The sequence below is a fragment of the Scyliorhinus torazame genome, chromosome 13, assembly GCF_047496885.1.
Source record: "Scyliorhinus torazame isolate Kashiwa2021f chromosome 13, sScyTor2.1, whole genome shotgun sequence".
Taxonomy (NCBI): Eukaryota; Metazoa; Chordata; class Chondrichthyes; order Carcharhiniformes; family Scyliorhinidae; genus Scyliorhinus; species Scyliorhinus torazame.
The window spans coordinates 39,150,661-39,208,778 of NC_092719.1; the positions used below are offsets into that span (position 1 = coordinate 39,150,661).

A 58,118-nucleotide genomic window follows, 5' to 3' on the forward strand; every position below is an offset into this window, starting at 1 on the left:
ACGGGCCCGGCGAATCCCACCGTGTTTTTCATTGGATTCGATTGTGTTCCATGTGGCACCGGTCTAGTCCCTCAACAATTGCTGAGTCAGTCCAGGTTTGGAACCGGTTTTGCTGCCATGAAAGTCCATGAATCTTGCCCCGGGATCAACACTTAGTCTCAGAAACAGAGAATCCAGCCCAATATATTTGAAATTCCCACATTCATCACAAAGGTGAATCCTCTTTCACCCAAGACCTCAGTGTAGGTCTTAAGAATTAAGAATATAGTTCATAATTAGATAAAGTCCCTCATATGTTTTTACCAAAATATGTAAAATTTGCCGGTAAATGAATATATATTTACAATTTCTCCTTGCATAAAGGTCAAAAGCAAACCATTTTTCTTTTAGTTACATGGAGGAGTATTTCCTATTGAATGTACTTTTCCTTTCTACTGCCAAAGAAATGATGACCTCAAACACTCCCAACGCTTGGAATCAAAGGCTTTATTTTCAATTTAGATATTTTAAAATGTATTTCATGTATATGTGTAAAAATATGAAACATACAAACCGTTCACAATTACAAATAGTAGCAAATCAATAATGTTAGGAAGTAAAACATGTCGGGAAAAATGTCTTTAAAACTCTGCATGATAACAATGTCGGGAGTGAATAATTTGCTACTGTTTTCCTCATTTGTTAATTCTGATAATTCACATGTGGAGGCAGTTCCATGACATTAACAATTTTGTAGCATCTCACTCAAATGGCAATTCCTTATTTGAATCTACACAACTAGTGTTGGTGGATCCGTTCAGATCCAGGAATAGCATCGCGGAGACAGATACTATCCTCACCCTTTTCTACACGTATGTATTTTCCAGCAGACATCACCATAGAGTGAAACAAAGCTGAAACCCAATTGTTTGAAAACCCTTCCCCAAACTCAGAATATTGAGGCACTGCAGGTGAGATCAGTGGACTGAACCTGTACCAGGGGCTGGACTTTACATCCACAAATCGGGTGGGCCGCCCCCTGGGTGAATGCAAAATAGAGCGTGGCGATTTTGAGTCGGCATGGGACATTATCCCATCAGTCTCCAAAATTACAGAAGGTGAGCAGGCATGGAAATGAGGCCGCCGTTTTGAAATGACTAATTAACGAGCTGTTGAACTCATTAACGACTTAATTTTCTGACATTTTTCATTGCCTGCTGGCCGCATTTCACAGGGCTTGTCCTTGAAAGGAATAGGAGCGTTTTACAGTACCTGTGACAAGGCAGCAAAAGAGTGGCAAAGTTAGCCTGCTATCAGGACCATGTGGCTGAATGTAGCAGCCGACTCTGCTGGTAAAGATGGCATCGCCTGCACGCTTTTTTAAAAGTCACTTTTAAAATCATATTAGACTGTTCAATGAAAGATCAAGGGACATTCAGCGAGCAGGGGACCTTTAAACCTATAGTCATGACTGACTCCCTGTTGTCGGCAATTGGGCGCTTCTAATTTGCTCTTTTCTGCTGGACGGCCAATAATTGCCTCTCTGATGCTGGATTGGGTAAACTGAGATAGCAGGTGCCGGGACGTGAAGACTATTCAGTTTCGACTCCCTCTGCCTCACCCCAGCGGACATTGCAGAATCCAACCCCAAGGGTCAAATCCTGCTCCTTCCTGATATCACACATCTAACCACTGAATATTTTACAACAGAATGCAGCTGGCTAATACTTCAATCTACTCAGCTAATTCTCCAAAGTACTCAGAGAGAAAAACCTCAGGTGCATCTACCTCGCAGTGTGCTGTTAAATATGTACTCCCACTGAGTAAGTACTGATTTTGAGCATGCTGTTGTAACATCAGCCCACGGCTCCATTTAAATGTTTTAAACTGATGCAGTTTTAGATTTACTGACATCAGCAGCGAATTACCTCCACACTTTGGCTGACCAGAGCAAATATTTGAATGCATTAGGGTCTCAGTCAATATCTTCTGAGCCTGCCATGTAATTTCAATGTGAGACCCTTGAGCTTGGTGCGGAGGACAAATGATAAAATCGGCTTATTGAAGACAGATGTAAATTGTGATTTCAGTTGTTTCTGGGAATGTCTTAATTCTTGTAGATTTGAGCTCTAGTTTGCCCATCTTGTATGTCCAGTCTGACTGTTGAATAAATATGCCTTTCCCGACACTAAACAAAACAGAAAGAATAAACTTAAACATTTAGTTAATTAATTGTTTTACATAATAACGTGAGTATATAAGAGTTTACTTACTAGCATTGATAACTTTATCTAGCTTCCACTAAAAGTATGAGGAAGAAAGGAATAGAATGGGGTGTTGATCGGGTTAGATTAAGTAGGGTGAGAGGAGCCTTATTGTGAACCAGTTGGCCTGTTTGGCCAACTGGAATGGCCTATACGCTTTTGAGCACAACAGTTCCGAATGGCCTGTATCTGCACTGCAAATTCTATGTAATTAAATAGAGGAGATGATAAATAACTAAGGCAGGAGTGAGAGCTCTTGTATGGTTCTTCCAGATAGATTATTCAGAATGGACCAAATCGTTTTGATTTGTTTCTTTGAATGGCTTAAGAAAATTAGCCTTCAATTACAGTTCTGTTGTCCCTGCAGCAGAAATATAATTTATTGTCAATTTATTTCTTCCTGCACTCTGTGTGGTGGGTTTTGAACAATTGCAGAATTGGTGATTGAATTCAAATGGGTTCACCAAGAACTGCTGGATAGCAATTTGGACTTTTTATGTACTTGATGTACGGGTGTGAGTTAGGTGTGATTTGGATATCCTCTTGTCAGGATAATAATGCATTTTCGTCGGGATCCACCACAATTTGTTTCTTTGACTTTGTTCATTTGATGACTGTTCAACTACTTTAGTTTAATTGTTTGCAGTTCAAGAGAACGTGTAATTCCTAATATTGTCCAACAAGGGCGGAAGAACCAATTGCCAAGAGGTCAAAAACAATTTAAAATGCTTGCATTAAAGCACTGTATAATGAAAAAAAGTTCAATATTCCTTAGATTAAATACAATCAAAAATTACACATACCCAGGGCACTTTGAGTTCATTGATAAATCACAAGGTCAACTTGCTGCACTGAGAACAATTAAAAATAACCTCTTCCATCAAAAGCAAGAAAGAAGGATGCAAAATATTTTATTACCTAAATCTACAGCACGTCCATCAAATTGTTCCAAAAGCTGAAATTCAAATTAATAATTTATTGAAGTGTGCACAATAACCTTTTTAAAATGAGGAACATACTTAAAATGGCAATACCTAATCTGCAAGTCAGAGGAACAGTAGAAATACAATTTACAGGGGCAGCACGGTGGTGCAGTGGTTAGCACCGCTGCCTCAAGGCACAGGGGACCCGGGTTCGATCCCGGCGCATGGTCACTGTCTATGTGGAGTTTGCACATTCTCCCCTTGTCCTCATGAGTCTCACCCTCCATAACCTAAGGATGTGCAGGGTAGGTGGATTGGCCACGCTAAATTACCCCTTAATTGGAAAAAAATAATTGGGTACTCTAAATGTATCAAAAGAAAAGAAATTTTAATGTGAAAGTGCCAAATAAAAATAAATGGCTGAATAATGCAATCTTTCAACGTGATGGTCTATCCTTCATACCCTGGACTATTCAGAACCTTCCTATGGTGAAGGTATTGACCACACAAGCATCAGTCAAGACCAATTCTGCCTTCACTCCGTATCCGCACATTTAATAAACTTAAATAAAAAAAAAATCAAAATATTTAAATTGTTGCAGTCCATGCAATTCCTCCAAGATACCATTGTTACTCAGTGTTCAAACAAACATATTTTAAAAATAAACCAGCAATTGTGTGTAATAATGGTACGGTGGCGACCCACAGGATTGAATTTGTAATGAATGGTCTGAAACGGCAACTCAATAAAATGGGAGCTAAATATCCTACATGCCTTCATTCATGCACTGTTTCCACCACATGTTAAGAGTTAGATAAGTAATGAAGTTCAGATGTAAAGAGAGATGTGTTTATATGGGGTACTTTATCCTTTGGTGGTTAGGTCTCAATTTAGCTGGAGGCAGTGTGACTATTAATTAGCCTATTGTTCTGTGATGTGGGTTTGGACTATTTTCACTTTGAACTTGCCCTTCAAATGAATTTTTCCCCCTAAAATTCGAGCGATTAGAGTGAAAAGCGATGTTTAAAAAAAAAAAACATTTGATGGCAAAGTCTTTGTCACATCTGGCATCAATTAAAGTAAATCAGTCCTTGTAACTGTTTAGTTTTTGAAAAGGGTACTAATGGAAGGTGAGACCCCCTTGTGAACTAGACACAGTGAAATTGTAAGCCTGTACTTGAAGCAGATTCACAATTTTGCAATGCTGAGTAATGTAGAAACCTTTGCCTAAAGCGAGAGTTACTCTTTGATTTTTGTCAAGTTGATGCAGGTCTTAGCGGGGGAAACAAGGGATATTAAACAGTTGTCAGCTAATGATATTCCTCCTATAAAACTGAACAGATGCTGGAAAATATCACTTTCAAACTCTCGGGTACTTGCTTTGGCCTCATACATGTGGCCACAGTTACAGAAAAGTCCAGGCAAGACAAAGGCCCAGAAAGGCACATCAAATTAAAAAATTGCTAAGAAACTTTGATAATATGTGATGCAGCCATGATTGTTTGTGTAAAGTAGGGGACAATTTTAATCTAACCAGCCCCGGAGAAACTGATGAGTTTAAGTACAAAGGTAGTTTTGCGTACTGCCTGAGGTTATCGAAGTTAAAAGGCAGAGTGCCATTTTAACCTAAGTGCCAGGAGTTAAGGTAAGAGTGGGAGTTTAGGGAAGCGGGGGAGGTGATATTGCTGTGTCTTGTTTTCTTTACTGTGTCCACAGGTAAGTGGGGGCAGATGCAGGGCCAAGGCAGGAGAGCTGGGGCATAAGTTGCAGTAACACTCAGTATAGAGTGAACATGTCTGTGTGCCATCACAGGTAAGAGACTGGTAAGTTAGTCTTTCTTCTACCTTGCTGACTTTGGAAGTGAAGGCTAGGTAAGAAAGCAGAAATTGCAGGAGGTAAAGATTAGTGGTGGAAATAAAAACAAATTAAATTTCCAAATTAAATAAATTCTAATGAACTGAAATTGGGTGCAGGGTCAGTCGATGTGCTGTAGCTGCAACATATGGGAGCTGGTGGTCCCCATTGTGGTTCATAGCGACCATGATGTCTGGAGCAAATGTTGGTTGCTCGAGCAACTTCAGCTCAGAGTTAGTGAGCTGCAGTCTGAGCTTCAGACATTGTGACACATCAGGAAGGGGGAGAGTTACCTGGATGTAACGTTTCAGGAGGCAGTCACACCCCTTAGATTAACTGCCTTAAATTCTGTCAATGGGCAGAGATAGGAGGTTGTGACTATAAATGACGCAGGCAGAGGGATCCAAGGGACAGCACTACAGGTGCCTAAGCCCTTGTCCCTTTCCAACAGATACAAGATGCTTGCTACATGTGTAGATGAGACAGGGGACTGTAGAGAGGATGAGCAAACTGGCCACAGCACAATGGTTCAGGGAGCTATTCAAGTGGGGGGAGAAAAGATAAATGTAGTCATGGTTAGGGATAGTATAGTCAGGGGAAGAGACACTGTTCTCCGTAGCCAGGATTGAGAGTTTCAAAGGCTGTGTTGCCTGTCCGGTATCAGGGGTCGGGACCTCTGCTCTGGGCTGCAGAGGAACTTGTGGTGGGAGGGGGAGGATCCAATGGCCGTGGCCCATGTGGGCACAAACAACATAGGTAGAATGAGGAAGGAGGTTCTGTGTAGGCAGTTTGAGGAGTTAGGCACTAAATTAAAGAACGGAACCTCCAAAGTTATCTCCGGATAATTACCTGAGCCACGTGCAAATTGGCAAAGGGTACGTAAAAGTAGAGAGATGAATACGTGGCTCAAAGACTGGTGTGGGAGAAGTGGGTATCAGTTTGTGGGACATTGGCATCAGTACTGGGGAAAGTGGGGGCTGTGTAGCCACCTGGGTTGGCCAATTCCCGACGTAAAATGGAGAACAGCAAAGGCTGAAGGGAAATTTAGCCAACACAGGCAGAAACTAGCAGGTGTAAGTTTACTGTGTATTAAACTCTGCAAAAGCCCAGACAGCATCGATACAAGCAGCCACCTGCATAATAATGTAGCGGCCATCTACATACTAATGAGCGATTCCCGGGAACAATCAAAACATTTGAGATAAACAAGGCCAAGCCAGACTCCTCGGTGCCAGCAGGAGCCAACACAAAAGAGGTTAACATACACCTAAAGACCGTCCATCGATCAGGGAACCGCTCCAGTATTGGCGAAATCGAACCAAGCGATTGGAACGAAGTCCAATCACTTGGAACCAGGTACGGGGTCCGCCCCGAAAGGCGGGAAGCCCCTGGGGACTATAAAGTAAAGCCCCCAAGTTCAAATCGTCCTTCTTGACAGGGTCACTCAGCAACGCGAACCAACCCTTGACAGTGACCTGTCCAGCTGCCGCCAAAGAACGTAAATCTCAAGTCAACGCTCGCTCCTAGCTACCAGTCCATACCAGCTTTGAATCCCGTAGTTTCAGAACCCGAACGAAAGGCCATTTGTTTCCCTGACCTGGTGGGCCAGTCCGAAGCTAAGTATAGGCCTGTTAGTGACAGAAATAGCTTAGAAAGTAGAATTTATACATGAGTAGCGATTTACTGTGTGTAATAAATGTGCTTTGATTTGAATCTTGCTAATTGGTGTTTTGAGTTATTGATCATTACTTGAACTTGAACCTCGTGGCGGTATCATAAAGATACCTGGCGACTCTAGAGCAAAGGTTATAAAACAGAGCCAATTGAACCAACCAAAAGTTAGCAACAGCTGTACCGTTGGGATGGCCTACATCTGAACCAGACTGGGACCAGTGTTCTTGTGGACCATATAACTGAGAAGTAGAAAGGGCTTTAAACTTGGGCAGCACGGTAGCGTTGTGGATAGCACAATCGCTTCACAGCTCCAGGGTCCCAGGTTCGATTCCGGCTTGGGTCACTGTTTGTGTGGAGTCTGCACATCCTCCCCGTGTGTGCGTGGGTTTCCTCTGGGTGCTCCGGTTTCCTCCCACAGTCCAAAGATGTGCAGGTTAGGTGGATTGGCCATGATCAATTGCCCTTAGTGTCCAAAATTGCCCTTAGTGTTGGGTGGGGTTACTGGGTTATGGGGATAGGGTGGAGGTGTTGACCTTGGGTAGGGTGCTCTTTCTAAGAGCCGGTGCAGACTCGATGGGCTGAATGGCCTCCTTCTGCACTGTAAATTCTATGATCTATGATCTATAAACTAAATAGTGGGGGTGAGGGGGGTTGTTTGGAAAATTAGGAAGTCAAAGTTAAAGGTAGGAGCGCAGGTTAGTGATCAGTCTGAATGTCAACAGAAGACAACAGGTAGGGAGGATCATATGAACATTATATTGCACCAAGGACAAACAAGACTCTTTGTCAAAGCTTTGACAAAGAAGCATCAGACTCGAAACGTTAGCTCTTTTCTCTCCCTACAGATGCTGCCAGACCTGCTGAGATTCTCCAGCATTTTCCCTTTCGTGATGTATAATCAGTTTGGGTTGAAATGATGAATAGCAGGGGAAGGAAGACAAGGGTGGGAGTAGTCTATAGACCCCCAAAATGTGACCTCTCAGGAGGTCAGAGCATGAATGGGGAAATATCAAGGGCATATTTGAAGGGGGGAACTGCAATTATCATGGGAGATGTTAATCTGTATATTGATTGGACAAACCAAACCTGCAAGGATAGCATAGAAGAAGAATTTGTGGCGTGCAGCAGGGATTGATTTTTAGAGCAGTACATTGCTGAAATTATCCATGAAAGGGCTATTTTAGATTAGGTTTTGTGTAATGAAGAATGATTAATTAGGGATCTTGTGGTTGAGGATCCCCGAGCAGCTACTAACCGCAATGTGACAGAATTCCAGACACGGTTTGAGGGTGAACGCCATAGGTTCATAACCAGTGTCGTCAACTTAAATAAGGGAAATTATAATGGTTTGAGGGAGGGGTTGTCTCAGCTGAACTAGGTAAACAAGCTAAAATACAGATCAGTAGATGAGTATTGGCAGATATTCAAACAGCTGGGGCGGGATTCTCCCCTACCCGGCAGTGCGGGGGGTCTTGGCGCCAAGGAGTGGCATGAACCACTCCGACGTCGTGCCGTCCCAAAGGTGCGGAATCCTCCGCACCTTCAGGGGCTAGGCCGGCGCCGGAGTGGTTTGCGCCACACCAACGAGCGCCGAAGGGCCTCCGCCGGGCGGCGTGAGTTGGCGCATGCGCGGGAGCGCCAGCATGTGCTGGTGTCATCCCAGCGCATGCGCAGAGGGGGTTCATCTCCGCGTCGGCCATCGCGGAGGACCACAGCGGCTGACGCGGAACAATAGAGTGCCCCCACGACATGGTGGGCCCCGATCGCAGGCCAGGCCACTGTGGGGGCACCTCCCGGGGCTAGATACCCCCTCCCCCCCCCCCCCCCCCCCCAGAGGACCCCGGAGGCCGCCCACGCAGCCAGGTCCCCCCGGTAAGGACCTACTCCAATTTACGCCGGCGGGACCGGCAAAACAACAGGCGGCCACTGGGCTCATCGCGGGCCAGAGAATCGCCGGGGGGGGGGGGGCGCTGCTAGCAGCCGTCGACTGGCGAGGTACGATTCCCGCCCCCGCCAAATCCCCGGCACCGGAGAATTCGGCAGCCGGCGGGGGCGGGATTCACGCCGCCCCCCCGGCGATTCTCCGACCCGGTGGGGGGGTCAGAGAATCCCGCCCCTGGTCCGTATTGCTCAGCAGGAGTTTATCCCAATCAACAAGACGGATTCCACGAGAAAGAGGCAACATCCATGATTAACAAAAGAGGTTCACACGGTTTTACAATGGTAAGCTATGTTTGACACACTTGCTCAAATTCTTTGAGGATGTAACAGGGAGGGGATGATAGAGGGGAACCTGTTGATGTAGTGTATTTAGACAAGGTGTTGCATAAAAGGCTGGTGCATGAAGTAAAAGCCCATGGAATTGGAGGAAGTGTGTTAGCATGGGTTGCAAACAGGCTGTCACATAGAAAACAGAGCGTTGGAATAAAAAGGTCAATTTCAGAGTGGAAAGGCAGGATGCTCTGATCCTGAGGTTAAGTGTTGACAGCGTCATAAACGCCGTCGCGGTTTACGACGGCATCAACAGGCCACCAGGATCAGCAATCCTGCGCCCTACATGGGGCCAGCACGGCACTGGAGCGACTCGCGCAGCTTCAGCTGCCGATACCGGTGTCAAACGGGCGGTGCAGATCTGTGCATGCGCGCTACATCCGACGTGAATTCGCGCATGCACGTTATGAACAGCGCAAACTCACGCATGCACGCTACATTCCTTCTCCATGCCGGCCCCAACGTGGAGAATTGCCGGGGGGGGGGGGGGGGCCACGTAGAGCGGCCCCCGATTGGTGCCACGCCGACCGCGGCCGCTGATTCTCCAGTGACCGGAGAATTGGCAGACTGACGTCGGAGCGTTGTCGTGTGAATCGCGCCCCCGCCCCCACCCCCGGCGATTATCTGACCCGGCACGGGGTTATTAGTGGAGTACCACAGGGGTCAATTCTTGGGCTGCAGTTGTTCACTATTTAAATTCATGACCTGGAGGAAGAAACAGAATGTAAGGTTTCCAAATTTGCCGATGATATGAAAATAGGTGGAAGGAAAATATGTGATGAGGGTATTGTGATTCTGCAACAGTCTATCGATAGATTGAATGACTGGGTGAAAACCTGGCAAATGGATTTTAATGTGGGGATGTGTGAGGTTATGCATTTTGGTATGAGGAATTTGAAGGCAGATTATTATCTAAATGGAGAGAGACTGCAGGTGAGTGAAGTACAGTGGGATTTAGGTGTCCTAATGCATGAATCACAAAAGCTAACAGGTCCAACAAGTAGTTAAGGTGGCAAATTACATTTTGGCCTTTATTGGAAAGGGGGTTATAGAGTCTAAAAATCGGGAGATTTTGTTGCAATTGTCTCGGCCTCACCTGGAATACTGCATTCAGTTTTGGTCCCCTTACCAAAAAAAGGATATAATAACATTGGCAGCAGCCCAAAGTAGATTCACCAGGCTCATTCCTCTGATGAGAGGGTTGTCCTATCAAGAGAGGCTAAATAGTCTGGGTCTATACTTCTTGCTGTTTAGAAGAGTGAGAGGTAACCTTATTCAAACATAGAAGATCTTGGCGGGATTCTGTGCAAATCGTCGGGGCGGGAAAAAACGGTGCAGACCCTGGCGGGAACCACTCCTGCGTTGAGCCGCCCCAAAGGTGCGGAATCCTCCACACCTTCGGGGGCTAAGACGGCGCCAGAGTGGTTTGCGCCACGCCAACTGGCGGGAAGGTGCTTGGCACCACGCCAACCGGCACCAAAGGGCCTTCGCCGGCCGGTGCGAGTTGGCACATGCTTGGGAGCGCCAGCGTCTGCTGGTGTCATCCCTGCGCATGCACAGGGGGGGGGATCATCTCTGCGGATCCATCGCGGATCGGTACAAGGCTGACGCGGAGGAATAGAGTGCCCCCACGGCACAGGCCCGCCCACGGATCGGTGGGCCCCGACCGTGGGCTAGGCCACCGTGGGGGCACCCCCCGGGGCCAGATCACCCTGCGCCCCCCGAGGACCCCTGAGGCCGCCCACGGAGCTGGGTCCTGCCGGTAGGGACCAATCTTGATTTACAACGGCGGGACCCTCGTGAAACGGGCAGGACTTCGGCTCATCGCGGCCCGGAGAATTCGGGCGGCCGCGGGGCCCATTGTGTCGCGCCGGTCCCCGCCATTCTCTGAGGTGGGTGGCGCGATTCACGCCGGGGTGATTTTGGGGGATCCGGAGAATTCGGAGGATGGCGGGGCAGGATTCACGCCGACCCCCGGCGATTCTCCGACCTCTTGAGTGGGCTTGACAGAGTAGATGCTGAGATGCTTTCACTAGTGGGGGAGTCGCGTACAAGGGAACATAGCTACAAGATAATGGGCGAGTCATTTAAAACTGAGGTGTGTAGAAATGTCTTCTTGCAGAAGGTGGTGAATCTCTGGAATTCTGTGCCCGGGATGTGATGGAGGCTGAATCATTAAAAGTACTTAAAGTGGAGGTGGGCAAATATTTGATAGACCAAGGAATATGAAGAGGCAGCACGGTAGTACAGTGGTTAGCATTGTGACTTCACAGTGCCAGGGTCCCATGTTCGATTCCCTGCTGGGTCACTGTCTGTGCTGTGCGTCTGCACGTTCTCCCCGTGTCTGTGTGGGTTTCCTCCCACAGTCCAAAGATGTGCAGGTTAGGTGCATTGGCCATGCTAAATTGCCCTTAGTGTCCACAAAGGTTGGGAGGGGTTATTGGGTTAAGGGGATAGGGTGGAAGTGAGGGCTTAAGTGGGTCGGTGCAGACCTGATGGGCCGAATGGCCTCCTTCTGCACTGTATGTTCAATGAATAGAGGGCTATGGGGAAATGGCACAGAAAAGGAGTTGAGGCCGAGATATACAATAGATCAGCCATCATCGTACTGAACGGCGGGGCAGGCTTGAAGGGCCTGGTGGACAACTCCTGCTTTTGTTTCTTGCGCAATATTGGGTGAGGATTTAAAATCCACATTTCACCTGATCCCATAGGCTTACTGCCAAGACGGACTCTCACGAGGTTAGAACTGTAGTTCTGGTAAAGTAGGAACTGAAAGAAAGTAGAAAATTGCCAGCACGGTCAATCATCCTAAAGCCGCAAGGTTTGATTTTGAGTACATAAAGTCATATGAATCTGTGCTGCAGTGAACCAACCCAAGACCAGTGTTGTAAAAAGATGTTCCCTTCCAGTAATAATGGCAAAAATAATCCAATAGCTTTTTGTGGTCACTCTTGAGAAGAATGGAATGCAATCCAAATCTACTGATTAGATAAATGTGACTTATGAGAAATACCTAAACATCTAGAGGTATTACAAACTTGGATGTTTGTGTCTGTTTATATCTCTGCTTTTCATTTCAAGGAGGGCTGGGAGGACATTTTCATCCATTTGCTAGGATTCAGAAAATGCTGTCCCAGGATCATTACAATCATTATAACGGTGTTCTGTGCTGATGGATCGTCCTCTGAATGTAATACAAGAAATTTGCTTTGTTAACTGCCTTACCGAGAAATAGTTCCTGCAGCTTCGAATAGACATGAACACAGAGTAAGAATCCCATCCTGTTAAATATACTTTCATTTGTTTGCTTAAAAAGCTCGACAATAAGCAGAATATGCTCCATCAATGTTAAACATTCAGTAAGGACAAGGGTATTCTCTCACTCGAAGGCTTTGCATGTTAAGGCAGTGGGTAATATGAAACCCTGTAACCAGAAAGAAATCAAATTCCTTTCGGTTTTTAAGGCAGAACAAGTGACAGAGAATCTGCAGCCTGTTTTACACTCTGCCAAACTTGCTTTTCCATTGAAATTAATGAGAAAGAAATGTATTTGCCACCGTCCAATCTGCAATGATGCCCCCAACATATTCAGGGGACGAGATGGGAAAGTAGCATGGTAGAACTAAGAATATGACATGATTTTCATTTCTAGTTTTTTTTTCGAACAACTAGTGATCCTTAGAGGGTAATAATAAAACATCAGCAATTGTGAGTTAATTTTTGTATTCATAAAACTCAACAAAAATAAATGCCCTCAATGCTGCAATTTGCAATGCTCATTGGGTAGATCTGTCTCTAAATGTCTGGGTGTTCAGCATTACAGTAAAGAAAATCTGGTGAGAAAAGCAGTTAGATTTTTCCCTCCATTAAGGTCAGTGGAAGGGAAATCCAGTTGGTTCAGTTCGCTTCATGTGATCTTCCCCAGTCAGATTTGGTTTTCTGTAGAAGTGCGTAGTCAGTAAAGATGACAAGCACCTTTGACAATATTTCACCAGCTTCCCTTAACGCTTGCAGAGAATCGAGACAAAATTCATTGAACCTCAGAGGGACCAATGAGGGTAACTTTCAGTTTTCATTCCTGGCAGGGGTGTTTACCTCGCAACCTCGCAGACATTGCTGCACTCTATCTCCAGTATATTAATTTTTACAAACAGAGGCAGCATGCGCATGGATTTGTGGAATGGACTGTCATCTTAGGGAGATTACACTGTGATGCGACCATCAATTCACTCGAAGTCACGTGGAGAAGTAAACCGTGGTTTTAATCAGCTTAGAACCGAGCCTGCCTGTGACTGGTACAACACTGAAGGCGGCCTTGCAGGTCAGCAGCTCTTATGCTTCCTGTAAAGGGGGTGGAGCCATGGGCAGAGCCCATACATACCCCGACATATCCCCTGTGGGTGAAGCCACACAATGGCCCATAGGTAGAGCCCACAGGGTTAATAATATAACACAGTGCACTGGTGAATTATCAGTAATTATACATTCACCACATTCACCCCCTGATTAAATAATGAAGGCCAGCGGGGGTGACGGGCTCATAAATTCAGTCGGTCCGGTGCCCGGATCGTATGTTGCGACTGCCGAAGCACTGGTATTGCAGCCTCTTCGGGTGGCTGTGGAAGTGGGCCCGGAGCAGGCACAGGTGTGGACTCCGGGAGCGGCTCTTCCGGAGCTTCATTCCTGTGGATCGGTGCGGCGGGTGGGAGGGAGCGCGGAAACCATATAGGGGTGGGGGCGCTGAACATGGGAGGTTGGACGGGACATAGTGTGGGGGATGCAGTAGTGGGAGTGGTGTTGGAGACTGCGGGCGCCAGGTCTCGGAGGGAGATTTTATCTGGCCGGCCATCGGGGTGTTCGATGTATGCATCGTGTGGGTTGGACCCTCTCTAACACGGGGTTGGTCTTATGGCTCCGAACATGTTTTCGGAGGAGGACTGGACCCGGTGTCATCAGCCAGGGCGGAGCGAGGCCCCTAAGGTAGCTCCCCTAGGGAAAACAAACAAACGGTCATGAGGAGCCTGGTTTGTGGCCGTGAAAGGAGGGACCTAACTGAGTGGAGGCATCGGGGAGGACCTCCTGCAAGTGAGAAACTGGGAGATTCCTGGACCGCAGGGTCAGTAGGATGGTCTTCCAGACCGTCATGTTCTCCCTCTCCACCTGCCGTGGGACAGGGCATCCGGGGGTTCGTTGAGCTTCCCAGGACGATATACTATATCGTAGTTATAGGTGGAGAGTTCGATTCTCCACCTCAAGATCTTATCATTCTTGATCTTGCCCCGCTGCGTATTGTCAAACATGAAGGCAACCGATCATTGGTCAGTGACGAGGGTAAACCTCCTACCAGCGAGGTAGTGCCTCCAGTGCCGCACGGCCTCCACGATGGCTTGGGCTTCTTTTTCGAACGAGGAGTGTCGAATTTCGGAGGTGGTGAGGGTGCGGGAAAAAAACGCTACCGGTCTGCCTGCTTGGTTGAGGGTGGCGGCGAGAGCGACCTCTGAGGCGTCGCTCTTCACCTGGAAGGGGACGGACTCGTCCACCACGCGCATCGCAGCTTTGCTGATGTCCGCCTTGATGCAGTTGAAGGCCTGGTGAGCCTCGGCTGCCAGTGGAAAGAGGGTGGCCTTAAATAGTGGGTGGGCTTTGTCCGCATACTGGGGGACCCACTGGGCGTAATAGGAGAAAAATCCAAGGCACTTCTTCAGGGCCTTGGGACAGTGAGGGAGAGGGGGTTGTAGGAGGGGGCGCATATGGTCAGGGTCGGGCCCTAGGACCCCGTTTTCTACGACGTAGCCGAGGATGGCTAGCCTGGTTGTGCGGAAAACGCATTTCTCCTTGTTGTAGGTGAGATTGAGGGTTTGGGCGGTTTGGAGAAATCGGTGGAGGTTGGCGTCGTGGCCCTCCTGATCATGGCCGCAGATGTTGACATTGACCAAGTACGGAAACGTGGCCCGCAGCCCGTACTGGTCCACCATTCGGTCCATCGCTCGTTGGAACACCGAAACCCCGTTCGTGACGCCAAAGGGGACCAGGAGGAAGTGAACAAGGCGGCCGTCTGCCTCAAACGCCGTGAAGTGGCGGTCCTCCAGGCGGATTGGGAGCTGGTGGTATGCAGACTTCAAATCCACCGTGGAGAACACGTGGTAGTGCGCAATCTGATTTACCATGTCTGCAATCCGGGGAAGGGGGTACGCATCGAGTTGCGTAAACCGGTTAACGGTCTGGCTGTAATTAGCCACCATCCGGAACCTTTCCCCGGTCTTGACGACCACCACCTGAGCTCTCCAGGGGCTATTGCTGGCTTCTATGTCCCCCTCCCGCAAGAGACGCTGGACCTCGGACCTAATGAACGTCCTGTCCTGCATACTATACCGCCTGCTTCTGGTGGCTACTGGCTTGCAATCGGCGGTGAGGTTTGCGAAGGGGGGGGGGGTGTCGATTTTTAGGGTCGCAAGGCTGCATACGGTGAGCGGGGGCAGGGGCCCCTTAACCCAAGAGTTAGGCTCCTGAGGTTGCACTGGAAGTCGAATCCCAAAAGGAGAGGAGCGCAGAGGTCTGGAAGCACATGTAATTTAAAATTAGTGTACTCAGCACCCTGTCTTGCTAGGGTTGCAGTAGTGCACCCTTGGATTTGCACCGAGTGCAACCCAGAGGCGAGGGGGATGGTTTGTTGCATTGGGAATATTGGGAGCGAGCAGCGTCTTACCATGAGTGAAGTTCTCTGTGCTCCCGGAGTCGAAAAGGCAAGGTGTCTCGTACCCATTAAGCTGGATGGCCATCATGGAGCTCCGGAGGTGCTTAGGTCGCGACTGGTCCAGGGTGACCGCGCTGAGGTGTGGGTAACCGGCGGCATGATCGGAGTTGCTGGGGCGGCCCCGCGATGGCTGTCCGTGTAGGTCATACGCGTTGAGCGGCGTAGCAGATGGCGGCCCCCGTTGGTCGAGCGTGACGGGCGGTGAGGAAAATGGCGTCCAAGATGGCGGCCCCCATGGATCACGTGGCCGGCCGCGTGGGGGAGGATGGCCAAGATCGTGGCCCCCATGAGTCGCACATGTTATGCGGAGGCGGAGTCGGCAGACACACTGCCACCTTGCGGGGTCTGCGGACCGGTGAGTCTGTGGATCGGGTCTGTGAGTTCGAGTTCTTAGACCTGGCCAGGCAGACCTTGGCGAAATGTCCTTTTCGCCCGCAGCTGCTGCAGTTCGTGTTGCGGGCCGGGCAGTGCAGTTGGGGGTGTTGGGACTGGCCGCCAAAGTAGCTGGGTAGCCCCCCATGATGGGTGGGCGGCCGCGCGGCACAGGCCTGGTGTAGTCTCGGGTCGGGGGCCCACGAGGGGGTCGCGTGATCGGCCGGGAACGCAATAAGGCTCTGAATAGCGGCCTCCAGAGAGGGAGCGAGTTTAACCCTGTCGTCCAGGTCCTGGGCCCCTTTTTCGAGCAGGCGCTGTCTCACGTAGTTTGATCAGACCCCCGCCACGTAAACGTCTCGGACGGAGAGCTCCATGTGCTGAGTGGCCGTAATGGCCTGGTAGTTACAGTTGCGCGCGAGGGCTTTGAGGTTGTGTAGGTAGTCATCTAGCGACTCCCCGGGGCGCTGGCGGCGAGTGGTGAAGACGTGTCGCGCGTATACCTCATTCACAGGCCACACGTAGAGGCGTTCGAGTAGTGCGAGGGCCTCTGTACAGGAAGCGGCTTCGTCGAGCTGGACAGAAATGCGATGGCTCACCCGTGCGTGGAGGAGGCTCAGCTTCTGTTCGTCAGTGACGGATGGCATAGACGACGCGGCGAGATAGGCCTTGAAGCATCAAAGCCAATGTGAAAACATTTATTTCGCCTCCGCGGCCTGTGGAACGAGTTCCAGTCTGTCAGGTTTGAGGGCTGATTCCATAGTAGTATTTTAAGCTGATTAAATTGATGCGACCATCAATTCACTTGAAGACACGTGGAGAAGTAAACCGTGGTTTTAATCAGCTTACAACTGAGCCTGCCTGAGCGGTACAACACTGAAGGTGGCCCCGCAGGTCAGCAGCTCTTCTACTTCCTGTAAAGGGGGTGGACCCATGGGCAGAGCCCGTACATGCCCCAACATATCCCCTGTGGGTGAAGCCACACAATGGCCCATAGGTAGAGTCCACAGTATTAATAACATAACACAGTGCACTGGTGAATTATCAGTAATTATACATTCACCACACCCTGCTAACAGGGCAAAGGTGGAAAGTTATTCCCAGTGTATTCACCGAAAAGGCTGCTAATGCAGATCGTGCAGATGCAACCTAAATTACACAAGGTTCACAGTGAAAATCCTATCTTCACCCTGCAAAGAAATTAACTTCAGCACAGCTTCCCACAAGTACCTGATATAAACCACATGGTCACTTGATAAATCAATTATGTGATGTATGGCTTTTGTTTTAGCCTCACCGATAATGGGCAGAGGGTATCAGAGAGCTTGTGTTGTCAAGCAGACCAGCCCCTTCACATAGGAAGTTCTGTAAAATAGACTGAAGTGATATTGCTGAAAGAGACCTAAACCCAGCACTTTATGGCAGGACATACTTAAATCACCTCACCTGTCCAGGAAGGTAGAGAATGACAAATGGAGTCTGCTTACCTTTGCTGAATTATCCGGGGAAAGTGTTGAGTTGGTTTCTGATTTGGGTTCTTTACTAACTGGTGATGAATTGCTAAGATAGAAAAGCCAAGGATGCAATTCAGTATGTGACTCTAGCATTTTACACTGTCAAAGATCAATTAAGAATAAGTGTTACCTTTGTTGGTTTTGACCAGACTCAATGACATTGGTTAAATGTGTTTTATCAGGTTTCTGACATTTGGGGAAGAATTGGCCACATTTGGGATGACTGTCAGAAAATAAGACATCAGTTAAAGGATGGTTATAAACTGCATGTTAACCGAATTATAATTCTCACAGGACCTGAAAGCAAGACATGCAGCTAAAGTTGATGTCAGTAAAAATCACCTCACTCTTACGTTTTGAAGAGGATCCAAGCTAATCCATAGAGCACTCCCAGTGCCAACAATCCAGCAATAACCATGAGAGCAACAAACCAATGGTCTGGACTCCAGTAGGTTGAGGTCAATATTAATACAGCTGTAGTAAACTATTAAAAACAAGACAGAGAATTTAAACATGTGAAGTATTACAACATTCCTGGTCTTCCAGTTCCCTCAAATATCCATGAAGACATAGCGGCTTGTCTCTTCTCTGGCCAGATTGCAAATGGATATGGGCCGGTGATGCACAGTTCACCCAGTACTGTTCTACAATGGTTCCCATGTAGGCCTGAGGATCAGGCTGCTGGACTCAGCAGGCCCTGGGGAAGAGAGAAATGGCCCCACCGTCAGTGGGAATGGAACAGTCAATTATTTCCACTATTTCTCAGGACATTACCGGCCCATTTCCACCAAGCAAGCTTAAAATCATACCATATCATTCATGTTTTACCATCAATACCTGGTGAATTTTCCAGAATTATTGTAATTATTACACATTCTTTTCAATATGATTTATTCTAGGGCGGCACGGTGGAGCAGTGATTAGCACTGCTGCCTCACGGCGCCGAGGATCCGTGTTTGATCTCGGCTCCAGGTCATTGTACGTGTGGAGTTTGCACATCTCCAAGTGTCTGCATGGGTGTCGCCCCCAAAATCCAAAGATGTGCAGGGTAGGTGGATTGGCCACGTTAAATTGTCCCTTAATTGGAAATTTAAAAACGATTGATTTTAAACAGAAAACTGATATTCACATATGAAAAGACTATGAGCTATATTTTCTGTATACCATTTAATTTCTACCTTTTGTACATTGTTGCAATGTCTTTATGAATAACTGAAACAATCTTGGTTTATGTAAGCTGCACAGAAAAACACCTCAGTATCATTGCCTATTTGGGTCGTTAGGGCTGATGACCATGCTGCATTCCTGCAGCACTATAAGCTGAAGTGCCAGCCTAGGTTTTATGCTCAGGTTCTCTGGAGTAGGATTTTAGCCCACATCCTTTGGAGTCAGAAGTCAGGAGTGATACTAACTGAGCCATAGACTCCTCCAAGAAGCCAGTGTTCAGCTATGTAACTCTTACACTGAAATCCATGGCTGTTCTCGCTCATGGTTAGTAGTTTGAGCATTTTGCACTTCAAATTGGCTGCAGCATTCAGTTGGTTAACCGAAGTTCCATGGAAACAAAGCGATGGGCGTGATCGAATGGCCTCGCCACGCCCGACTCGGTGATGCAACAAGGCCATTAAATCTTGCGAGCGGCCTCTCGCGAGATTTGTGATGGTCAAAACGTCGTGCGGAATCTAACGAGATTGCGCAAGATTTACATATTTAAGGGAGCAGTTTGGCTCACTTAAATATGCCGTCCCTGAAATGAACACCCGTGCCTGTGAGACCTCACCATGGCACCTTTCAAAATTGTTTAGCTGATTGCAACTCAAGAACCTTATGTATTTGCGATTATTTTTCCACTTTTCCACTTTTGACTTAAAACATTTATTACAGCTGAATTCAGCATTTCTTGATTCAAATTCCGAAAACAAAACTGAACCTCAACATTACAAACTCCCCAAAGATAAATGTGATATCAAACTGTCAAAACATTGTGACACTGACATACCATAATGGACAATTCTGTTACTGTAAGAAAAATCAACGACATGGTCCCATTATTGTATATGGTGTCACACTGACCAGAGGAGTTGGTGTTGCAGTGGTTGGCTGTGTAGTTGTCCATGGGGTAACATGTACAACAATGGTCGCCGTGGTAGTCAGCTGGCGTGCCTTGATTCCACCAAGTTCATCGGTGACTTGAACTAAGAGTTGATAGTCATTTGGATCCTGGATGCCCTCAAAGCTGTCAAAATGGAAACTCTGAGTTGTAGCCACAGACGGCGGGTTGGAATCTCTTCTCTGGAGTTCAAAGCGATTGTTTGTATTGCCTAGAGCAAGCAGCATAAAATGAACTGTAACTGTAATGTTAAATAAAATGATGGGTATTCCAATTCAGGAGGTTTCCATCTATAGAGTCTCTTACAAGGTATAGAATTCATTTATAAAAATGAAACCTGCCTGAGCAGTCACACAATTATGGGATATATTTACAAGAAGCAAAGGCCACACCTGCATGTTGCCCATAGGTGGCAAACACTTAATTTCATGTTATGGTTCTTCTAGGTGGTGGAGGTCATGGGTTTTGAAGGTACTGTTGAAGGAACGTGGGTGAGTTGCTGCAGTGCATTTTGTAGATAGGGGGAGGCAGTGGCGTAACGGTATTGTCACTGGACTAATAATGCTCTGGGGACCTGAGCTTGAACCCCACCAGGGCAGATTGTGGAATTTCAATTCAATAAAAAATTTGGAATGAGAAATGTCGAATGATGACTATGAAACCATTCTTGTAAAGACCCATCTGGTTCACTAATGCCGTGCAGGAAAGGAAATCTGACATCCTGGTGTGGCTACATGTGACTCCAGCCCCACAGCAATGTGGTTGACTCTTAAATGCCCTCAAGGATAAATGTTGGCCCAGCCGATGATGCCCACATCCCAATGATGCCCAACAACAACAAAAAAAGATGGTGCACACTGTGCCAGTGGAGATGCTGTCGAGTATCCTGAGTGTTGGTGGAGCTGCACTCATCCAGGCAAGTGGGGAGTATTCAATCACACTCCTGACTTGTGCCTCATAGATGGTGGACAAGCTTTGCTGGTGTGACATTACACATTTACTGTACATATTAGTAATGCACTTATATACCAATCTCACATTTACTTTATCAAATTAACAATTGTAAAGATACCACACACGGGTACAGTTTAGGAACTAAGTGGTTTTGATGAGACCACTTTGTGGGATCAGAGATTCTCCTTCATCCCTCTAAACTCCTCCATATGAATGGTCAATTCACAAAGCACAATGAAACCTTTGTCAGAATATTGGACACTGATTTTTGAAATACTCTGCGTAGTAGCTGTGTTTGTCTATTTATGAACAAACAATATGGATCAAATGTCCATCTCGAGTCCAGAGGCCTATATTAAAATGAAGGATTATCCTGGGGTTATGGTACATATGGGCTGCATCGTATCTGGATGGGACAGATTGAATAGACCAGCTGATTCAAACAGAGACCAAAACACCGACGCCAAAAAATAATCCACAGTTAAAATTGTGCCATTGAATCCATATTTACCTCCCACAATCACATAGCTAAGTTGGTTGCTGATGGAATCTTTGTCTGAACAGTGGAGTTGGAGGAAGGGAGTTTTAATTGTGGAGTATATGGTAGTTTCATAATATGCTGGGTTACATATTGGAGGTTCATCATTTATATTCTGTATAGAAGCAGAAACAGAAGAATATGGCCATTATAAGCTTGACAAGTATCTATGACATGCAGACAAAAAAACTATAGCAATAAATTTCAAGATGCCGATTTTCCACAAGGCAAGTTATGTTTCATTCTCATTATTTTCTTTTGACAGAATGATGACACATTGGCGATATAAATCAATGTTAAATTTTAATTCATAAAATAAATAATCTTTATTGTCACATTGATGCGCTATCAATTATGACGAGACGAGAGTAGAATGTAATCGAGGCTTTATTACACAGATGTGTGGCTTCCTACAGCAGCTGCCGAAATGGCTGCTGTTCGGACAGCACAAACATTTATACTCCACCTCCTGGGTGGAGCCAGCAGGCAGGGATTTACCCCCGTACCTGTCGTACAGGGGCCTTACCGTAATACCCTCATATGCAGTGCAGTATATGCAATATAATATATCAGTGGTGACTACCACATTCACCCCCTGTTAAAAATGAGTCCAGCGGGGGTGGTGGAAAACTATATGCATACAGATTGGTTTTAAAATTACAGAGAAGGTTACAAGTTTAGACAATCGGGCGCCTTGATCTGTCGTTGAGAGCGCCGCAGTGCTGGTGGTGACTCAGGTGTCGGCTTGGTCTTCGGTGACTCCGGGAACGTGTCGAAATCCTCTTCATCCCCGGGTGGGAGCAAGGAGAGGACGGATTGTCCTGGAGCGGGGGCTGCGGTGGAGTGCGCCGGGGGAGGGGAGTGTGGCGACGGGGCAGAGGGTATGTGTGTTGGGACCCAGCTGGTGCCAGGTCCCTGAGGGAGACTGTGTCTTGGCGGCCGTCGGGGTACGCTACGTAGGCGTACTGTGGGTTCGCATGGAGTAGCTGTACTCTCTCAACCAATGGGTTCGCCTTGTGGAGCCACACATTCTTGCAGAGGAGAACGGGTCCTGGAGCTGCCAGCCACGTTGGGAGCAAAATCTCGGAGGTGGACTTCCTGGGGAAGGCAAAGAGACGTTCATGGGGGGTTTCGTTGGTCGCGGTGCACAAGAGCGACCGAATGGAGTGAAGTGCGTCGGGGAGGACCTCCTGCCAGCAGGAGGCCGGGAGATTTCTGGACCGTAGGGCCTTCCAGACCGTCCCATTCTCCCGCTCCACCTGCCCGTTTCCCGTGGGGTTGTAGCTGGTCGTCCTGCACGAGGCAATGCCCCTGTTGAGCAGGTACTGGGGCAGCTCCTCACTCATAAATGAGGATCCCCGATCGCTGTGGACGTAGGCGGGGAAACCAAAGATGGTGTTGAGGGCTTTGCTGACGGTGGCAGACGTCATATCGGGGCATGGGACGGCGAAGGGGAATCGGGAATACTCGTCGACCACATTAAGAAAGTACGTGTTGCGGTCGGTGGAGGGGAGGGGCCCTTTGAAGTCCACGCTGAGGCGTTCAATGGGGCGGGAGGCCTTCACCAGGCGCACACAGTCTGGCAGGTAGAAGTGCGGTTTACACTCCGCCGCAGACCTGGCAGTCTCTGGTGATAGCCCTGACTTCCTCGATGGAGTAGGGCAGATTGCAGGCCTCAATGAAGTGGTAAAAGCGGGTGACTCCCGGGTGACAGAGATCGTTGTGCAGGGTCCGGGGTCGGTCCACTTGTGCGCTGGCACCTGTACCTCGGCACAGGGCATCGGGGGGCTCATTGAGCTTACCGGGGCGATACAAAATCTCATAATTGTCGGTGGAGAGCTCAATCCTCCACCTCAAGATTTTATCGTTTTTGATCTTACCTCGCTGTGTGTTGTTGAACATGAAGGCAACCGACCGTTGGTCTGTGAGGAGAGTGAATCTCCTGCCGGCCAGGTAATGCCTTCAACGACGCACAGCTTCAACGATCGCTTGGACCTCCTTTTCGACGAAGGAGTGCTGAATTTCAGAGGCATGGAGGGTGCAGGAAAAGAATGCCACAGGCCTGCCTGTTTGGTTGAGGGTGGCGGCCAGAGCGACGTCTGATGCATCGCTCTCCACTTGGAAGGGGAGGGTCTCGTCGACCGCGTGCATCGCAGCCTTGGCAATGTCGGCCTTGATACGGTTGAAGGCCTGGTGAGCCTCAGCCGTCAGTGGGAAAGTGGTGTATTGAATGAGTGGGCGGGCCTTGTCCGCATAGTTTGGGACCCACAGGGTAATACGAAAAGAACTCCAGGCATCGTTTGTGGGCCTTGGGGCAGTGGGGGAGGGGGAGTTCCATGAGGGGGCGCATGCGATCGGGGTCGGGCCCTAGAACTCTGTTCTGAACCACATAGCCAAGGATGGCTAAAAGGTTTGTGCTGAACACACACTTCTCCTTGTTGTAAGTTAGGTTGAGGAGTGTGACGGTGTGGAGAAATTTGGAAAGGTTAGCGTCGTGGTCCTGCTGGTCGTGGCCGCAGATGGTGATGTTGTCCAGGTACAGGAAAGTGGCCCGCAGTCCGTACCGGTCAACCATTCAGTCCATCTCCCGTTGGAAGACCGAGACCCCGTTGGTGACGCCGAAGGGAACCCTAAGGAAATGGTAAAGGCAGCCGTCTGCTTCAAACGCAGTATACGGGCGGTCCGCCTTACGGATGGGGAGCTGGTGGTAGGCAGATTTCAGCTCCACTGTCGAGAAGACCCGGTACTGTGCAATCTGATTGAGCATATCAGATATGCGTGGAAGAGGGTACGTGTCGAGCTGTGTGTACCGATTGATTGTCTGACTATAGTCAACAACCATCCTGTTTTTCTCCCCGGTTTTCACCAGTACCACTTGGGCTCACCAGGGGCTGTTGCTGCCCTCGATGATACCTTCCCGCAGCAGCCGCTGGACCTCAGGCAGAAGGTCTTCTCTTGGGCGCTGTACCGTCTGCTCCTGGTGGCGATGGGTTTGCAATCCGGGGTGAGGTTTACAAACAGGGAAGGCGGGTCGACCTTAAGGGTCGCGAGGCCGCAAACAGTAAGGGGTGGTAGGGGCCCGCCAAATTTCAGGGTTAGGCTCTGGAGGGGGCACTGGAAGTCCAGGCCGAGTAGCAAGGCAGCGCAGAGGTTGGGGAGGACGTAGAGCAGGAAGCCGCTGAACTCTACGCCCTGGACGGTGAGGGTGGTGATGCAGTACCCCCGGATCGCCACGGAGTCAGATCCGGAGGCCAGGGAGATTCTTTGGTTAGCGGGGTGTACCGCGAGGGAGCAGCGCCTTACCGTTTCGGGGTGGATGAAGCTCTCAGTGCTCCCGGAGTCCAGAAGGCAGGAAATCTCGTGCCCGTCGACCTTCACCTTTGTCGAAGCAGTCGCGAGGTTGTGCAGTCGAGACTGGTTGATCGTGACCGAGGCGAGGTGCGGCTGGTCGTTGGCGGTTGCAGGCGATGAGCAGCCCGATGAGGTGCCCGATGGGCAGGGGTCCTGAGGCATGTAAGATGGCGGCACCCAGGGGCTGCATGTGCCCTGGGGCAGGCAAGATGGCGGCACCCATGGGCCACACTTGTTGTGAGTGGAGCAAGATGGCGGCACCCACAGGCCGCACATGGTCTGAGGAGAGGAAGATGGCGGTGCCCACTGGCCGCAAATTGGGGGTGCCGGGACAATAGCGGCGATTGAGCGGGCCTGGCACACTGCAGCGAAATGTCCCTTTTTGCCACAGTGCCGGGCAGCGCTGCCTGGGGTGTTTTGTCGGTCCGCAGAAGTGGCACTTGGGTCCCCCGGGGTTGGTTGGCTGCCGCGCTGTGCAGGCGTGGGGTTGGCTGAGGGCGGTCGCTGATGGGGTCCACGATCGGGTGGCCGCTGGCGGGGTCCACGATGCAATGGGGGGGGGGGCGTGCGGCCGGGTGCAAAAGCCTGTACGTTGTGCGAGGCGACCGTGAGCGAGAGTGCTAGTTTCCTGGTCGCCACAAGTATGTAGTCAGACCCTATGCCCGTAACGAACGCGTCTCTCATTAGCAGGTTCGAATGTTCAGTGGCCGAAACAGCCTGGCAGTCACAGTCTCTCACCAGGGCGAGCAGGGCACGCCAGAAATCTTCCACAGACTCACCGGGAAGTTGGTGCCATGTGGACAGGAGGTGCCTGGCGTAGATCTTGTTGGTATGCTGAGCGTAATTCATCTTCAGTGGTGCCATGGCCTCTGCGTAGGTCGGCGCGTCTTGGACGAGGGGAAAAACGTTGGAGCTCAGCCGCGTGTACAGAATCTGGAGCTTCTGTGCTTCTGAGATTGGGTCTGGCGCGGACCCGATGTATGCTTCAAAGCAAGCTAGCCAATGTTGGAAGTCCTTTTTGGCGTTGTCTGCTTGAGGATGCAGCTGCAGGCGATCCGGCTTGATGTGGAGATCCATCTTTGTAAAATCTCTGCGTAATAAATTGATGCGCTATCAATTACGATGAGATGAGAGTAGAATGTAATCGAGGCTTTATTACACAGAGATGTTTGGCCTCCTACAGCAGCTTACGAAATGGCTGCTGTTCGGAGAGCACACAGGCAGGGATCTACCCCCGTACTGTAGTACAGGGGCCTTTCTGCAATACCCATATATACAATATAATACAACAGTGGTGACTACCACACCCAAGTAGGCTTACATTAACACTGCAATTAAATAACTGTGCAAATCCCCTTTAATATTCTTTTCTAGAAATTTATATTTAGATTTAGAAATATGCAGATGGCAACATAAAATTACAAGTTATACATTCTTACATTATTATAAGAGGAAATATTAATTATTGTACTATTCTTACAAAAAAAATAATAATATATTGCCATCAGCAAGAACGGAACACAGACAGAAAATCCCCAGAGAATCAGAAATCGTGATTCTCACCGGTTAGGTCATATTTTCTGATTTTCCACGGCCCTGACTGGTGATGTAAGCTCAGAAAGGGTGGGTACCTCATTTAATTACATTTAAATATACTTACTGAGCCTCTCCCAACACTCCACCTGATCTCCCCTCACTGAATATTCATACCTCACGTTGGAGAGATTTGCAGCAGGTTCTGAAAAACGTGCATCAGTCGAGGGCCCCCCCCAGGGGTGCAAAGTAAAGTATCGCTCCCAGAGGGAGAGGGACATGCCCTGCACTGCCCTGGCACTGCCTCGATAGAAGTTGGCATTGCCAAACTGTGTCATGGGCAATGTCAGGGGGGACTCTCTTTGGTGCGTCATTAGGGGTGGGATTCACATAATAATAATAATCTTTATTAGTGTCACAAGTAGGCTTACATTAACACTGCAATTAAATTACGGTGAAAAGCTCCCAGTCGCCACACTCCAGCACCTGTTCAGGTACACTGAGGGAGAATTCAAAATGTCCAATTCACCTAACAAGCATGTCTTTCTGGGCTTGTGGGAGGAAACCAGAGCACCCGGAGGAAACCCACACAGACATGGGGTAATGTGCAGACTCTGCACAGACAGTGACCCAAGCCGGGAATCGAACTCCGGTCCCTGGCGCTGTGAAGCAACGGTGCTTACCAATGTGCTACCGTGCCGCCCACATTATGTTTATTGGAAACGACAATCCCCCGATGCTGATGTTTGTGGTGGTGGAGGGAGGCGGGGATGGTGGGTGAGAACCTCAGTGCTGATGGCCGGTCGAGCGGGGGCGTCCCCAATGCTGATGGTGGTGGGGATACCCCCGATGCCAATGTTGGTGGGGGGAGGAGGAGCCCCCAATGCTTATGGAGATTCCCCGGTGTCCGTGGAGAGGTGGGCTGGGAGCGTCTTTATTCCTGTCCTGGTCGGGCGCCGCGATCTCTGTGGCCAGATCGATCAAGCCCCGCCCCGCACAGTGACGGTGTAAGCCATGGCCATTGCATTTTGTTTCTCAGAGGCTTAAAATCTGGACTAAAAACCTGGCTGTGCTGCTGGAGAGCTACACGCTGGGTTTCAGTCAGAGGCTGACACTCTGAAAAACATGGGAAAATTCCACCCATTAAATAGGTAATTGCAGAAAAATCAACTGAATATGACTCATACCTGAATTAAGAATGATGAGAAAAATGAATTCCTTTTTCTATTACACCTTAACACAGCTGGAGAATATCAACAAAGTCAAGTCACTGTTATAATAAGCTAAATGTAGCAGCCAAATCTATGCACATAACATAAATGTGTTGAACACTGGAAAATGTTAGTCTGGATTTCTTCGTAGGACAGAGCTATAACATCTTTAGTGCCCTTTCTTTAATATTTCACCTGAAATACAATATACTGCCACTGAATCAGGGAATGTTAGCATGTAATTAAATGTGGTTCCAATGATAATTTGGTGGTGTTGTTGCCATAACAATATTGCATTTAAAAATCATCCATTGAAAGCGGAGTATGTTCGATAACGTATCATCGCACCAGGAATAGATCATTCAGGCCTCAAGTTTGTTCCTCATTTAATCAGATCATGGTTTCTCTGACCCTCAGATCTTTTTATCCACCTTAGACTCAAATCCCATGATGCTTTAACATATTGGGATGCTATCATCTAAGTCCTGATGACTTCAATTGATTCAGCAAGCACAGTCTTTTGGGAAAGAGAGTTCTAGATTTCAGTCCTAAATGGCTTAGCTCTAATTGAAGATTGTGCCCTGTTGATCTGGATTCTGTACCAATGGACCATATGATGCAGGAACAGAAGTAGGCCATTTGGCCCATCGAGTCTGCTCTGCTGTTCAATGAGATCATGACCGATCTGATATGATAATCCTCAGAATCCCACTTTCCTACCTTACCCCATAACCCTTGGATTTCCTGACTGATTAATATTCTATCCATCCCAGCCATAAGCAGAGCTAATGACTGAACCTCTACAGCTCTCTGCGGTAAAGAATTCCAGAAATCCACTACCTTCTGAGAGAAGAAATTCCTCCTAATGATTAGTCTGAGATTATGTCCTCTGGTCCCAGACTCTCCCAGAAGAGGAATCAACCTACCCTATCAATTCACTCTATCGTTATAAACAATTTGAATAAAAGATCCCTCAATCTTCCAAACTCAAGGGAATACAAACCATGTTTATGCCATCTGCCCTAATTGCTTAACTCTTTAAACACTGGTGAATCTGCACTTTATCTCCTCCATATATCGCACCTGAAATGGATCACCCAGAACTGAACGTGGTACTTGAGATGAGAACTGACCCAGGCTCTGTATGACTGAGGCATGATTTCCCTATTATCTTGTAAGCCCTCGGAGACCATAGTTGATGGTTATGGTATATGAGATATATTCCGCTAAATTTAAAGGGACAAGAGTGTTTCAGCAGGAGATGGTTATTGGATACTTTACCAGAATGTTCACAGTGACAGTGGTGAAGCTGGTTTTCTGTTTCAATGGATCAGGCTCAATATCATTATTCAGATCAACTGCCTGGATAGTCAGTGAATAATGATCTGTAGTTTCTGCATCCAATAAGTTCAAGAGCTTTAATTGCCCTGGAAACCCAAAACATTATTGATCTTGTGTCAGAAAATGCAAAACAACTATCGAAGTCACTTTTTAAAAATCAGACGTAAAAATGCTGTAATAGAAAACAAATTATATTTTTGAACAATTCAGAGTCCAACACAAATAATTCATTTAAGGGAATTTATATTCAAAAGATAAAATTGCTCCTTGATTGTGACTGAAGCACTGGTCATAACTTATTTCAGCATATAATATAAATACATATATGTATATCATAAATAATATATATATCACCCCGAGTTGGTATTCACTGTTTGAAAAGTGAGGAACCCAAAGAAAAAATGGTCTCTCATAAAAATTCATGTCTTCTTACCAGTTCTGATGAGGAGAACTGTCTATCTGATCAATCTCCTGTGTATAACAAACATTTTCTGTTTTTATTTATTTTCAACATCACAGTAAAAGGTGGCCAAACACGTCGGTGATTTGGCATGCAAAGAGCATCAAAATGTGGGCAGAATGTGGAGCCCAGCACTGATTTACAGGGAAGCAATCTTTTCAGCGAAACTTCGTGGTCCCAAATCATTTGTAATAAGTAACATTTTCTTCAGTTACGAGGAAGTATTTTTCTAAAAGGAAAGTACACGTTACCTGTGTTGGGCTCCATGTAAAACGTGGGAGGAATACCGTCATTTCCACCTGCAATGCTACACTTAATGCTGTCAAATGGGAGGTCAGCATCGGTGAATTCCACAACTCCCACAATAGTTCCAATTGGGCTGTCTTCTGGAACAGCGAATGTATCAACTGGTGACTTGGGTTTCCATTCATTTTTCCGAGTCACTTGGACGATCAAAGTAGCTGTGGCTATGCAAATCAGACGGTGCAGCACCAGTTAAAATGAAAGAACTTTATCAAATCTTAGAAGAAATGATTGACATTATATAATAAATACAAATTTGCCTCTACTTACTTGTTAAGGAGGGAGTTCCACCATCTGAAATTTTGATTATTATTGTATGTTTGAATTGTAAACCTTCGAATGCTACATTATCATAATCCAAACCTTTAGCGCCAACCTGTGCACATTTATAACACAGATTAAAGAAACATCTTAAATCTCCTTTCATATAAAGTGCCATCAAAATACCTTTTCAACTTAAGGTGTTTTTTTATATTCCCACCACAATATTTTCCATTGAGTCACAACAAATTCCTCATGCAGGTTCAGAACTGGATCATCAATTTGTTGTTTAATCACAACAAGTTAAAGATTGCTCTGTATTTATTTTGAGTTTATGTGAGAGAAAGGTTACAACGGGGAAAAACAATTCTGTCAATCCCAGGAATGCAATGCCACTGAATGAATAATTATGTAGATGTACTCATCCTTCTCAAGCTTTCCCATTGGAGAGCAATGCACATTCGTTTCTGCGGGAGATATTCAAGCGTTTGCACAAGAAACCATCCAAATATTTGAATTAATCATCTGGGATTTTCCAGCCTGTCACGCTGATTGGATCTTCCGCACCAACTGATGTGAAAAGAGATTTCAATAGCGCAATTTCCTTCAAGTGTGCATCCAATTTCCTTTTGAAATTGTTGGTCATCTCCAATTCCAGCATACTTGTGTGTACGGTGTTCCAGGTCATTAGCTCTTGGGTGTAAAATCGCTTTCCCTCACTTTCCCCTGCACTTATTACCCATAATCTTAAATCTGTGCCTCCTCGTTCTTGAATGATCAGCTGCTGGAAACGGCTTCTCTCCATTTACCGTATCTAAGCCTGACATAATCTCGTATACCTCCATCATCTTGTACAGTTCCATCGTCTTGTACACTTCCAGTAATTGTGTACACCTCCATCGCCCTGTACACCTCCATCACCCTGTACACCTCCATCACCTTGTACACCTCCATCATCTTGTAATTGTTGTGTTCTTTGTATCGTTCTTCAGGATGGTGAAGGTTGTAGTGTTGACAAAGAACAGCAAGCAGTGTTTAACAAATAAAGCTAACTACACAACATTTAATTAGATTCTAACATTTGCTAAGGAATTAGATAAGTAAAGAATTCTGCAATACTAAACAATGCTTTCCGCTGAACTATCTCACATCTACACAGTCTGGCCCCCTTCCATTCTCTCCCAGAAGTCAAGGAGGCAAGTGATATTTATATGGGGCGGGATTCTCCCGCAATTGGCGAATTGGCCCGACGCTGGTGCCAGGAACGGCGCGAACCACTCTGGCGTCGGGCCAACTGGAAGTTGCGGAATTCTCCACACTTCCAGCGGCTAGGACAGCGGCGGAGGGGTTGCCGCCACGCTAACCAGCGCTGAAATGCCGGCGCGAATTAGCGCATGCACAGAACCGCCGGTGTGGTTTCGCGCATGCGCAGACTGGCCAGCGTATTCTTGCACATGCGCAGGGGGTGTCTTCTCTGCGCTGGCCATGGCGGAGACCTACAAAGGCCGGCACAGAAGGAAGGAGTGTCCACACGGCAGAGGCCCGCCTGCAGATCGATGGGCCCCGATCGTGGGCCAGGCCACCAAGGGGGACACCCGGGGCCGGATCCCCCGCGCCCCCCTGAGGACCGCACCAGTCAGCCTATTATCCAGGTGCCGCCGTGTGGGACCATGTCCATTTCACGCTGGTGGGACTGGCCGAAAACGGTTGGCCGCTGGGCTCATTGGGGCCCGGAGAATTGCTGGGGGGGGCCGCTGCCAACGGCCCCCGACCGGCGCGGCGTGATCCCCGCCCCCGCCCAAAAACCGGTGCCAGAGAATATGGCAGCCGGCGTCGGAGCGGCGGGGCGGGATTCACGCCAACCCCCGGGGATTTTCTGACCCGGCGAGGGGTCGGAGAATCCCGCCCCTAGTTGCTCTATAGCACCATCTAGTGACTAGAGTAGTAACATTACAATATCCCTTTATGTTCCTTACAATTTCCACATATTGTGACAGTAATCATCTTGTACACCTCCTATCATGTTGTACACCTCCATCAACCTGTACACCTCCATCATCTTGTACACCTCCATCATCTTGTACACCTCCATCATCTAGTACACCTCCATCATCTAGTACACCTCAATCATCTAGTACACCTCCATCATCTTGTACACCTCCATCATCTTGTACACCTCTATCATCTAGTACACCTCTATCATCTAGTACACCTCCATCATCTTGTACACCTCCATCATCTTGTACACCTCCATCATCGAGTACACCTCCATCATCTAGTACACCTCCATCATCTAGTACACCTCCATCATCTTGTGCACCTCCATCATCTTGTACACCTCCATCATCTTGTACACCTCCATCATCTTGTACACCTCCATCATCTAGTACACCTCCATCATCTAGTACACCTCCATCATCTTGTACACATCCATTAAATCCCAAACTCCTTTGCTTTCAGGAGAACAACCTCTGCTTCTCCAACTTAACCTTGTAGTTAAAATCCCTCACCCCGGAACCATTCTGGTAAATCCCGTCTGCACCATCTCCTGGAATATATTTCCACAAGTGTGGTGACCAGAACTGCACACAATATTTTATTCTAACAATGTCATATCACCTTCAAAGATCAATATGCATCCCCAAGTCGTTCTGTCCCTGAGCTCTTTGGAACTGTTCCGTTCAGCCTTTTCCAAAATCTTTTCTTTAAATGAACCACGAACATTTGGAGACTGAGCGAAAATGAAGCACAACAAATTTGAAGGGTCCTTTATAAATTCCAAGGGGCAAGAATAAACTTTCAACAAGCTCATGCTGGGGAATGCAAGAGGAAAGACAGAAGGAGAGGAAGGAAGAAAAATCAATGACAGCCACACTGTTATCTGAAACAAAAAGGGCTTTTACAATACTGCAGAATTAAGCCACGAAAAGGGAAAGCGGAGGCCTTCCTACGTGGACAGCCCTTGCCACTGGCAGGACTCCCCATTGGGAATGTCCTGCCCAGGTTGTAGGTCCCCTCCTCATTACCCCAACCAGGCCTCAGGCATCTTCACCAGGGTTTATCTGGCTGTTTGCCCACTTGGCATGCCCAATCCACTTAAGCTGCACATCTTTGGATTGTGGAAGGAAAACAGAGTGCCTGGAGGAAACCCACGCAGTCACTGAAAGGAAATACAAACACACAGTCACCTAAGGATGGAATTGTACCTGGGTTGCTGGCACTGTGAGGAAGCAGTGCTAACCACTGTGCCACCATGCCACCCCTAAAGAGCTAAATCTCTTACGGTAAACAGCTTTCTCTGAATAGTTTCACAGCAGAGTCCACAAACCAACCTATCATGAAGAGTGTCATCAAATGTTGCCCCAAACTCACAGGGTGTGATTCTCTGTTCCTGAGACTGTGGTGACGCCAGGCCAGGATGTATGGACTTCCACAACAGCAAAACTGGTGCCGCACCTGGACCAATTCAGCAACCGTTGAGGAGCTAGCACTTTCACCACGTGGAACACAATCGATTCCAATGAGAAACAGTGCGGGATTCACCAGGTCCATGATTGGCACTCAGGAGGCTGACAAGCTGCAGCCTCATATACACATTACACTCCCCACATACACTCATCCCAGCCAACAGGATGGCACTGGTTGCACTGTAGCCCACTGATCCCGCTGATGGGTTAGCTGGAATCAGAGGGCACCTAGGGCGGTGGCCTGGGGGTCACCCTCACAGAGCCTTCCAGATTTTAGAACTTATTTTTATCCATCTCAAACAGCACCTCCAAAAGATCCTGGGCTGGATTCTCTGATTTAAGGGCTATGTCCGGAGCATGTGTCTAGTCTTACGGCCAAAAAGTCAGCGATGCCCCCGCACCGATGCTCCGCCCGGTGGGGGGGGGGGGCGAGCAGCCTCCCCACATAAAGCCCGGCTTTACTTGCAGATACGAATGGAGAATTGGCGGGACCGTGGCCATGCATGTGCACTGCTGCGACCTGAAGTGATCATGCCGTACAACATGGCGCCGGACGAGCGCACACCTGGCCTGCTAGATAGTGTCCCCCTGTAATCCCCATCGCTACCCCCGGACCACCCTCACCAGTCGCCCCAGCCCGCTGAAGCCCTTCCGGCCAGCGGAATGACTCTCCTCCCCCCGACTGTGGTGGCGCTGGACAAAGTCCGCAGCTGCCATGCGAGGTCCCCGAAAACTGTGAGCACACACACCCCACAACATCTGGAAGTCGACCCATCGGGGGTGCAGCATCGGGGGAGGGCCTCAGGTGACGTCCTGAGGCCGTCCCAATGGCGTGCAGCGTACTCAGCAATTAAGCTGTTCTTGATGGGGCAGAGCATCCGAAAATGGCGCCGCCCCCAATTTCAGCGTAAAAACGGATTCTCCGGCCAATCGCCGAACGCGATTTCGGTGTTGGCAATCGAAGAATCCAGCCCCCTGTCTCCGTTTCTGTGAAACAGAAAAACTGACCTCTCCCTGAGTGTGATTTGCTCCTTTTCCTCACAAGAGTTCTCTATGTTCTTCTTTCCATCTTTATTTGATGTATCTTTGTGCCTATATCTGTGCATTGATCTCCTTCATTGTCCAGCTCCTCTGCTCGTAGCTCACCTTTGTGCTTGTAGCTCTCCATTGTGTCTGAAGCTCTCCTTTATGTCTGAAGCTCTCCTTTCCTTCTGCCATGCACACAGCTTCTGTTCTAACCTCCTTCCTCTTTGTACTGTTTCCGGGTCAAGGGCTACCAAGCCACATGGGCCAATATTTCTTATCATCCAAGGAAATTATAATTGATCCCATTACAACTGATGCAAATTCTTTAAAAATCCTGCTCAAACATTCTTAAAAACAATTGCAGTCTCCACAGACCTTTTAATAAATTCCACATTGTCCTTATCACACTGCTTCTGGGTCAAAAATGTCACAAGTTTAATATCTGTATACATCATCCTCCTATACCTATTTACTTATTTAGCCAACATTTTGTTTTGTTTTTTGCAGCTTTACGCTTTCAGTCCTTCAATCTACAGAAACAATGCTGTTATATTTTATATCTTTGAGTTTGCCACAAAGTGAAAAGGTATCAAGCTGCCACACTCTTGGATTTTTACAAGCGTGGTGAGAGGTTTTATGAGGGATGATTCTCATACACACTAAGGTGGAGAACTGAAGCCCGCGCATTCTCTGCTGACGTCGCTATAGATCACATGATGCTTCACCAGCAGGGATGTATTTTCTGATACATATAACCCCTCCGCCTTTACTTCTCTAGTACAACAACTTAACATTTATACAACAGACTCACTGTGGTAGTGCGGCCCCTTTAAGGGGGCAGAATCCATAGACCATGTGACCAGCTCGGGGCCAATCACGTGGGAGTGCATGAACCCTGACCAATGGGGTGTTTGCACGGGTCCCTGGGAGCAGGATCCTGGGCAGTGTGGACCAGGCGGTTGAAGAGTTCTGTGCCTGTTACTTGACTGCCCTTTGCCTTTCATCAGTATACCCTGTGTCACCGACTGGAAATCTCTAGTGACTGTCTTGAGCCATCGCATTGACGATGGGGTAAAAGTTTATGATTGCAGCTGACAATCGTTGTGAGTTGAGGAGGGGGGGGGGGAAAGAAAAGTTGAGAAGTAGAAAAGCTCCAGCAAGAGTGGGAATTATTTAAACCATGAGTGAAAATGCCTATGATTGGGAAAGTAGACCCATTTGACCAAGGGGCTGAGAATTAGAGTCAGTGCATCGAACAGCTCCGTTTCTATTTTTCCATGAATAAGATCACAGGCGAGGACAAGAGGAAGGCAATGCTTCTGACAGTTCCTGGACCGCAAACGTTTAATTTAATTAGGAACCTCATGGGGAGGCACTGGCATAATGGTCTTGTCACTAGACGAGTAATCCAGAGACCCAGAGTAATTCTCTGGGAACCCTGGTTCCGTGGCAGGTGGTGAAATCTGAATTCAATAAAAAATCTGGAATTAAAAGGTTAATGATAACCATGAAACCATTGTTGATTGTTGTAAAAACTCATCTGGTTCACTAATGTCCTTTCGGGAAGGAATTCTGCCATCCTTACCTGGTCTGGCCTACATGTGACTCCAAATACACAGCTGACTCTTAAAAAAGCCACTCAGTTCGAGGGCAATTGGGGAAGGGCAACACCAGCTGGCTTTGCCTGTGACACCCACATCCCGTGAAAGAATTAAAAAACACATCCCGAGATGACCCAACTCAAAGTCATTTAACCAGATAGTGAAATTGGTGAAAGAGCATTTCAACCCAAGGCCCTCAAATGTCCTCGAACGTTATAAGTTTAACTCTGCAGTGAGGTATCGTGAGTCTGCCTCAGCCTTCATAGCTAGGCTGCACCAGCTTGCCAAGCTCTGTGAGTTAGGGTCTGCACGAAGCGACATGTTGCGTAAATGGCAGGTTTGTGCGAACCTTACTATCCAGAAGAAACTTCTGCCGGAGACCACGATTATGTTGGAAAAAGTGATCGAAGTAGCTTAGGAGGCAGAGTTCATCGAAAAGGGCACCACTGACCTTTAAAGCATGGCTGAAGGGGAGGTTAACAAAGTACGGGGCGATACGGCCATGAGGCCTGGGGTGGGGTCAACAAGCACAGCGCAGAATCAGGCTTGGTCCTCGCAACAGGACCGGAACTCAAGGAACGGGAAGGAGTCGGGTGCCAACCCGAATCCAAGTTGAACTGCTCTCACTGCAGCAGACTACCGTAGAAGATCTGCCATGTAATAATTATCTTTTTATTGTCACAAGTAGGCTCACATTAACACTGCAATGAAGTTACTGTGAAAAGCCCCTAGTCGCCACATTCCTGTTCGGGTACACCGATGGAGAATTCAGAATTCTCAGCTAGTACGGGAATTGAACCCGCGCTGCTGGCCTCAAACCAGCTGTCTAGCTCACTGAGCTAAACCAACCTCCCTCTGTTCAGGAGTTTGTGTGCTTCCAGTGTAAATGAAGGGGGCACAGTCAAGCAAGTTGCCACGCGAGGCAAAATACTCCAATGCAAAAAGAAACAACAGCAGTCCACAGCGCCACTGAAAATAATGGAGAGGAGCTCTGAAGAAGAGTGAGGAATTGCCAGCAATGCTGCACCAAATAAAGGGGATAACATGAATAGACTACTATGCTGTTTGTCCATTTACTCTGACTTAAACCATAAAGCACCCTTTTTAATGGTACAACCTCTTCTCTGTGCGTTCTTAGGATCATATTTGATGGTTTTAAAGGCAGGTGTTTCAACTTTTGATGATAAATTGTCTTGGATATCAACAAAAGATTTGTGCCTGTATCCACTTTCATTTTGATTTTGTGACCCTCAAGTTTTTGAAATACCCAGAAACGTTGATCGCCCCGCACCGACAAGATGCCGAGTTTCAGCTCCTGAAGTTGCTCGGGTACGTCGTCTTCTGAGTGGTCTTGAACTTCATCTACTAATTTACAGACACGTTAGTCTGCTTAGATGTGCATTTTTCTTGTATATCTTTGGTGTTGCAGAAGTTTTCTGAGCCCTCCTTGCTTTGGCAATATGACCAGTCACAATTCTTGCACTTATTTTCTTTACTCCAGTCTTACCCCATTGAATGTTCAATCTGTGCACATGGGTGACCTGGTTATCTAGTTGCAGCCCTGTTTCTTGTGGTATCCATTTTGTGGATAATCACTCTGACCCTATCTTTGAAGCTTATTTTATTGCTTGTTCCATAGACATACCAACATCCACAGCAGGTTAGAACCATGGAATAAAGCCATAGAAAAGTGCAGAAGAAGGCTATTTGGCCCATCAAGTCTGTACTGACCCTCTGAAAGAGAACCATACGTAGCCCCCCGCCCCCCGCTAACCCCGTAACCCCTAACCCCTCCTAACTTGCACATCTTTGGACACTAAGGGGCAATTTAGCATGGCCAATCCACTTAAGCTGCACATCTTTGGATTGTGGAAGGAAAACAGAGTGCCCGGAGGAACCCCACACAGTCACTGAAAGGAAATACGAACACACAGTCACCTAAGGGTGGGATTGTACCTGGGTCGCTGGCACTGTGAGGAAGCAGTGCTAACCACTGTGCCACCATGCCACCCCTAAAGAGCTAAATCTCTTACAGTAAACAGCTTTCTCTGAATAGTTTCACAGCAGAGTCCACAAACCAACCTATCATGAAGAGTGTCATCAAATGTTGCCCCAAACTCACAGGGTGTGATTCTCTGTTCCTGAGACTGTGGTGACGCCAGGCCAGGATGTATGGACTTCCACAACAGCAAAACTGGTGCCGCACCTGGACCAATTCAGCAACTGTTGAGGAGCTAGCACTTTCACCACGTGGAACACAATCGATTCCAATGAGAAACAGTGCGGGATTCACCAGGTCCATGATTGGCACTCAGGAGGCTGACAAGCTGCAGCCTCATATACACATTACACTCCCCACATACACTCATCCCAGCCAACAGGATGGCACTGGTTTCACCGTAGCCCGCTGATCCCGCTGATGGGTTAGCTGGAATCAGAGGGCACCTAGGGCGGTGGCCTGGGGGTCACCCTTACGACCTGTGGCCCTAAGTTCACAGTGGACAATAAGCGGCGTGCGCAGCTGCACGGCTGCCTTGCAGGCCTCGGCAATGGTGCTCCATGCCCTTCCACCCCGACCCCACAGTCCACCTCCTGGATACTCCTGGCACTCCCCTCGGCCCTGGCAGAAGGACCCCCGGCCAGTGGCATGACTGTCAGCAAACTAAGACGATGTTGGACACTTTCCGTACCCTCTCTCTCTATCAACAGCCATGGCGCCTGTTTCACAATTTTTAAAAGCACAAGTGAACCTCACCATCGGGAATTCACCCAGTGGAGGTGGATAATCACCAGAGGCCCCGGAGAATATCGGGTCAGGCCCACTAATGATATGCCAACGGCGTTTACTGTACGTGTGTTCTGGAACACATTGACGCCGCTGTCGAGGCACATGAATTGCGATTTGACGTGAAACCGGCGCCCACCACGATTTTGGCAACAAAAATGATTCTCTGCCCAATCATTGATGTGTTCTGTGATCTTATCTATGCAATGAATCTACAGAACTGCTGGTGTCTTGACTAGAATGATGTTTTATTGATGTGCACGGGGTAAGGTAACGATCAGAATGCTATACAGACCAAGTTATTATAGAGTTACATTAGATTCTCCTGGAACTACTATTATGTGCAACTATCCCTATGTATGCCTTACAACCTTCTGTCAATAGCCGGATGTCACATGACTGATGTATGATGCCACCTGCTGGTAGGAGGTCGCACTGCCGAGTGCTTGGAATATTATACACAGGCATATCACCACAATCGCATTTCCCAATTCTGGTGTCAGCCGACAGAGAATCCCGTCAACTGTTTTTACCTAATCTTCTCAAAGTCATTCTGAATTGGAAAATATTTTCACCTTCTTCCCAACTACCGCGGTGGAACCGAAACCTCTCTGCAATTAACAATGGTCTAGATGGGAAATGCCCTTTTAAAACCATTAGTTTGCGAGAGGTCTTGCCTCCCGGTTTTGCTGGATGAACTAAGTTTTGTAGCAGCATTAAAGTTTTATTTCCTTCTTGACTGGAGAAATGTTGCGACCTTTAGGTCCTCTGGTGTTTGATTTGCTGTGAGATATAACTGGAATCTTTCCTTATATGACGTCCAAGTCTCACAGTCTTCATCAAATACACCCTTGGCTCTTGTTTTTCCTGCCATTCTGGATCCTGGCTTCTAGGGTCTAGACTTCAACCACCTTCCTCCCTTCCAATTCTTTTGGATGTACGGGTCAAGTGATCCCCTTATCCACATCGCAACTGAGAATTTTTCATTTTACCTGATTGTGGTTTGGCTTTTTCCCAAATAGTGGTCTGTACAGAGTTGGACGGCTTCTGAATTGCAATTCCCGCAGCCTGTTTAGATTTGCCAAGTTCACGGTCCTTGTAACCCAGACTGTACACTTCAACAGCAAACAAGTGTTGCGAACCGCAGTTTTTCTTACTTCTGGTTGAGTTCCATTAGTTTTCTTTCCGATATATTTCCAATGTCTATGTATTTATATTGTGTATTTATCCTATGTCCTATGTCCTATGTTTTTCATGTATGGAACGGTCGACCTGGTCTGTAATCAGAACTATACTTTTCACTGTACCTCAGTACACGTGACAATAAATTTAAATCTTAAAACTTTCAGCATTGGCGGCTGTACTACGCCCACCATATGCAAGCCTGGTCCCGAGAATCTTTTCACCGCTCTCGACGTCACCTCCACTGTTTCCGGTGATGATTTTTTTTAAAGCAATTTTGTTTTCTTGCCACAATCCTCGTTGCCAGTTTTCTTTTTTGTTATATCTCTGATTTTGCCACAAATAGGAAAGGTGCCACCCACTCTGGATTCTTCCAAACATGATGAGAGGTTTTATCAGGAGATGTTGCTCATACGATGTAAGATGGAGAACTGAAACACTCTCTGCTGACGTCACTGCAGGTCACGTGACGTCCCAGCAGCAGGGATATATTCTCTGATACAGAACACTACAATACAGGCACCACTCTCAGATGAATGATTCTGATGCACAATTTCAAAGCTAAGTCACACTGTCCATGCAACCTTTTATCCATGACATGCTTGTAAATGTTGCATAGAGCTGTGCTGAGCCATGGTTTAAACATTGATGTTAACCAATTGTGGACAGGAGTTACACCACAACCACTATGGAACCCCAGTGGTAAGAGACTGCCCTCTGAAGATAGTTTCTGCACATTTACTCTTCAGTCATTCTAGGAGCCAATGTGAAAATGGCAGGGAACTGCATCGTAACTCATTCCTGACCATTCCAGTTCTTCAGCTACGACTGCATACTTACTAATATTTCATTCTTCTGATTGACAAATCTATCTTTAGAAAAAGTATCCAGAGCCATCGTATAGGTGAGAAGATTGTTTGGTGTTGTTAAATCATCATCCCAGCAGTCAAGGGAAGCAACAATGGAGCCAGGTGGATTTGTTTCAGCAAGCACAACACTGAAAAGATAGAAAAACACAGTGCCATTATTTTTCAAAGTGGAAACTGTCACAGAGCTTTTGTATTTTATTGCTGACTGTGATCAAAGTATTTTGATGTGTGAGGTCATGTGTGTTTTCCTCAGTGTGAATTAATGATTTCCAGCAGCAAGCCTTTGTGAATATAAAAATAAAGATAACTATTTATGATCACCCACTTGCCTCAGAGGTTTTCAACTCAGTATCTCATGCACATTATCACACAGACACACACACACACACACACAGACACACACACACACACACACACACAGACACAGACACACACACACACAGACACAGACACACACACACACACAGACACAGACACACACACACACACACCGACAAAAATTAGATACAGATGAAGGAAAAATATACAATTATAATTTGGATGATGCCAGTCTCTTTCAGAACTTGCCTGTGGCTTCTTGAATGATTTGATGCTTCAGCTAGAGTGGAGATTTTGGAAAAGGAGAGGATTCTCAGTAAGCTGCAAGGCTTCTTGTAGTAGAATTGCCAGGAGTTTGGCTGTCAGGTGAATTAGAAGTTGGAACAGGCTGGGGAAAAGTTTCCCTCTGACTTTCAAGGTACAGCATATCATCTAGGCTGCATGGTAATCTTGCAGCTGGTTTAGATGGTGCTGTTGATGGTATCAGTCATGGTGTTTCCAATCAGAATGTGCTCCTGTTATTATTTTTAAAAGGAGCAAGAACAAACATGGCTGCCTTACCCATGTCACCTCAGACGAGTCCAGAATGCTTCTTCCGTAACAGCTAGGGATTTAGTCTGATACGCATCCTGTGTTGCAGCTTCCACACTTGGAGAGGTTTGAAACAGCCAAGATTTTTGGAAATTGAATGACCCATTCCATTTAAATTAGCCTTTGGCATGCCTTGCAGGAAGAGGCATGGGCTGATTTTTCCAGCCCTGTCCGCTGGCGTGATCTTCCGGTGTGGCCGAAGGTGACTCCCCGTGTTGGGTTTCCCAGAGGCGCAACCGGTGAGCAACGACGGTGGCCATTGACTTTGGTAGGACAGGAAGATTCCACTGCCGGCCAATTGTGAGGCAGCTCTGCGGCTGGAAATCTGCGGCGGGTGAGGAGGGATGGCGGGGGGGGACAGAAAATCCTGGCCATTTTAAATCCTGGCCATTTTGTCGACAGGAATAGTGCCAGAAGACTGGAGGATAGCAAATGTTGTCCCCTTGTTCAAGAAGGGGAGTACAGACAACCCCGGTAACTATAGACCAGTGAGCCTTACTTCTGTTGTGGGCAAAGTCTTGGAAACGTTTATAAGAGATAGGGTGCATAATCATCTGGAAAGGAATAATTTGATTAGACATAGTCAACACGGTTTTGTGAAGGGTAGGTCATGCCTCACAAACCTTATTGAGTTCTTTGAGAAGGTGACCAAACAGGTGGATGAGGGTAAAGCAGTTGATGTGGTGTATATGGATTTCAGTAAAGCGTTTGATAAGGTTCCCCACGATAGGCTGCTGCAGAAAATACAGAAGCATGGGATTCAGGGTGATTTAGCAGTTTGGATCAGAAATTGGCTAGCTGGAAGAAGACAAAGGGTGGTGGTTGATGGGAAGTGTTCAGACTGGAGTCCAGTTACTAGTGGTGTACCACAAGGATCTGTTTTGGGGCCACTGCTGTTTGTCATTTTTATAAATGACCAGTAGAAGGATGGGTGAGTAAATTTGCAGGTGACACCAAAGTCGGTGGAGTTGTGGACAGTGCGGAAGTTACAGAGGGACATAGATAAGCTGCAGCGCTGGGCTGAGAAGTGGCAAATGGAGTTTAATGCAGAAAAGTGTGAGGTGATTCATTTTGGAAGGAATAAGAGGAAGACAGAGTACTGGGCTAATGGTAAGATTCTTGGCAGTGTGGATGAGCAGGGAGATCTCAGTGTCCATGTACATAGATCCCTGAAAGTTGCCACTCAGGTTGAGAGAGTTGTTAAGAAGGCGTACGGTGTGTTAGCTTTTATTGTTAGAGGAATTGAGTTTCGGAGCCATGAGGTCATGTTGCAACTGTACAAAACTCTGGTGCGGCCGCATTTGGAGTATTGTGTGCAATTCTGTTCGCCGCATTATACGAAGGATGTGGAAGCATTGGAAAGGGTGCAGAGGAGATTTACCAGAATGTTGCCTGGTATGGAGGGAAGATCTTATGAGGGAAGGCTGAGGGACTTGAGGCTGTTTTCGTTAGAGAGAAGAAGGTTAAGAGGTGACTTGATTGAGGCATACAAGATAATCAGAGGATTGGATAGGGTGGACAGTGAGAGCCTTTTTCCTCGGATGGTGATGTCTAGCACGAGGGGACATAGCTTTAAATTGAGGGGAGATAGATATAAGACAGATGTCAGAGGTAGGTTCTTTACTCAGAGAGTAGTAAGGGCGTGGAATGCCCTGCCTGCAACAGTAGTGGACTCGCCAACACTAAGGGCATTCAAATGGTCATTGGATAGACATATGGACGATAAGGGAATAGTGTAGTTGGGCTTTAGAGTAGTTTCACAGGTCGGCGCAACATCGAGGGCCGAAGGGCCTGTACTGCGCTGTAATGTTCAATGTTCGATGTTCTATTAAGTTTTAAGTCTCCAAGGCTCAGTGTGAAGTAGAAAGGCAAGTCAGCCGATATGTGACATTCTTGTCCTGCTGACAGCTCCTTAACAAAGGGACTTGTGAATTAGTGGTTCTAACTGTCCTTACTTTAATAGGTATTTGCTCAAATTTTAGGCCTGGCTGGAGCCGATATTGCAAAGATATGTTGCCAGCCATCTAAAAACTATTGAGCGTGGTTCAGTGGCCTCGTCTTGCCCGATTTGGCGTCGGGACAAAGCTGTTGAACCTCACGACAGGCCTCTCTCTTGAGATTTTCGATGCTCAAAATCACTCACGGGATTTAACGGAATCGCGCTAGGCATCACAATCTAGATCTCGCTCTGTGTGTGATCCAGGCACACACATTTAAATGAGCCTTTGGGCCGTGCCTGGGAGACCTCGCCAGAGCATCGTTTAGTACAGGTCCACACAAACATTGACCAGCCGTATCGGTACCTGGGGGGGTTTCCCATGCCGTTGGAGATTGCCGGGTGGTTGGGGGGGGCAGGGTGGCACCCTGGCATTCCCTCTGGGACCGGGGAACCTTGGCACTGCCAGTCTGGCACCTTAGCACTGTTACCTGGGAACCCTGGCAGTGCCACACTGGCACTGCTAGGGTACCCAGGTGGCACTGACTGGCTGGGAAGGGCACTGCTGGGATGCCAAGCTGGCAGTGTTAAGGTTCCCGGGTGCCAGTTTGCCCATGCCAGAGGTCGGGTCCGGAGTTGTGGGTTGCCTATAAGAGGTGAGGTAAGGGGAGGGTGTGGGTGTGGAGGGGATGTCCAGAGGCTGCGGTGGGGGCTCTGAAAGGGTGGGTTTGAAAGATCGGGGCAGCCTTTAAAAATGTCCACTTGATGTAGGTACTGACTTTTATGTCGTAGTTTTATACAACTGAGTGGTTTGCTCCGCCATTTCAGAAGACAACGTTCTGGTGTACAGGGAGTATACACCAGTTTCTGGTGTTGCACATAAGTCAGATCTCCTTCCATAAAGGCAGCTGGATTCTCCACTGTCGGGATTCTCAATCCCCCGGCAGCGCACCCACACCCGGGGATTTACCGACGGCGTGGGGCTGCCCACAATGGGACACCCCATTGGCTGGCTGGCGGGACGGAGAATCCTGCTGCTGGCCAGGGGCGCCGCACCAGAAAACGGGTGCGGCGGGACGGAGAATCGCGCCCAGGACAATTGTGAACCAATTGGGTTTTTAATGCGAATTTCAGGGTCACCATTACTCTTTCAACGCCAGATTAATTAGTTCACTGAATTTAAATTCCATGAATTGTCATGGTGGGATTTGAACTCTTGTTCCCAGAGAATTAGCCTGGGTCTCTGGATAACCAGTCCAATGACATTACCGCTCCACCACTGTCTCCCCTGATATATATGTTGATATATGGTTCTGAAGGGCAAAGACCACTCAGAAATATGACAATGGGAGATAGCTGTCCATATTTTAATTAAATATCAATTTTGATATAAAATAGCTCTCTGACTTTCAACACAATGTACCCTTGCCTCTCTATTTAATCTGTATCATGGTGGTTACAGTAATATAACATTGCACTTTTTATTCAAAATGAATAGCATCGATTCAATACTTGTTATTTTTCCTGAATATATTTCAATAGTGGCTTTTTTCAGTTGTTCCAGGTTTGCTCTCAGTGGCCAGGGATTCTATCAGCAGAAACACTTCAGACAGATGATGTTGGAAGAAGAGCCTAACCTTAATTAAAAGGAAGAGCTATTGAAGGGAAGGCCAAATACCTGGAGAATCGAGACAAAAAGGACTCCTACGTCAGATTCCTATTCATTGACTACAGCACCGCCTTCAACACCATCTCAGCAAGCTCAAATCAAAACGCCAAAACCTAGGACTTGGCTCCTCCCTCTGCAGCTGGATCCTCGGCTTTCTGACCCATAGACTACAATCAGTAAGGATAAACAATGACACCTCCTCCACAATGATCCTCAATATCAGGGCCCTGCAAGGCTGCGTACTTAGCCCACTACAATACTCCCTATACACACGACTATGTGGCAAAATTCAGCTCCAACTCCATCTACAAGTTTGCTGATGACAACAATCTTTTATTACGCTGCTGAATTATCTTTAATTACACTTCCCTGTGTGTTTTGATATACTACAGAGTGTAATATATGTCACTAAAACCTTGGTTACTGATGAAGTCTTCTGAATCTCGATTAAGAAGACTTAAACTCATCCAGTAATAACAAAAGGTTTATTGAGTAACTATAACAATAGTTGGGTGAGTTCTTTACTTTAACATTGATACTCATGATAAGGTTAACAAGATTTAACTGCAGTAACTATGCGTAACTACACTAACCATCTGAGCTAATCTGATATTCCTGTCCTGGTCACAGTGCATCCAAAAGAGAGAGAGAGAGAGAGAGACACACAATGTGGTTGCTTTCATACCCCTGTTGGACTGGGCCTCTAGTGATCATCTGGTGCTACTGATTACACATTAACCCCTTATGTACATGCACATATAGAGATCACTACATCCCCCTTTTTTTCTTGTGTTACATATTTTCTGTATGTTGTAAAGAAAATTGAACAAACATACTGGATGCAGTTTGCAAATGCATTACATAAAATCAATGAGTTAATCAGTCAAATGTTAATACATTTAGTCTTTTAGGTTTGTTTTTTCATTTGCTGGAAACAGGTAGATAAATGATGATATGTAAAAGTTGTGATGATATTGATGGTTATACAAAGCCAATTAATATTTAGGAGTCCAATCTTAATTTAAAAATTTATCAGTCCAAACTTTATGAATTTATTCGGTTGAGTTGGTTTCTTCTTCTGTTGTTGAAGTGGTGATGTTGATGTTGTCATTTCTTTGTGAACGTCGTCAGTGTTCTTGTGTTTAAGTAACCAACAAGTCACCATGAGGTGTTCGAATGGTCGAATCACTTTGTTGTCTGATTTTGATTTTTTTTTCCTATGCTTGTGGTAGCGATTCTGTGTTACGTCTTTGTTGTCTGACCTGGACTTTTTCATGTGCTTGCGATATTGATTCTGTATGTCATCTTTGTCGTCTGACCTGGACTTTTTCCTGTGCTTGCGGTATTGATTCTGTATGTCATCTTTGTTGTCTGACCTGGGCTTTTTCCTGTGATTGCGGTATTGATTCTGTATGTCACCTGCCTTGAAAGCTGGTTTGCTTGTTTGTTGTGGGGCAGATATGAATTCACGAGATTCGTTGTCATGCCATGTTATGTTTGTATTCTTGCCATTGTTTTGAACTGTGCTGTTGCATTGTCCTTCGTGTGCAGAGTTGTACCATGTCGTACAAGTTGGTGTTTCATTGTTGTTGTTTTTGTTGTTTCTGTCGTTTCTGTCTTTGTTGTTTCCGTTGTTGTTTTTGTCGTGCTTGTTGTTTCTGTTTTTGTTGTTGTTCTTGTTCTTTTTGTTATGCTTGTTGTTGTCTTTGTTATGCTTCTTGTTGTAGTTTTTGTTGTTGTGCTTGTAGTTTTTGTTGTTGCGCTTGTTGTTCTTGTTGTGCTTCTTGTTGTTTTTGTTGTTGCTGTTGTTGTTCTTGCTTCTGTTGTGCTTCTTGTGGTTTTTGTTGTTCTTGTTGCGCTCAATGACTGTTCCGTGTGGATAATTCGAGTCATTCTCAAAGTTATTGGTATCAGTGTCCTTTGTGGTAGCTGATGTTGCATTGAGCTTTTTGAATTGAGGATTGTGAGAATGATCTGATGTTGCATTGATCTTGGTGCCATCAATCATTTGTGGTTGATTTGACTCCTCTTTGCTTCTTTGGTGCTCCTCTTCTGGAGTCATTTCTGGTTCACTTGAATCATCATTGATTTCTTGGTGCTCCTCTTCTGGAATCAAAATCTTCAAGATTTCATTTTCTTGTGGGTAGTTTAGAGTAAACAACGTTTTAATTGATGTGGTCTCACTGGACTCATGTGTAGTTTGACTTTGATTGTTAAGTGCTTCTGTATAGACGAGCTGAGATCTGTCAGTCTCGCTGTGATCCTGCACATCTTGTATGCTGATTGTGATCACTGTGTCACTATTCATGCATACAGTGGTTGGACATGCATCGTCTTCTTGTTATTCATGTTGTTGGGTAGACTTTCATAGTCTTTTTGTTGTTCACGTGAGCTTGGTAGACTTTCATAGTCTGCTTCTGGCTGCTCAAATAAGGTGATAGACCTTCATAGTCTTCTTTATGCATGGTTGTCTCTCTGGAATCTTTAATTGCTTCCATTCTGGAGTCTGTCAATGATCTCTCGGAGGAGTCTTCCATCGCTCTCTGTGTGGAGGCGTGCAGTGTTCTCTCTTTGGAGTCTATCTGTGCTCTCTCAACGGAGTCAGTCAGTACTCTCTGTGTGGCATCATTTTCTTCTTGGCTGATTGACAGGTTGCTGTCATCCAATGTATCAACGATCTGCCATTGCATCATGGTATTGGATTCATCTACCATGAGTAGAGTCGTATTGAGCTTTTCAACCATGTTGCTGATGCAATGACCACCAGATCCAAAGAACTCAGCCATGTCTGAGTAGTATTCTTCAATATACAAATCATCCTTTTTGGTTTCAGATTTGTTATTGTGCTCTTCATATTCAATGAACAAACCATCTTCTTTGGTTTCGGATTTGTCATTGTGCTCTTCACTTTGGGTGGTGCAAACTGCTTGGTCCAGGGTGCTCTAGAGGTTATTTTCAACTGCCAGTTGAAGTTCAAGCATTGTTGTGTCTTTCGAGGTAAGAAAATTGGGTTTTGTAGCTTTAAAATTCTTATTTTTAATTTTCAGGCATTTCGCCTTTTAGTGGGCGTGGTCCAGGTCTATTCACATCATGACGCTCTTTTAGGGAAGTGCACATGTGCGGACTGGTCAGACTGCACACGCGCAAGATGGCTGCCGCTCAGAACTTCCATCTTCTTAAGTTTCAACCCTGCCTCTGCCTCGTGGTGACTATTCGCGCCATTTTTAGGGATATTGTTTTCTAGATGCTGACTCTTTGTTTGTAAAGACTCAAAGTATTGATTTTGTTTTTGTTCTTAAGCACGGTATTTTGTATCGCGATTTCTAGAGCTGGATACTTTTTTGTGTAAGTTCGTTCCTCAAATTTTTAATCAGATAGTCCAGAAATTAATTGATCCATTATCATTGAGTCTCTGAAATCAGCAAAATTATAGCCTTGTGCTATTAATTTGAGGTCTGTAATAAAATTAGTGATGGGCTCTCCGTTTCTCTGGCACCAATGACGTAAGTTAAATCTTTCCAGCATCTCACGAGACTGACTTTTAAGTGTTCTTCAAATTTTTTGAGTATTACTTCGAATTTGGTGTTGTCTTCACTTTTGAAGTAATTAAAGCAATTATAGATTTCTCTAGCTTCATGTCCTGCTGTTGCGAGTAGCAACAATATTTTTGTTGCGTCAGAGACTGTGCTCAAATCATTAGCTGCGATAAATATTTGGAACATTTGTTCAAACATTTTCCAGTTATAACTTAAATTACCAGTTGTTTCCAGCTGTCATGGAGCTCCAACGAGTTCCATCGAATCAGTTAGTCGTCGAGGATCCATATGCTGCGAAGTCTTCCACAGTCGAATATTCGGTTTGAATTTTTTGACTAACCTAATCTAACTAGTTCTTTTAAAGCCATGAGTCCTGGCACCATCTTTTATTACGCTCCTGTATTATCTTTCATTACACTTCTCTATGTGTTTTGATCTGCAACGGAGTGTAATATGTGTTACTCAAACCTTGGTTACTGATGAGGTCTTCTGAATCTCGGTGAAAAAGACTCTAACTCGTCCAGTAGTAACAAAAGGTTTATTGAGTAACTATAACAATAGTTGCGTGAGTTCTTTACTTTAACATTGATACTAGTGATAAGGTTAACAAGATCTAACTACAGTAACTATGCGTAACTACACTAACCATCTGAGCTAATCTGATACTCCTGTCCTGGCCACAGTACATCCAAAAGAGAGAGACACACAATGTGGTTGCTTTTATACCCCTGTTGGTCCGGCCCTCTAGTGATCATCTAGTGATCATCTGGTGCTACTGATTACACATTAACCCCTTATGTACATGCACATACAGAGATCACTACAAACTGTAGTGGGTCGGATCTCAAACAATGATGAGACAGAGTACAGGAGGGAGGTAGAGAACCTAGTGGAGTGGTGTAACGACAACAATCTCTCCCTCAACATCAGCAAAATGAAGGAGCTGGTCATCGACTTCAGAAAGCGAAGTGTCATACACACCCCTGTCTACATCCATGGTGCTGAGGTGAAGATGGTTGACAGCTTCAAATTCCTAGGTGTGCACATCACCAACAATTTGTACTGGTCCACCCAAGTCAACGCTATGAGCAAGAAAGCACTATAGCCCCTACACTTGCTTGGGTGCACTGCCGGAAGAACGGAGAATCCCACCGGTGGTTTAGTATATTGGTGTAGTATGTTGGAGTTAAGTGGAAATGGAGGTTAGAGTATTTTTAATTTCTTCTTGATACCTTGGTTCTCAATTTATTTGGAATTCCTTAATCTAAAGGAAGCGAATTTGCACCTCGCTAATATTTTTATTCTGCATTATAGATATTTAGAGATGAATGCAATGTGCTGATTGATCTTTACATCTAGTTTAGAAGTGACTGCAAAGTCACAATGCCACCCTGGTTGAATTAAAGGAGTATTATGTTCTCTGTTTTAGCACAATAGTCTAATATAAAATGATACTATTCACACTGTACTTATTGTACACATTGACATTAAATACTCACTTGTAAAGGGTTGGACGGCACTGCGGGGCATTGTCATTAATATCAATTATATTAATGGTAACTGCTGTTGTGACAGAATGGACCCGCCCTGTGTCATAAACTCTTATTTCCAATATCTGTGTATGTGGGAACTTGATGTCTTCATAATCTGCAGGATAAGCCAGTTTGAGTACACCGGTTTCTGTGAAAGCCAAGATAGCAAAACAAACCATTTGAATTATTTTACATTGATAGTTCAATAATAGCAGGAGAGGGGTTGGAAATAGTGACCATAATATAATAAAATACAGTACAGGAATAGAAAAAGTAAAAAAGAAGCATAATTGACTGGAAAACAGAACAGGTTTTCATAAGACGAAAAGAGACCTTGCTGAGATTTAATAAGAAGTAATTTTTTAACAAAGTACAGCAGGTTAGCAATAGGGAATATTCAAATGGGAAATAGAAGGATTACAAAATAAATACCTTCTGAAAAGAAAAAAACTTTGGTTTGGATTCCATAATGTGTTAGAGCAAATCTAAAACGAGGCAGAGGCATTTAAAATAGCAAAGAGAGCAATCACAGATGCAATAATACAGGATACTTGATAATAGGATAATTAAAAAGATCATCAGATCATAAGAAATAGGAACAGGAGTAAATCATTTGGCCAATCAAGCCTGCTCCTCCAATTAATAGGATCATGCCTGATCTGACATTCCTCATGTCCACTTTCCTGCCCTTTCCCTATAACCCCCTTACTGATCAAGAATCTATCTCAGCTCAAATATACACAAGGACTCTGCCCCTACAGCTCTCTGTGGCAAAGGGTTCCAAAAGCTCATAGCCTTTTCTTCTAAGAGAAGAAATTCCTCCTCTTCTTAGTCTTAAATTGCCACCCCTTTACTCTGAGATTATGCCATCTGGTTCTAGACTCTGGAAACATCCTCTCATCATTTACCCTGTCAAGCCCCTTAATAATTCTATATGTTTCAATGAGGTCACCTCTCATTCTTCTAAATTCCAATGAGTAGAGTTTCAACATGTTTAAGCTTTGCTCAAAAGACAATCCATCCAAACCAGAAATCATCCTAGTGAACCTTCTCTGAGCTGCCTCCAATGAAATAATATCTTTCCTTAATTAAGGGACCAAAACTGCTCAGACTACTCCAGATGTGGTCTCGTATGTACCTTGTACATTTGCAGCAAGACTTCCTTACTCTTATACTTCAGCCCTATTGAAATAAGGGCCAACATTCCGTTAGCCTTCCTGAATATCTGTTGCACCTGTGTGTTTCTTGCACAAGAACCCCAAGTTCCTTTGTGTTGCAGCTTTCTGCAAGTTCTCTCCATTTAAATAATACTCTTTTGTTCTCCCTTCCAAAATGAATAATTTTGCATTTTTCTACATTATACACCATTTGCCTATTTTTTGCCCACCTTCGCACCTATCTTTGTGTCACCTGCAAATTTGGCGACAGTACATTCGACTTCTTCTTCCAAATCATTAATACATATTGTAAACAGTTGCGGCCCCAACCCTGATCCCTCTGGAACGCAACTGGTTACAGGACGCTAACCTGAAAAATAACCCCTTCTCCCCACTCGCTGTTTCCTGCCCATTAGCCAAAGGCGTGAGGAAAACAAACCAACAATATCAACGGAGAATTAAAAAGTTTTTTCAATATCAAATTAATTAGTGAGAAAGAAGATCAAGAAAAGAATAATCAGGATAAAGGTTGGCCTTTAATAAGAAAGACGACAAGCTTGTCATGGAGTTAGAAGTAAGAGCAAGATCTTTGCTTCAGATTTTACAGAACAGAGTGTTAAAATTATAGACACTAGAGGGGGGTGTATAACAGTTTTGGAGATTATTTGAAAGGAGAATGGTATCAAAGGGATTATTCAATATTACCTCCAAAGATTCTGTAGAAAGAAGGGGAAGAAAGGCAAAGACCTTTGAACTTCTGCAATTCTGGGTAGAAAGAACTCTGGGGCAGCCCGTGTGATTGCCTCTTGAACAAGAGGCACAAACCATGACATTATGAGCTGACTGGTCTTACTTCAATTGGTGGTTAACTACAGGAGTCTAGAATATGGCATAAAACTAATGAACAATCGCAGAAACATGAATCAGGATGAAGCAACACACATTTCTAAAAGTCAGAATTTAATCTATCTTGTAGAATCCCCTGACAAAATAACAGAAAGACGAAATAAATGTAGTCATAGATGTGGCTCATATCAATTTTCAAAGAGTATTTAATAGGGATCCCACATACAGAAAAAGTGCAGTGTAGATTCAGTATGATATTACCAGAGATAATGAGTCACAGGAGGTGCTGGAAAAGAAAATGTTTTTTTCACCAGAACTGATAAGGTTAATGGGTGACCGAATGCAGATCTTCCAGATTCTCAAAGGTTACGATGATATTAATAGCAGGAGATTGATTCCATTGGTATTGAAACGTTGAAGAGGGTGCAAAAGGTCAAGATAATCGCAAAAACAATCAAAGGAGGTTGAAATTGTAGATTCTTTGCCAAGAACATAGAACATAGAACATTACAGCGCAGTACAGACCCTTCGGCCCTCAATGTTGCGCCGACCTGTGAAACCACTCGAAAGCCCATCTACACTATTCCCTTATCGTCCATATGTCTATCCAATGACCATTTGAATGCCCTTAGTGTTGGCGAGTCCACTACTGTTGCAGGCAGGGCATTCCACTCCCTTACTACTCTCTGAGTAAAGAACCTACCTCTGACATCTGTCCTACATCTATCTCCCCTCAATTTAAAGCTATGTCCCCTCGTGCTAGACATCACCATCCGAGGTAAAAAGGCTCTCACTGTCCACCCTATCTAATCCTCTGATTATCTTGTATGCCTCAATTAAGTCACCTCTTAACCTTCTTCACTCTAACGAAAACAGCCTCAAGTCCCTCAGCCTTCCCTCATAAGATCTTCCCTCCATACCAGGCAACATTCTGGTAAATCTCCTCTGCACCCTTTCCAATGCTTCCACATCCTTTCTATAATGCGGCGACCAGAATTGCACACAAATGCGGCCACACCAGAGTTTTGTACAGCTGCAACCTGACCTCATGGCTCCGAAACTCAATCCCTCTACCAATAAAAGCTAACACACCATACGCCTTCTTAACAACCCTCTCAACCTGGGTGGCAACCTTCAGGGATCTATGTACATGGACACTGAGATCTCTCTGCTCATCCACACTACCAAGAATCTTACCATTAGCCCAGTACTCTGTCTTCCTGTTATTCCTTCCAAAATGAATCACCTCACACTTTTCTGCATTAAACTCCATTTGCCACTTCTCAGCCCAGCGCTGCAGCTTATCTATGTCCCTCTGTAATTTCCGCACTGTCCACAACTCCACCGACTTTAGTGTCACCTGCAAATTTACTCACCCATACTTCTACGCCCTCCTCCAGGTCATTTATAAAAATGACAAACAGCAGTGGCCCCAAAACAGATCCTTGTGGTACACCACTAGTAACTGGACTCCAGTCTGAACATTTCCCATCAACTACCACCCTTTGTCGTCTTCCAGCTAGCCAATTTCTGATCCAAACTGCTAAATCACCCTGAATCCCATGCCTCCGTATTTTCTGCAGTAGCCTACCATGGGGAACCTTATCAAATGCTTTACTGAAATCCATATACACCACATAAACGGCTTTACCCTCATCCACCTGTTTGGTCACCTTCTCAAAGAACTCAATAAGGTTTGTGAGGCACGACCTACCCTTCACAAAACCGTGTTGACTATCTCTAATCAAATTATTCCTTTCCAGATGATTATACATCCTATCTCTTATAAACGTTTCCAAGACTTTGCCCACAACAGAAGTGGGCTCACTGGTCTATAGTTACCCGGGTTGTCTCTACTCCCCTTCTTGAATAAGTGGACAACATTTGCTACGCTCCAGTCTTCTGGCACTATTCCTGTAGACAAAGATGACTTAAAGATCAAAGCCAAAGGCTCAGCAATCTCCTCCCTAGTTTCCCAGAGAATCCTCGGATAAGTCCCATCCGGCCCAGGGGACTTATCTATTTACACACTTTCCAGAATTGCTAACACCTCCTCCTTATGAACCTAAAGCCCTTCCAGTCTAGTAGCCTGAATCTCAGTATTCTCCTCGACAACATTGTCTTTTTCCTGTGTGAATACTGACTAAAAATATTCATTTAGCACCTGTCCTATCTCCTCGGACTCCACGCACAACTTCCCACTACTGTCCTTGACTGGCCCTACTCTTACCCTAGTCATTCTTTTATTCCTGACATATCTATAGAAAGCTTTAGGGTTATCCTTGATCCTACCTGCCAAAGACTTCTCATGTCCCATCCTGACTCTTCTTAGCTCTCTCTTTAGGTCCTTCCTAGCTAACTTGTAACTCTCGAGCGCCCTAACTGAACCTTCATGTCTCATCTTTACATAAGCCTCCTTCTTCCTCTTGACAAGTGTTTTGACTGCTTTAGTAAACCAAGGTTCCCTTGCTCGACCACTTCCTCCCTGCCTGACAGGTACATACTTATCAAGGACACGCAGTAGCTGTTCCTTGAACAAGCTCCACATTTCCATTGTGCCCATCCCCTGCAGTTTTCCTCTCCATCCGATGCATCCTAAGTCTTGCCTCATCGCATCATAATTGCCTTTCCCCCAGATATAACTCTTGCCCTGCGGTATATACCTATCCCTTTCCATCACTAAAGTAAACGTAATCGAGTTGTGGTCACTATCACCAAAGTGCTCACCTACCTCCAAATCTAACACCTGTCCTGGTTCATTACCCAGTACCAAATCCAATATGATCTCGCCTCTCGTTGGCCTATCTACATAATGTGTCAGGAAACCCTCCTGCACACATTGGACAAAAATGGACCCATCTAAAGTACTCGAACTATAGTGCTTCCAGTCAATATTTGGAAAGTTAAAGTCCCCCATAACAACTACCCTGTTGCTTTCGCTCCTATCCAGAATCATCTTTGCAATCCTTTCCTCTACATCTCTGGAACTTTTTAGAGGCCTATAGAAAACCCCTTTCCTGTTTCTAACCTCAGCCCATACTACCTCAGTAAACGAGTCCTCATCAAATGTCCTTTCTGCCACCGTAATACTGTCCTTGACTAACAATGCCACCCCTCCCCCTCTTTTACCTCCTTCCCTGAGCTTACTGAAATATCTAAACTACGGCACCTGCAACAGCCATTCCTGTCCCTGCTCTATCCATGTCTCCGAAATGGCCACAACATCGAAGTCCCAGGTACCAACCCATGCCGCAAGTTCACCCACCTTATTCCGGATGCTCCTGGCATTGAAGAAGACACACTTTAAACCACCTTCTTGTCTGCCGGTACACTCCTGCAACTTTGAAACTTCACTCATGACCTCACTACCCTCAACCTCCTGTATACTGGAGCTACAATTCAGGTTCCCAAGCCCCTGCTGAACTAGTTTAAACCCTCCCGAAGAGCATTAGCAAATTTCCCCCCCAGGATATTGGTACCCCTCTGGTCCAGGTGTAGACCATCCCATTTGTAGAGGTCCCACCGACCCCAGAATGAGCCCCAATTATCCAGAAATCTGAAACCCTCCCTCCTGCACCATCCCCGTAGCCACGTGTTCAACTCCTCTCTCTCCCTATTCCTCGTCTCGCTAGCACATGGCACGGGTAACAACCCAGAGATAATAACTCTGTTTGTCCTAGATCTAAGTTTCCACCCTAGCTCCCTGAATTCCTGCCTTACATCCCTATCCCTACCTATGTCATTGGTACCTATGTGGACCACGACTTGGGGCTGCTCCCCCTCCCCCTTAAGGATCCTGAAAACACGATCCGAGACATCACGTTAGTTTCCTAGAGCTACTGCCCTAACTTTGGTGCAAGGACAGCAGAACCCAAGGCGAAACCATCTTTTCAGGGTCTCTGACAATCTCCTGCTGGGACATCGGGAGATCCCCATATTTCTCTGCTGCAGAATGTTGCTGAAGCCTGTTTAAAAGGGCACCATATGGTGTGTTCACAGGATAGTGGGCATCCACACTTGGCATCTTGTGGGAAAAAGCAACAGTGATATAAAACTCAGTCATTGTAAACAAGTCAAAACATTTTGTTTTACATATTATAAAATAACAAATATCCAGATCATGCATCTAAAAGTATAAAATATGAAACCCACCTTCATCAAGGGTGAAACCTTTGTGGTTGCTGGCAAATTCATAAAAAACTTGGTCATCTAAATCGCGATCAGTCGCTGTGAACTTTGCAATAACAGTTCCTGCAGCCTGGTTATCATTTACATTTATAACAGCAGGAGCATTTCTAAAAACACAAAATTGTACAATAAATTGCCAACTATCGAATCCTGATGAAGTACGTTTGATAATTTAATTATTAGTTTTTTCATCGTTACAAATATTGGGGTGATTTAACCAAAACATTTTGAAATGTCAATTCGCCCGCCCCCGACCAGGGCGGCCGCGGACTGAGTCCGCAGCCTCCACGCCAGCATCCCGACCGGCAATAGGTGGTTAGTTCCACGCCGTTGGAAACTCGGCCGGTCGGGAGCAGAGCTTTGCTGGACGGGCCTCTGGCAATGGACCCCCGGCCACGCGGTCTACTCCGCGGCGACGCCGATTTTCGGTGCCCGTAGAATCGCCAGACCGGCAGCAGGCCCGATTACGGTGTCAAAATGGATTCTCTGCCCTGGCGCCGGCTGCGATTACGCCATCGGGCTGCAGAGAATCCAGCCCCCAATGCAAACCTTGTATGTGCATTTAACGAGGTGTTTCCTGGTGCTTGCAACACCAAGAAGGATCCCGCTATTAAATGGCACTCTGACTTTTTAGGCCTTGGTTAGGAAGGCCCCGTCGAAGCTGCACTGACCTTCATTTCCTGCACTGAGGAACTCAGCTCGCCAGTGCAGGAAGGGATTGGAGCACCATTTTTAAATGGTTCCCCTGATATCTCAACTCCCAAAGCGATCCCTCCCTGCACGCCAATCTACTGATTAGGGGGTCCTTGAGCCCCCCCCCCCCCCCCATCCCATTTCATAAGGACAGGGCATCCCCGGGTCCAATCCTTGGCACGGACAAGATGACACCTGGGCACCATGGCACTGCCAGCCTCACACCCTGGCAGTGCCAGGGCAGCACCAGGTTGCACCAGCAGTGACATGGTACCACCCGGCCTAGAGGTCACCACCCGGGGGCCTCCGATCTCCTGGGAAGCACCCCAAGTGTCCTTCTGCCTGGTCTACATTTGTGGGAACCAATGCAGAATGGTGCCCGTCCGGGATATCCAAGGCGAGGGGATTCAATGCCAGGGGCTAGGTAGATCCGGCGTAGACATATTCAAGTGAGGCTAACTACTCACTTTCCATGTCGCGACGCTTCGTGCGCTCCCGTTCGATCTTGTGAGGCGTTACGACCCGGGTGAATCTCGCGAGAGGCCTCCCACAAGATTTACTAGCCACATTGCGTGTGGCTAGTATCCGCATAGCCGAATCTAGAGCGCCCATAGTCATTGTTTTGGGCGTTGGGGGGTTACTCCCCAGTCTAGCCCACACTTAGACATTTCTTCGGCAGTGTGGTGCTGAACACGCTGGCCAGACTGGCTTCTCAGAAATCGGTCCTCCATTTTGAAAGGTGCCTCAATTCTTAAGTGAGCTTGAGGGTCCCCCACAGTCTTCCACCCAGGAGCAATGTCACCCCCGCACACATGGGCATTACCTCACACCCATCCATGTGAGAACACCCAGTTATGGGTTCGCTGAAGGCCCTCCCTTTCAGGAACCCCACACTTCACCCCACGAACCTCTATGAGGCCCCTTCATACCCACCCTTTACCAACTATCCTTCGTACCCCTGACAATATTCCGGCAAAAGTACTGAAACTCCAGTGACTGAAAGATCAATTAGAGGAGTCCTAAAGGCTGCAGGTTCAGGAGATGGTGCTGA

The 58,118-nt window shown here is 46.4% G+C and overlaps 1 protein-coding gene and 1 long non-coding RNA gene across 2 annotated transcripts; both read right to left on the reverse strand.

Moving 5' to 3' along the window:
• Positions 1-489: 489 nt before the first annotated feature.
• On the reverse strand, positions 490-30,628 carry LOC140387799 (cadherin-related family member 4-like). Its single transcript, XM_072470926.1, has 11 exons — positions 30,497-30,628; positions 29,681-29,786; positions 29,359-29,574; positions 28,588-28,733; positions 21,185-21,326; positions 19,683-19,930; positions 17,963-18,093; positions 17,740-17,832; positions 17,583-17,655; positions 3,162-3,198; positions 490-2,167 (listed from the first exon to the last, which is right to left on the reverse strand). Exons 1-11 carry the CDS (start codon positions 30,626-30,628, stop codon positions 2,109-2,111), a joined length of 1,383 nt encoding a protein of 460 aa, XP_072327027.1. The 3' UTR covers positions 490-2,108.
• Positions 30,629-40,625: 9,997 nt separating this feature from the next.
• LOC140387682 (uncharacterized) lies at positions 40,626-56,469 on the reverse strand. The gene is made up of 3 exons (XR_011933938.1): positions 56,339-56,469; positions 50,151-50,331; positions 40,626-40,729 (listed from the first exon to the last, which is right to left on the reverse strand). It is a non-coding gene; the product is annotated as an uncharacterized lncRNA (long non-coding RNA).
• Between the last annotated feature and the right edge of the window lie 1,649 nt (positions 56,470-58,118).

Bases quoted from the DNA above. Each gene is read 5' to 3' on its own strand.
- LOC140387799 (XM_072470926.1), bottom strand. From the start codon at position 30,628: ATGATGGAGGTGTACAAGGTGATGGAGGTGTACAGGGTGATGGAGGTG. The intron at 28,734-29,358 runs GTAACGTGTACT...TTGGGTTTCCAG, and splicing joins TTACATGGAGCCCAACACAG to GGCAATTAAAGCTCTTGAAC. The intron at 17,656-17,739 runs GTAACACTTATT...TTTCTATCTTAG, and splicing joins TCTGGTCAAAACCAACAAAG to CAATTCATCACCAGTTAGTA.